At 45.1% G+C, this 71663-nt stretch overlaps 1 long non-coding RNA gene across 2 annotated transcripts; it reads right to left on the bottom strand.

Moving 5' to 3' along the window:
* Nucleotides 1-13926: 13926 nt before the first annotated feature.
* Nucleotides 13927-51331, bottom strand: LOC144504431 (uncharacterized). Of its 2 annotated transcripts, none has more exons than XR_013499630.1 (3): nucleotides 51241-51331; nucleotides 33667-33791; nucleotides 13927-14250 (listed from the first exon to the last, which is right to left on the bottom strand). It is a non-coding gene; the product is annotated as an uncharacterized LOC144504431 (long non-coding RNA). The 2 variants fall into 2 exon arrangements; XR_013499629.1 differs by lacking the exon at nucleotides 51241-51331 and adding an exon at nucleotides 36978-37091.
* Between the last annotated feature and the right edge of the window lie 20332 nt (nucleotides 51332-71663).

Below are 71663 nucleotides of genomic sequence, written 5' to 3'. Positions count from 1 at the left end.
AGCAACAGTGGAGGAGTTGGGAGAAGTGGAAGCTACGTCGGGCTGGGTTTTGTTAGCATACATGTGAAAACTAAAATGTATTTTTGGATGGTGCTGCTGAGGGCCATTGTGTGAATGAGACAAAGAAAGGACCAAATGTTGATCCTTGTGGGGACATTTGAGGTAACGGTGCAGGAGCGGGAAGATGAGCCATTGCAAGTGATTCTCCAGCTATGATTCGATAGAAATGCATGGAACCAGACCAGAGCAGTCCACCCATGATATTGGGGCACTGGAGGATAGTGTGATGAGAAATCTCTTTACTTAAAGCGTTATAAATCTTTGTAATTCCCTACCTCAGAAAGCTGTGGATACTCAGTCACTGAGTTTAGTCAAAACAGAGGTTGAAAGACCTTTGGGCTCGGAAGGTTATACAGATAATATGGGAAGGCTGGGTAGATGTAGAGGATCAACCGCAATCTTACTGAACGACTGAGCAGTTTGATGGGCCAAATGGCCTACCCCAGCTCCTGTTTCGCATGTTCTTTTGGAAGAGTTACTGAAGGACTGGCAGCACATCACTGTTGGCCTGAAATATTTTTTTTTTCTGGGATCATTTTGATCATTAGCACAATCCTCCAGTTTTGCCTCTTATAGCCAAAACGTACAGCGAACATTTTCATCTCATCAAGCTTACTGATTCAAATCCATCTCCCAGCAATGAAAGGCCAATGCTCTAGCTTATACCTTCCAAGGCTGCACAGTTTCCCATCCATTGACTCTGTCTACGCTTCCCGCTGCCCCGGAAAAGCAGCCAGCATAATTACCCCACGCACCCCGCACTTAGTTCTTCCGTCGGGAAAAAGATACAAAAGTCTGAGGACTCGTACCAACCAACTCAAGAACAGCTTCTTCCCTGCTGCTATCAGACTTTTGAATGGGCCTACTTGCATTAAGTTGATCTTTCTCTACACCCTAGCTATGACTGTAACATTACATTCTGAACTCTCTCCATTCCTTCTCTATGAACAGTATGCTTTGTCTGTGTAGTGCGCAAGAAACAATACTTTTCACTGTATGCTAATACATGTGACAATAATAAATCAAATCAAATCAAAATCAAATCAGTTTGTAATGTTCTCTAGTTGGTGAGAAGGAATTGTACTGAGTTGCCATTTAGTCTAATCACATATCAATATTTGGTATCTTATCACAAGTGTTTGCAGTCCGAGTTATGCTATCATAAACAAATGTATTCAGCCCCGTTCTTACCGACTAAATAATTAGAACCTGTAATTAGAACCTTCCTATGTCAAGATTGTGACCTACGTTAGCTTTTTACTTCACAGGGATCAGAGTGGATTCCTTTTTAATCCTCAGACTCTCCAGATGTTGAACAAAGTTGCATGTTTGATGCCAGTGGCTTAACCAACCTGTTGGTAACCTTGTGGTACTAAAGAACTGTCAAGTCTTCATTCTGTTAAGAAACTGGGAAAAGTCACTGGGTCCAACAATCCGATCTTTTTATTGAGGTTTTCTCACCACATCTTCAAACTCTCTCTGGCCAGAAGCACAATCTAGTCACATTTGAATGAATTCACCTCAGTGGCATACCCTGTAATATTGTTACGTTGTCCCATAACTTTCCCCTCTGCGCCTTCTTCAAATTAATGGCCATTAGTCATCATCCAGCATTATTTACTCTTTCTCTGATGCTGTTCGCCACCATCTTATGGCTGAGGTGGGCAACCTGGCAGTCCCTCGACAGCCCTTAGCCTCGTGATCACGAGAGGATGGTGTTAGACATGAGAGGGGTGCACTCTGAGGGAGAGGGGCAAGAGGATTGACCCTTCCATGCATGGGGGTTGGGTGAGGGGCTTGCGAGTGGGGAGTGTGGGGGTGGTGCCAGGAGCAGTGCCTTCTTACTGTGTTGCCTGTGTGGGAGGGACATGGCACTGCCATTCTCAGACTCCACAGGGATGAGCACAGTGGTTCCCCAAGCTTGGTGGCTCTGTGGGTGAATTTTAATGCCAAACATTCAATACAACGAGTGTCTACAGTTTCTTAATCTTCCTCACCCTCACGCTAAATCTAGATGTATCTCCAGGGATCCAGAGCTGAGGTTGAGGTGACCTGCTGACTTCCATGCCCTGTTGCCTGCGATGACCTTGGCGCGTGCCCCCCAGGGGATTGGGACCTGGAGGGTCCAGGCTTGTTTTGGGCAGCACAGATGTTTAATTGTTGCTCTCCTTGGTGTGTGGGGCTGGAGGTGTGTCACTCACAAGGAAGGGAGTGTCAAATGAGCTGGACATCCCTAGGGTCTCCTGGGTGGAAGGTCCTGGGCTGCGCTCCTGCCAATCCTTTTCCCTTCAGGTTCACCAGGGCCCCTGGACTCCTCAATAGGATGGAGGGCAGCTGAAGTGAGATCCAGAGGCCGCACCATCCTCTGGCACAGACACTCATGAATTCCCACCAGTGTCTGCACCATGCGAAGGCCTGCACCATGGAGCTCATGCCCCCAGACATGGAGGTCAGGAGCTGAGCCATGGTGCGGACGTCTCCTGCCATGGAGTGCACATCCTGTGCCAAGGTCTCCGCCGCGGACGCCAGCCTCGCAGTGTTGCCTTCTGACACCCAAAAGACAGCACCATATCCTCGGAATTGGAACTCCTCCAGTCGGCCTTGCAGTCCGAGAAGAAATTCTATCATCTGTTCCTGATACTCGTGACTCTGGCTTTGCAGCTCCAGCAGCTGTGGGACGACCGAATCCAGGGACACGTCATCGGCAATGGGCCCAGCAGAGTCCTGGCCTCCGGCATCCCTCCGAGTGCTGGTTCCCTGAGATCTCCCTGCCTCCACCTGCTGTGGATCTTCAGCTGTGAGATGCTCACCAGTGAGTGACCCAGAAGCCAGTCTACTTAGTGAGTCCACCGAGATGTGAGTATCTGCGCTAATGCCAGGTGACAGCCTATTCAATGGTGGGGTTGGAAAAGTCCCCCTAAGAGCTGCTCATATCCGGTGGGTCCATGAGCCACAAGGGTGCTCCGGGCTGCTTGGCTGCTTTGTCTATAAGCGAAGGGCCATGGCATCAGTGCATTACAGGGGATACGGAGGGAACATTGATTACTCACTTGGGACTTGAGGAATGGCAGCACTTCTGTTGAGGATTCTCATGTTTCTCTGCTTCCTTCACTTCACCAGCAGCGCAGGCCCGTTCTTCCTCCTCCCCGGTCAGCTCGAGGGCTCACTCCTCGAAAGGCATGAGGGTTCTAAGCTCCGGCATGACTCCAGCTGGGTGTGCCTGCTCACGCTTGTTGTGGTTGAGTTTGTCCTGCAATGGCGCAGAGAGGGACAGTGCAGGAGGGAGTGGTGAGAGTGAAGATGGCGATGAGGTGTGGCAGATGTGGGGCTTGAGTGGGAGCTGGAGTGTGCGGAGTGTAGCAACGACTGCTACATGGTGATTGTGGGAGGTGGGAGGAGTGCCTGATGTTGGAAACCCCTGAGGTGGCTGGGTTAGAGGTAGAATCCATAGAATATCTACAGTGCAGAAGGAGGCCATTCAGCCCATTGAGACTGCACCGATCACAATCATCCCTCGGCCCTATTCCCGTAACCCCACATATTTACCCTGCTAACCCCCCTGACACTAGGGTCAATTTAACATGGCCAATCAACCTAACCTGCACATCTTTGCACTGTGAGAGGAAACCGGAGCACCCAGAGGAAACTCAAGCAGACACGGGGAGAATGTGCAAACTCCACACAGACAGTGACCCAAGGCCGGAATTGAACCTGGGTCCCTGGCGCTGTGGGCAGCAGTGCTAACCACTGTGCTACCGTGCCGCCCCAGGGAGTTGAAGGTGGGAGGAGTGTACTCGGAGGTCCAGAGGGAGACCTGGAGTGGTTCACTTACCCTGCCTGAGCAAAGAAAATAGTTCATCTTCTTCCGACACTGTTGCCTCATCCTCCTATGGAGTGCGCTCACCAGGGCTGTCACTGCATCCCAGGGGAGGTGGTGGTGACTCTGCTGGAAGGCCGCCTCCTGGGAAACGGGTAGAGTGTGTCCCGCCTCTGCTCCACTCCATCCAGCATTCTGGTTAGCGTCTCCTCTGAAAAGCGAGGAGTAGACCTCTTGGCAGTTGTTCTGGAACAAGTGCTTGGGAATGCTGGGGAGCCGTTTATATGGAAAAACCCAGTGATTGCAGCATTGCAGGGCAGTCAAATAAGAGGGAACATTCCCAATGAAGCTTAATATTCGATCCGAAATCACGCCTTCAGCGGGAATCACTCCATTTTTAGCCGGAACCAACACTCTGCCATTTTAGGTAAGATTTTGGCCAATATCTTTTTCTTCTTTTAAATTAAACCATCCGAAATATTGGTATGTCGAATAATTTCTTAGAGTTCAAAATGTCCATTTTTTCTAAGTACAGAAATAATCTTTGAGATATGAAGGTCGCTGATGATTGCGCTGAGATCTACAAACGTCAGGATGTGGTTTGATGAATTGGATGATCCATATTGGGGTCACTTATTGGAAAAGAAATGTATCCTCATGCCTCAAAATATCCTGGTCTGCTCGCAATCAAGCATCTCATCTTACCCTTTGCATTGTTGTCCAATAGATGAGTGTTGGCATCCAGCAACCACTTGATCTGCTGTAGGTCCTGGTAGAGATGATGCGAGTTTGTGTTCACGATTTGGTTGATGCAGAGTTCACATTATGGGTTCCCAGAATAGAATAGAATCCCTACAGTACAGAAGGAGGTCATTTGGCACACTGAGCCTGCACAGATCACAATCCCACCCAGGCCCTATCCCCATAACCCCACATATTTACCCTGCTAATTCCCCCTGACACTAGGGTCAATTTAGTGTGGCCAATCAACCTAACCCGCACATCTTTGGATTGTAGGAAGAAACAGAGCACCCGGAGGAAACCCACGCAGACACAGGAAGAATGTGCAAACTCCACACAGACAGTGACCCGAGGCCAGAATTGAACCCGGGCCCCTGGCGCTGTGAGGCAGCAGTGCTTACCACTGTGCCACCGTGCCGCCCATTCCTTGTGCATTTTCACTTGTCAAAGTACACTTTTGCTATACTTTGTCACTTTGTGATTTTTCTGCTTTCACTCTTGACTTCCTAGTTTGGTGGCGGTGATGGTTTAAGAAGCGTCAAAGGCATGAGAAAGCTATGACAATTCCTCTGTTCAGTCAGTGTCCTTCTAGTCAGAGAGTGTGGGATGGTTCAATACGTGTGAAGTAGGATATGAATGGATTGTTCAAAAAGTTTCCCTTCCAACATTAGCGCTCAGACTGTCCTTCATCACCCTGTTGAATCATTCAACACCACCATTTGATTGTGGGTTGTCACACAATGTCAGCTGTTGACTAATTCCGTTGATTGCTTGGAACTAATGGAAAACAAACTAAGTTTCATTGTCAGCAGTTATAGCGTGCGGCAAAACCCAATTTGTAAACAAGTCGTCTGGAATGTTAATGGTGATTATGGAATTCAGTGTAGCGATTTCTGGCCATTTGCTATGTAGATCACGAAGAACAAGCAAAAAAATGCTGATTGCTAGGAGCTGTTTCCACTTCTCCAAAAATACCCATCTGGAGTTTGTTGCTATGGTTTTGTTGATTGTAGGGTTGCTCATAGATCATGACAATTAGTCAGTGCTTGGTAATCAGAGAGTGAACTTTCTACCATGGAGATAGATGTGTCAATGTTCACAAGAGTGAATAAAGGCTAGAGCTTCCCTCTCTCCAATAGAGTATTTGTGTTGAGCTTTTGGAAACGGGTGCCCTGCACAGATGATTGGTCATTTGCTGCCTTCAACTTACCGTGAGAGCACAGCTCCAATTGCATTTCTTGAAAAATCAGTTGTGATGTATGTTTCCGCATGTGGGTTGAAATGCCATCTTCACCTTCAACGGGCGGCACAGTGGCACAGTGAGGCACTGCTGCCTCACAGCACCAGGGACCCAGGTTCAATTCCGGCCTTGGGTCACTGTCTGTGTGGAGTTTGCATCTTCTCCCTGTGTCGGCGTGGGTTTCCTCCGGGTGCTCTGGTTTCCTCACACAGTCCAAAGATGTGCGGGTTAGGTCGATTGGCCATTCTAAACTGACCCTAGTATCAGGGGGATTAGCAGAGTAAATGTGTGGGGTTACGGGAATTGGGATCTGGGTGGGATTGTGGTGAGTGCAGGTTTGATGGGCCGAATAGCCTCCTTCTGCACTGTAGGGATTCTATGTATCAAAATGCACTTTGCGGTGTGAATTTCCATTCCCATCTTTGCGTAATAGCTTTCAAAGAGGTTCCACGAATCTGCTTGTTTAGGAACAAATCTGTGATAAAAGTTTATAGTACAAGGAACACTGCCAACTGTGTGGCTGTGATGTTGTCATGTGTAGGCTTTACTCCAGCTGTTGTCACTCTGTAGCCTAGAAAGTCAAGCTCCAATGCCACAATGTGGAGTTGTCCTTGTTGAGGATCAAGTTGTGTTTTACAAGTCAAATGAGCACCGCTGATAGCTGGTGATCATGTTCTGCTTTGTCCCTTTCACAGACATTGTTGTCAGATAGGTTGAGTGTCCCCTCGACATCTGACAGGACTGAATTATACTAAATCACAGGTAATCCGCTCCATTATTCTGTACCAGCTCTCCAAGTGAGCAAATAATCTAGTGACATACTCCCTTCCACATTCTTCCATCAGGAAAAAGATACAAAAGTCTGACGATACATACCAACCGACTCAAGAATGGCTTCTTCCCTGCTGCCACCAGATTTTTGAATGGACCTACCTTACATTAAGCTGATCTTTCTCTACATCCTAGCTGTGACTGTAACACTACATCCTGCACCCCTCTCTCCTTCCCTTCTCCTCTATGTACTCTATGAATTATATGCTTCATCTGTATAGGGCACAAGAAAGAATGCTTTTCACTATATGCTAATACATGTGACAATAATAAATCAAATCAAATCGGATCAAATCAAAAAATCAAACTCCCCCGCCTTCCGACCATAACACTGCACATTCCTCCTTTTCCGATAACAGCCTGATTGTCTTTTGAATGCCTCGGTTGGATTGAAGAACTGATCCTCTGGAATATACTAAGTGCTGGACTTAGTTTATAGGGCACTCTGCACTATGCCATAAGTAACAAAAGCTGTAAGAATTGGCTTTGCTCCACAAGTGGTGCCGATAGAGAGCTTCATTGCATGCCGCGCTTTGGGAAGACTATAGAGTCATGAAATGATGCTGATAATTTTTGGATCACAGGAAGTGGACACTTGTCTGAAATGATTGCTTTGTTTACCGTCTTAATGTCGACAGGTAGTGACATTTTGACATCATGCAATGATTAGGCATGATATCCATGGGGATGAGTTGACTCGTTCAATAAGTCCATTTGCTTCAAGTCATAGAATTATAGTATCCCTACAGTGCGGAAGGAGACCAGTCAGCCCATCAAGCCTGTACTGACAACAGTCCCTATCCCCGTAATCCCATGTATTTACCCAGCTAATCCCACTAACCTACACATCTTGGGACACTAAGGGGCAATTTAGCATGGCCAATTCACCTAACCTGCACACCTTTGGATGTTCCAGCTTCTGTGATACTTTGTTATGGATTGCAAATGGCAAACATCTCAAATTTTGTGGAACTGGCAGAATTGACATGTCGGCATGAGGAGCATGATAACATCCCTTAATCTCCATAATTCTAGTAAATAAGGAAGGATATAATTGTGCATCAATCATTGTCTTTGATCACATTAATGTATGCTCTTGTGGGGTCTTCAAGTTTGGAGCCAAGCATATCAGACAGGTTTACCCTTCATGGTAAGCTTGAAGAGTGTCTGTCTGTTTTTAGGACCAAGAGAAGGTTGTGAAAAATAGCAGTGGTCAAGTTTGTTGCTCAATTCAGATACTTCTCTGCCAACAGCGATGAGGAACAACATTGCAAAGCCCACAATCTCTACTGTGCAATATTTAAACCATCTGTGATGGAATACACATGACATATTTCACTCTTAGGAATAGATTCCTCCCTGTGTCAAATTGATCGAGTCTTTTTCTTTGGCGCCCTGCACCTCTTTGTGTTGTGATTCATTTCTGAGCATGGGTTGCACTTATACCCTTGAGCTGGACATAGTGTTGTGTGTGCATTGATGGGTCCACAATTATTCCTTGAGGGTACCTGACCTGGACAGAGCAAATATTGATAAGACGGTTGAGGTCTCTTTGTCTGGAACCGTGGTGAGATTGGGCAAGAGGTTCAGAAATCATTTTTGAGTCAGTGTGAATTTCCAGCAGGATCTTCCACTGGTGTCCACCATGATAGTTCCTGGATCTTGATGGGAGGAGCGTCTGAGGATGGATTGTCCATATTCAGTAGCCTGGAAGAGGTCTTTCTTCCAGCCTCAGAGTGTGCCAGAGATCAATCTTCATTTTCAGAAGGTTCATCTTCTTTCTTCAATAATGGGTCAGTGAGGTTGGGTGCATTTTCAATATGGCAGACTGCACACCATTAGGCCTGCCTGCCACAGTATACAATGTGAGACCCCCATTGCATAATTAATGAGGTCAGGGCTGGAAGACATGGCATAGATAAGGTCGATAGTCAACATCTTTTCCCAAAAGTAGATGAGTCTAAAGATAGAGGGCATAGGTTTAAGGTGAGAGGGGAGAAATACAAAAGGGTCCAGAGGGGCAATTGTTTCACACAGAGGATGGTGAGTGTCTGGGACAAGCTGCCAGTAGTAGAGGCGGGTCCAATTTTGTCTTTTAAAAAATATTTAGACAGTTAAATGGGTAAGATGGGTATAGAGGGATATGGGCCAAATGCAGACAATTGGGATTAGCTTAATGGTAAAAACTGGGCAGCATGGACAAGTTGGGCCGAAGGGCCTGTTTTCATGCTGTAAACCTCTATGTTTGCCTGCCAGCCTCTGCAGCGAAAAACACTCCACAGTCCCACCCCAGCCTTAGTCCCCAATGTTCAATTCCGCCCTGTGTTTCGCACTTGGGAGATACTCAAGAGGTGACTCTCCCCGGTTCCATGTGTGAACTGGAGTTTTATAACGAAGCTTTTGAAATGTCTGTGGCCTCATGCTTATAGCTTAGTTTGGGTTTCTGTACAGCCACACCCACAGGCTTAACTAACAGCACACAGCACAGTGAGCGGTCAACAGACACACACAATCAAACCACTGGATTTGAATAGTTGAACAGTACAGGGCCATTTCTGCTTTTCCATTAGATCATGGCTGATCTGTACCTCAAATACCTACGGGCCAACTGTGTGTGGGAGCTGAACAAAATCAGTCCGAGCCAATCCGGGTTCATCACTGGGATGTCCCATTGGCTCCCTTCATCTTGTTGCTGCTAGCCACTGAGGCCTTGGGCCTAGAGCCAGCACGCTCCAACCTGGAGAGCAACCACTTTGCTAACTGGCCACCTGTTTTGGGGCACAAGTCGAATTTCTCCCTGTTTGACTTTAATCAGCTGGATGGGATTGCCCTGCTTGACAGTTCAATTTTTCAATTCCATTCAGCGCTGAGGACGGGTGATTTGCTTGCTTGTTTTAGTTGACGTTCCGCATGTGATAGAAGAGAAATATCAGAAAACCCCTTGGGGTTGGGGGTGGCGGGGGGGGGGGGGGGGGGGGGGCGGTGGGGGTATAATTTTCAAAATGATGAAATCTTTCCTGGTATCATGGTGTGTTTTTCAAACATGCAGACGCTACGACAACGGATGAATGAACACCGCTCGACAATCACCAGGCAAGACTGTTCTCTTCCTGTGGGGGAGCACTTCAGCAGTCACGGGCATTCAGCCTCTGATCTTCAGGTAAGCGTTCTCCAAGGCGGCCTTCACGACACACGACAGCGCAGAGTCGCTGAGCAGAAACTGATAGCCAAGTTTCGCACACATGAGGACGGCCTAAACCGGGATGTTGGATTTATGTCACATTATCAGTAACCGCCACAGCTTGCCTCCTGGACTTGCAGGCTGTCCTGTCTGGAGACAATACACATCTCTTTAACCTGTGCTTAATGCTCCCTCCACCCACATTGTCTGTATCTTTAAGACCTGGCTGGTTGTAGGGATTCGCATTCTAATCAGTATTCCGTAACTTGATTTTGTGTCTCTGTGCACTGTTTGAGAGCACATTTCCACTCCATCTGACGAAGGAGCAGCGCTCCGAAAGCTAATGGTATTTGCTACCAAATAAACCTGTTGGACTTTAACCTGGTGTTGTTAAAACTCTTACTGTGTTTTTCAAAGTCAGAGGTCAGTGTTAGCTATTCCAATTCATCTGTGGTGTGCAATATTCTGATGAGATATTGCTTCTGTTTATTTTTAGCATATTTTGACAGTGACTTTTTTGCTATATTGGGGACATTAAGTACACTTATTGCAACAGTCAGGTGCAACTGCTCTGCAAATGCAACGCAGCTCAACCTCATTGGCAGCTTAAGCTTGCACAGTGACAGACAGTAGACATCTGTGGCAGTGTGGAAAGTTAATGACCTGGCAGGGGATGTTGCAAGCCCACTCACTGCACTTGGGGTGTGCTGATGCCTACGATCATGGTTCCCTTTGCAAGGATAGAGCAAGCGATCAGGGTAGCCAATGAAGTTAAACTGAGGCCTTACCTGATGCAATTCTTTCCAAAGCCATCTCGGCCTTTTGGCTCAGATGAAGCGTCAGATCAAGCCTGGGACGGGGTGTAAAGGCTTCATCCTGTCAGCCTGGATCTTGTTTTGATTAAACCCAAGATGGGATGTATATTATTGTCTTGATGTGGAGATGCCGGCATTGGACTGGGGTAAATATAGTAAGAAGTTTAACAACACCAGGTTAAAGTCCAACATGATGTCTGTGTCGATATGCGCGATCTTCTTGGAGATCCTCTCCACTTGGAGCCGGCAGTTTGCGGTGTCTATGGTAGTCATGATGTGGAGATGTTGGACTTTAACCTGGTGTTGTTAAACTTCTTTCTGTATTATTGTCTTGTCAGCTTGGATCTGGTTTGTCCCACGTGGTGGGATAAAGTACCAGAAAAAAATCTGTAGCAGATTTTCAATTTCATCTTTTTTTTCACTCCCTCTTCCGTTGAGTTGTGATTTGGCTTTTCAGGTGCCGTCGGCTGCCCTGTTGCTCATCCAGGTGGCCAGTTTTTCTACACAAACCTTGACACTGGGCTGAATTATATACAAGGCACTCAATTCCGATGTCCATCAGCCATGGAGCCAGGGAGAGGGGGGGATCTGCCTGAGGGGATCACCAACTGATCAATTGGTGTTTAATACACTTCAAGCTGGATCTCTGCCCCCTCAGGATCAGGAATTGTTTTGCCTCAGAGAGTTGCCGGCCATTCAAATGCCGGTGGCCCTCCAGCACCTCGGGACAGCATTTGAGTCAGTGTTCGGGGATCTCACCCATCAAGTGCTGACAACTCCTGGAAATGGAGGTGAGGGGGGCAGGTTGCTGGGTTCTGAGGGGGGGGGGGGGCAGCTTGGGGATGGGGCAACATCTAGATGGTTAGGCCGCCCCCTGGATTGATAAAGATGACTCACTTTGGGTGGGGGAGTTTAAAATCCAGCCCAGTGACTAGCATCAGACTATTCCAGTGCCTGATCTAGGCCTCACTCAATACCCTCTCCCACCCCAGTTTCACATAGAATAGAATCCCTACAGTGCAGAAGGAGGCCATTTGGCGCATCGGGCCTGCACCAACAAGAATCTCACCCAGGCTGCATCCTCGTAACCCCATGCATTCCCCCTGACACTGAGGTTAATTTAGCATGGCCAATCCACCTAACCCACACATCTTTGGAAAGTGGGAGGAAACCAGAGTACCCAGAGGAAACCCACACAGACACGGGGAGAACGTGCAAACTCCACACAGACATAGATAGATCTTAACTTTGTGTGGTAATACAAAACAGGTGCTATCAAGTCAGCAACCTGTGTTTATATCAATCTCGAGTTTTATTTCACTGACCTCCTTTTGCGCTGTATGATTCTATAACGAGGCGACATGCGTGATTCATTCATCCTTCAGAATTCATAAAGTTTAGTTTTAAATCCGTCAACGTTCCAAATATAACAATACACTGTCCAAACTGCACATTTAAAAAGAAATTTGAAGCTGAATGGTAAAAGCAAAATATTTAAGAGGTGAATGTGACTTTCTCTCAGTGCCCCTTCCAAAGATAAATGATGGATTTAGTTTCTGGAAATGTCTGCTGCTAGTTAAACCATAAATGTCGGGACTGGATAGTGCTGTGGCTTTAGTAAACTGTCCTTTCACCTCAGTCATTTGAATTTGAATCTGGCCCACACCCAGAATCATAATTCTTAAACCACTGTCATATTGTGCTGGTCCTATAGATATAGGTGGGAGTATCTTACAATGCTGACAGGCTGGAAAGTTGTAGTATTGGGCTGGCTGCCTTTTCGATGCCTGATTTGAACTTGTCCAACTAGTCTCACTCCCCATTGCTCTGCAACTTTGAACTTTTCAAGTATACATTCAATTCCCTTTTGAAAGTTGCCATTGAATCTGCTTCAAACAGTGCATTCCAGATCCTAACAACTTGTATCATTTATTTTCTCTTCATCTCTCTCTGGTTCTTTTGCTAATTATCTCATCTAATTATCTAAAAAAAAGTGCTCTGATGGAGTCTCTTTCTGCACTGTTGGTATTCTATGAAACATTGGTCTATTCTCCCTCCACAGATGCTGTCAGACCTGTTGAGTTTCTCCAGCATTTTGTTTCAGATTCCAGCATTCACAGTATTTTGCCTTTATCTTAAATCTGTGCTGTTTAGTTATAATGGTCCACCCACAAGTGGAAACAGTTTTTCCTAGTTTATTCAATTAAAACTCTTCATAACACCAACACCACTTTTAAATAAAAGGGTTGCACAGTGGCACAATGGTTAACACTGCTGCCTCACAGCGCCAGGGACCCGGGTTTGATTTCCAGCTTGGGTAACTGTCTTTGTGGAGTCTCAAGGAGAGACTTACACATTTGGTTCTCTTTTTCGCATCGCTGCTAGCTAGCATTGCAGGCTTAAGCTGAGAAGCAAACAAGCAGACAAAAGTGGAAAGCAGGCTAAATCTCTTCATCCACATACTAGATGCATCACATCGACATGTATAGTTGTAGCCTAACCTGTGATTTGCAAAGGTTCAGCATAACGGGTGGCGCAGTGGTTAGCACTGCTGCATCACAGTTCCAGGGACCCGGGTTCGATTCCCGGCTTGGGTCACTGTCTGTGTGGAGTTTGCACATTCTACCCGTGTCTGCATGGGTTTCCTCTGGGTGCTCCGGTTTCCTCCCGCAGTCCAAAGGTTAGGTTGATTGACCATGCTAAATTGTCCCTTAGTGTCCCGGGATGATTTTGATTTGATTTAGTATTGTCACATGTATTACTATATAGTGAAAAGTATTGTTTCTTGCATGCTATACAGACAAAGCATATCGTTCATAGAGATGGAAAGGAGAGAGTGCAGAATGTAGTGTGACTGTCATAGCTAGGGTGTAGAGAAGGATCAACTTAGTGTGAGGTAGGTCCATTCAAAAATCTGTATGTGTATGTCAGGGGGATTAGCAGGGTAAATATGTGGGGTTTCGGGGATAGGGTCTAGGTGGGATTGTGGTCGGTGCAGACTTGATGGGCCGAATGGCCTCCTTCTGCACTGTAGGGTTTCTATGATTCTATAATAACCTCCATGCTTTAGAGGTCTATGGCTCTATGTACAAGTCAAGAATCCCTTTGGACAAGCTACTTTAACTCAATCTGCCACCTTAAAAGATTGGGGTAAGTAAACCCCCAAGTTTATTTATCACTGTACCCCTTTTTAAATTGTACCATTTATTGAGCATAATTAGTACACCACTTCGATTCCAACAAAACGTTGACCGTAAAACAAAAGCACAAATGTACTGAGAGAAAGAGAAAAGGAATGAAGGAGGGAGATGAGAGGCGGGAACTTGAGCCCACTCTCGCTGTCCCCGGGAACGGGGACGGAGCTCAACATCCAGCGAAACCCGGAAGTTGTGAATCTCGCCGGTGAGATTGTGGTTCCTGATTTTCACCACCCCTTGCCGGTGACATAATCAGGTACGTCACTTGACAGTGTCAGAGGATCAGGAGAGAAAATCGGCCTGTTTCTCGGCAGAGAAAACTCACTGGTTTCCAGTCTGACCTTTCGTCAAATTCTGGTAAGAGCGCCCTGAGAGAAATAAAATGAGAAAGGAAACTATTATATTTTCCCAGAATTTTGGAAATTGTTAATTTATAACAGCACCGCCCTCACCCGCAACCACCACCACCCCCCCCCCACACTCTCCCCCGCCTCCCCCCTTCCCCCACCTCCACAACAGTCACCATTACCAGTCCCTGAAATCCGACATAACAGATCAGTAATGACCAAGTGTTAAAGATATGTTACACACCCTGACCGAGCTGAATAATTTAAACAAATCGTGAGGATTTACGTTCTGTGTTGTTAACACAGCTCAGGCGAGGAAATTGGCCTAATATGGGAAGGACTTCAGCCTGCGAATGGTTGACTGACTAGCTGCTGGCAGAAGATGCTGGTGCTGTACCATGTTCGTAAGTTCTCACTGTGGTGATAAATGACAGCATTGAAAGGTTTAAAATGTCAAGACACAATAGCTGGCTAAAAATTAACACAGCGTTGAAGCACTGAGTGCTTCAACTTTGCTGACATTATTTTGTAACAAAAAGTCTTGTTGTGAAATATTGGATATTCCTGAGTTGCAATGAACGTGAACAACAAGCCAACGATAAAAAAAAATGCATAAAATGGATTTATGTCTCTTTAAACTCCAAAGAGTTCAGCTTTATAAATATTTGCAACAAAGGCGAATCTTTGACGCACAGATTTAAGGGCTGCTTGTATTGATTTTGGTCCTAACCTCCCCTGGTTTACGTTTCCAAAGGATAGTTTTGGTCAGACGGGTTCGCTAATGATCTCTTTTAGACAACTACATCCAGATTGTCTGGCAGGCCTGCGGGTTTGTGCTGCTCACACGATTTTAACCTCATGTATACTCTTTTCGGATATTGGGTAGTCCCGACTGCCCAGATTTCTTGTACACTGCCGGCTATTCACACTGGGACTACAGACCTGATGTGGGTTCCTTGACCTGGTTGAAATGACGCATACCCTCCTAATTGCAACTCGCTGATGAGAATATACAAAACCATATGGCAAATTGCTTTTTTCCTGACTCTTTTTTTTTTGTGGCTCAGCATAAAGTGAACATATCAGCTTTTGTTGGCATTGACGGCCAGTCTATTGACAAATCAAACCACCAAATTGGACTCTGTCATGCTATTAAAGGGTGATGTAAATTTGTTTTGACTACATTAGACGCATGAGTCAAAAAGTCTACTGCATCTTGTATTACCACCAGCAACAGGCAGATGTTTTAAAGATGTGCTAATTTGGCTGGGTTGCATTGGCTCAATCAGGCCTCAGTTAAGTTCTCAGACATAACAATTTTGAAGTGAAACAGTATAATTCCAAATGCCAGGGCCATGATTTTGCACACTGTGGTATGGTGACTGGCAATTTTTAAAAAGATATTTTTAATCATCATGCGGGAAGGTTTACTGTGGGCTGTATGCAACAGAATTGAAAGCTCATTCTTTATAAACTGGCCTATCATTTCATTACATGCAAATCACAGGAGGTAAATCTTCAACCCTTTCTGGCCTTAATGGCACCGAAGTGTGTGATTGTGGGATGAATTTAGCGCAGTGGAATGAATGACTCATAGTATCCCTGTAGTACAGAAGGAGGCCATTCAGCCCATTGAGCCTGCAGCGGCAACAATCCCACCCTATTCCTGTAACCCCACACATTTACCCTGCTAACCCCCCCGCCGAAACTAGGGTCAATTGAGCATGGCCAATCAACCTAACCCGCACATCTTTGGACTGTGGGAGGAAACCGGAGCACCCGGAGGAATCTCACGCAGACACGGGGGGAACATGCAAACTCCACAGCGACCCAAGCCGGGAATCGAACTCGGGTTCCTGGCGCTGTGAGGCAGCAGTGCTAACCACTGTGCCACCGAGCCGCCCCATCTATGAATATGACTATGATTCATCTCATAGTCCTGGGTTTGTTGAAAAGAAGATAGAAACTGAAGATCTAAATGTTGACCATGACTCCCCGGCGCTGAATGTTTGCATTTAAAATGATCATTTAATGACTGGCAAAGGTTGGAATTATGCCCTTGCTGGATCTGCACCCTGAATCAACCACATATATTTAGTACAGCTAACATTACGGCAGATTGTGTATGATCTGCAGAGAAAATAGACTTCAAAGTGACAAAAATGTTTATGCTTTCTAGTGTTAACAATCCAGGCAGCACAGTGGCACAATGGTTAGCACTGCTGCCTCAAAGCCCCAGGGACTGGGGTTCATTCCCGGCTTGGATCACTGTCTGTGTGGAGTCTGCACGCCCTCCCCATGTCTGCGTGGGTTTCCTCTGGGTGCTCCGGTTTCCTTCCACAGTCTGAAAGATGTGCAGGTTAGGGTGGATTGGCCGTGCTAAGTTCTCCCTCAGTGTACCTGAACAGGTGCCGGAGTGTGGCGACTAGGGGATTTTCACTGTAACTTCATTGCAGTATTAATGTAAGCCTACTTGTGACATTAATAAATAAATGATATATTTACGTTAAGAAATGTTTTTGTGGTGGTTGTCCCTTGAAGGGCAACACAGCAGAGTAAGGGTCACCTGGCTTGGGTGACCAATCGGGACTCAGAGTCACCATACCACAGTGTGCAAAATCACCCTGGAATGGGGCCAGGGGGGAATGTTCTCAAAGGCAGAGGCACTTTAGAGCCATCATGCAGGAATAGGCAGCAGAGGCACTTTGGACAGATAGGGTGGGAATTTGCAGCCACGCTCTCCCCAAAGCAGGAAAATCCCATCCGAGGTCAACGGACCTTTGCATGGTCCGCCCCCACCCCTCCCACCTCAGCCTGCTACAATTCCTGCGGCGGGTGGGGTGGGAAAATTTCCCCTCATAATGTTATTTCTATATTTAAAAGGGCAGATAGAACAAGGTTCAGGAATTAATTCAGCTGATTAAAGATTGGTTGTAGGAAAGATAATATAATCTTTAATCAAAGATGTAATTGAAAAATATCTCAAACCTGCGAATATAATTTCAACTTTCCAAAATTCACTAGATTTAGGGATGTCTCCATTAGATTGAAAAATAGCGAATGTACCTCCATTGATGAAAAAAGGGAGGGAGGCAGAAAGTAGGTAACTATGGGCAATGAGCTTAACATCTGTCATAGGGAAAGTGTTAAAAGCTATTATTAAATATGTTATAGGAGGACACTTAGATAAATTCAAGGTAATCAGGCAGAGTCAACATAGTTTTACAAAAGGAAAATCATGTTCCACTAATTTACAGGAGTTATTTGAAGAAGTGGCAGATAAAGGGGAACCAGTTGATGTACGGTATTTAGATTTCCAGAAGGCATGTCATATTGTGCCACATCAATGATTATTTCAGAAAATAAAAGCTCATGGTGTAGAACATAGAACATAGAACATTACAGCACAGAACAGGCCCTTCGGCCCACGATGTTGTGCCGACCTTCATCTGAAACCAAGATCAAGCTATCCCACTCCCTACCATCCTGGTGTGCTCCATGTGCCTATCCAATAACCGCTTAAATGTTCCTAAAGTGTCTGACTCCACTATCACTGCAGGCAGTCCATTCCACACCCCAACCACTCTCTGCGTGAAGAACCTACCTCTGATATCCTTCCTATATCTCCCACCATGAACCCTATAGTTATGCCCCCTTGTAATAGCTCCATCCACCCGAGGAAATAGTCTTTGAACGTTCACTCAATCTATCCCCTTCATCATTTTATAAACCTCTATTAAGTCTCCCCTCAATCTCCTCCGCTCCAGAGAGAACAGCCCCAGCTCCCTCAACCTTTCCTCATAAGACCGACACTCCAAACCAGGCAGCATCCTGGTAAATCTCCTCTGCACTGTTTCCAGCGCTTCCACATCCTTCTTATAGTGAGGTGACCAGAACTGCACGCAATATTCCAAATGTGGTCTCACCAAGGTCCTGTACAGTTGCAGCATAACCCCACGGCTCTTAAACTCCAACCCCCTGTTAATAAAAGCTAACACACTATATGCCTTCTTCACAGCTCTATCCACTTGAGTGGCAACCTTTAGAGATCTGTGGATATGGACCCCAAGATCTCTCTGTTCCTCCACAGTCTTCAGAACCCTACCTTTGACCCTGTAATCCACATTTAAATTAGTCCTACCAAAATGAATCACCTCACATTTATCAGGGTTAAACTCCATTTGCCATTTTTCAGCCCAGCTTTGCATCCTATCTATGTCTCTTTGCAGCCTACAACAGCCCTCCACCTCATCCACTACTCCACCAATCTTGGTGTCATCAGCAAATTTACTGATCCACCCTTCAGCCCCCTCCTCTAAGTCATTAATAAAAATCACAAAGAGCAGAGGACCAAGCACCGATCCCTGCGGCACTCCGCTAGCAACCTGCCTCCAGTCCGAAAATTTTCCATCCACCACCACCCTCTGTCTTCGATCAGATAGCCAGTTACCTATCCAATCGGCCAACTTTCCCTCTATCCCACACCTCCTTACTTTCATCATAAGCCGACCATGGGGGACCTTATCAAACGCCTTACTAAAATCCATGTATATGACATCAACCGCCCTACCTTCATCAACACACCTAGTTACCTCCTCAAAAAATTCTATCAAATTTGTGAGGCACGATTTGCCCTTCACAAATCCATGCTGACTATCTCGGATTAATCCGCATCTTTCTAAATGGTCGTAAATCCCATCCCTAAGGACCTTTTCCATCAATTTACCAACCACCGAAGTCAGACTAACCGGTGTAGGGGGTAACATATTGGCATGGATAGAAGATTGATCCATTAATAGAAAACAGAGAGTTGGCATAAATGGGTATTTTTCTGGTTGGCAGGATGTGGTGAGTGGTGTGCCACAGGAATCAGTGCTGGGGCTTCAGTTTTTTACAATCTATATAAATGATTTGGAAAGGACCCAATGGCATGGTTGCTAAATTTGCTGATGACACAAAGATAGGTAGGAAAGTATGTTGTGAGGAGGACATAATAAGGAGGCTACAAAAGGATATAGATAGGTTAGGTGAGTGGACAAGGATAAGGAAAATTGTAAGGTTGTCCACCTTGGCAAGATGGATAAGAAAGAAGCATATTGTCGTAGGAGGACAATTCCCCAGGGCTGGATGGGATCTAGCTCAGGTTACTGTGGGAGACAAGGGGAGAAATAGCTGGGGCCTTAACAGGTATCTTCATATCCTCTTTGGCCACAGGTGAGGTTCCAGAAGACTGGAGAATAGCCAATGTTGTTCACTTGTTTAAGAACGGAAGCAGGGGTAATCCACAGAATTATAGGCCAGTGAGCCTGATGTCAGTGGTGGGGAAGCTTTTGAGGGACAGTATATATGCACATTTTGAAGAAAATGGACCAGTTAGTGATAGGCAGCATGGTTTTGTACGGGGAAGGTCATGTCTCACCAACTTGATTGAGTTTTTTGAAGAGGTGACAAAGATAATTGATGAGGGAGGGGCTGTGGATGTAGTTTATATGGACTTTAGTAAGGTATTTGACAAGGTCCCACATGGTGGACTGGTACAAAAACTAAAATCACATGGGATCCGGGGTGGGGTGGCTAGATGGTTAAAGAACTGCCTTGGTTATAGAAGACAGCGAGTAGCGGTAGAAAGGCATTTTTCAGAATGGAGATCTGTTGCTAGTGGTGTTCCGCAGGGATCAGTGCTGGGAACTCTGTTGTTTGTAGTATATATAAATGATCTGGAGGAAAATGTGGGGGGTCTGATTAGTAAGTTTGCTGATGACACGAAGATTGGCGGAGTTGCTGATAGCGCCGAGGATTGTCAGAGGATACAACAGGATATAGATAGATTGGAAACTTGGGCACAGACATGGCAGATGGAGTTTAATCCGGACAAATGCGAGGTGATGCATTTTGGAGGATCACATTTAGGTGCAAATTATACTGTAAATGGCAGAACTCTTGGGAACATTAACATACAGAGGGATCCGGGCGTGCAGGCTCACAGTTCCCTAAAAGTGGCAACACAGGTGGCCAAGGTGATTAAGAAAGCATATGGCATGCTTGCCTTCATCAGCCGGGGCATTGAGTACAAGAATTGGCAAATCTTGTTACAGCTATATAAAACCTTGGTCAGGCCGCATTTGGAATATTGCGTGCAGTTCTGGTCACCACACTACCAGAAGGATGTGAAAGCTTTGGACAGAGTGCAAAGAAGGTTCACCAGGATGTTGTCTGGTCTTGAAGGTGTTGACTATGAGGAGAGGTGGAATATACTAGGGTTGTTTTCACTCAAAAGACGGAGGCTAAAGGGAGACCTGGGGCATAGACAGGGTGGATAGTCGGTGGCTTTTTCCCAGAATGGAAGTGTCAGTTACAAGGGAGCACAGGTTCAAGGTGAGAGGGGGAAGGTCTAAGGGAGATGTATGGGGGAAGTTTTTCATGATGTGGAGATGCCGGCGTTGGACTGGGGTAAACACAGTAAGAAGTTTAACAACACCAGGTTAAAGTCCAACAGGTTTATTTGGTAGCAAAAGCCACACAAGCTTTCGAGGCTCTAAGCCCCTTCTTCAGGTGAGTGGGAATTCTGTTCACAAACAGAACTTATAAAGACACAGACTCAATTTACATGAATAATGGTTGGAATGCGAATACTTACAACTAATCCAGTCTTTAAGAAACAAAACAATGGGAGTGGAGAGAGCATCAAGACAGGCTAAAAAGATGTGTATTGTCTCCAGACAAGACAGCCAGTGAAACTCTGCAGGTCCACGCAACTGTGGGAGTTACAAATAGTGTGACATGAACCCAATATCCCGGTTGAGGCCGTCCTTGTGTGTGCGGAACTTGGCTATCAGTTTCTGCTCAGCGACTCTGCGCTGTCGTGTGTCGCGAAGGCCGCCTTGGAGAACGCTTACCCGAATATCAGAGGCCGAATGCCCGTGACCGCTGAAGTGCTCCCCAACAGGAAGAGAACAGTCTTGCAGTGAACAGAATTCCCACTCACCTGAAGAAGGGGCTTAGAGCCTCGAAAGCTTGTGTGGCTTTTGCTACCAAATAAACCTGTTGGACTTTAACCTGGTGTTGTTAAACTTCTTACAGAAGTTTTTCATGCAGAGTGGTGGGTGCCTACAATGCGCTGCCAGTGGAGGTGGTGGAAGCAGGCACGTTAGCAACATTTAAGAGACATCTGGATGGGTACATGAATAGAGATGATGTGAGGGATATGGACCAAGTAAAGACAGAAGGTTTTTTTTTTAGTTTAGTTAGGGCATCATGATTGACACAGGCTTGGAGGGCAGAAGGGCCTGTTTCTGTGCTGTACTTTTCTTCGTTCTTTGTAATAGCGAGAGGTTGAAGAGCTCTGAGATGCAGAGGGATCTGGTTTTCCTAGTGCATGAATCATAAAGGATTAGTATGTAGGAACAGCAAGTAATTAGGAAAACTAATTACTTGCTGCTGTTATTGTTTATTGCAAGGGGAATTGAAAACAGTAGTAGGAAATCAAACTTGACCAGTGACCAGATTTGAATTTTTTTTCAGGAAGTAAAGGAGAGAGTTCCCATTATCATTCCCTTCCCACGCCTAGTGGTGTGCTAAGACAGACTGTTCTATAGCTAGTAATTCCCGGAACAGGTCGCGAGTCTGTCGCCAGGGATTTTTAGCTTGAAGACACCACTCCACATCAAGTGTGTCTGACCGGAGTCTCTCCCACTCTTACTGTCAACCATTGGTATATTGGAAGGATTTACGGGTTGACACACTCAACCTGTTTGACCACATCATGAAACTAGCACCTCTGACCATAGTAGCTCCTTTGTGGGTGGGCATTCCAAACCCCTGCAACTTTGATGGAGTTGTGCTGACTTTTACAGAAGGCATGGTTCACCTCTTCTCTGAGGAGTCGTGAACCATGCAAGAAGCCGGGTGTGGAGTCAGGAACCTTTTGACAGCTCAGTTCAAACGTTGCTCAGATGGCAGATGACAAAATGATTTATAAATATTTAGGTTTGTGATTAATGCTTTGTCTGGCTTTTAGGGGCGGCATGGTGGCACAGTGGTTAGCACTGCTGCCTCACAGCGCCAGGGACCTGGGTTCAATTCCCAGCTTGGGTCACTGTCTGTGTGGAGTTTGCACATTCTCCCCATGTCTGCGTGGGTTTCCTCCGGGTGCTCCGGTTCCCTCCCACAGTCCAAAGATGTGTGGGTTAGGTTGATTGGCCATGCTAAATTGCTCCTTAGTGTCAGGGGAATTAGGACTGTAAATATATGGGCTTACTGGGATAGGACCTGGGTGGGACTGGTATCGGTGCAGGCTCAATAGGCCAAATGGCCTCCTTCTGCATTGTAGATTCTATGATACCAATGATTGATCATTGGGCCCTGTCCTTCAAAGGTAAGAAACCATTAAACTGACTAGCATTTTGCAAGACTTTGGATGCATTAGAGTCTTTGACAATTCAACTTACAAAGAATTAGATATGAATATATTTAAAGGACTCTGTGGCTTGATTTGCATGTTGTTTTAATGTCCTGATGTCCACAGACCCTTTAAAGCATTCTTCCATTTGTACTCTCTTCTTTCCTTCTCTATGAATGGTATGCTTTGTATAGTGTGCAAGAAACAATACTTCTCACTGTATGCTAATACATGTGACAATAATAAATCAAAACAAATCAAACCATATCTACAAGGTACAGGGCTAATAAGCCATGTAATAACACTGACAAATCTTTGAAATGCTCATGATTTAAAAAAAAAATCTGGTATTCAACATTTCCTTTGAAATAAAATCCACTTTTTACATTCTCCTAAAACTGTCAATCAGACAAAGCCAGTGAAAGCCCCATTGAGGAAACCTTTAATCCACGTAACAACTCTCAATCGTATCCACGTAAACACACTGACATAAAAAAAACACTTTGAAGCAAGATAAAATTATTATAATCTCATAAAACTGTCAATTAAACAAAGCAAACAGTGACCTTTGTAGTTATGTAAACAGCCCCCTCCCACACTGATTTCATTGGCCATTCTTTAAGCTCAGCCAAACACTCATAACGAGGCTATCTAGCAACCATATCAACAGAATCAAATAAAGATGGCTTAATTACAAATGCTTGGCTAAGTTCCAAGAATGACTCATGGACTCAGCATGTAGGGAGTTGTTTACAGAGTTGCAAAGTGAACTGCTAGTTTTATTTGATCAACAGTTTCGTGAGACTGCAATAAATTTATGTTTCTCTGAAGTGGCTTTTCAATGCCTGTGCATTTATTTGGACAAGAAAAAGAGTTGTGAAGGAGATCAAAGACTTCTTCTGTGGAACTTTGACTGGCTGTTTTATTGACAGTTTTATGAGATTCTAAGAGGGACAAGTTCCTTCAAAGAGAATGTTGAAAGCCTGCTTTTCTTGAAGACTTGCCAATGTTATCATAGGGCTCATTGGTTCTGTATTTAGTGGAATCTAGAAGAGTGGGTAAGAGGAATGCATGTGAAGTTTGGAAGGAGCATACATAGTATGGAGGGGGAATAGACATGGGTGAGGGTGCTGAGGGATCAGAACTAGCGGGGGTTAAAAACCCTGTTAAAAACTGGGCCCACGCCACAGTGCACAGAGGTGGGCCCTCTAATTCTGACCTCAAGGGTTAAGGGTAGCTGGTTAGACTGTCAAAATGTGGGAAGTAGTGATCCAAAGGTATTGGTGATGGGACCACTGTTGTTCACAATTTGCATTAATGATTTAGACTTGGGAATTGGAAATACAATTTCAAACTTTGTTGATGACACCTAATGGGATGGGAGGGAGGGGGTGATTGTTACAACGAAAAGTGGCTGCGCCAAAATGCATGAAGATGGTAGCAGATTTTCAGAATGGATGTGCAAATGGTAAATTAGTGAGTCCATGTATTTTGCTAGTAAGATTAAAGAGGCCATGTGCTGCTTGGATAATAAGGACAGACTATAATGCCCTATTCCATGATGGGTTTGGTGATGGAGACTCTAAGGTAGGAGGGTGGCAGATTGGGGCCTGCCTACCCACCTCTGCCCTGATTAAGCCCGTGGCAGGAAGACTCATGGACGACTTTCCCCTGGCAGCTTGTTGAGTCATTTAATTGGGCAAAAAATGTCTGTGCTTATTATTTCATCTTGTCTGATAATGTAAGCCTGTGGGTGAGCACTATAGAATGAATGCAGTGTAATTTATTTCAGTCTTTCATTGTCACATGCCTGTCAGCTCACAATTTGATTGACAGTTTCAAGTAGTGATAAACTCTTTGAAATGAGACTATGAATTCCAATGCTTGTTCTTACAAAAGATTAAAGAACGTTATGCACAGTGATGGTTTTTTATCATGAAGGTGGTTTTTGTTTTGAAATAGTGAATTCAGTAAAGACACTTCAGAACTTTATTTTATCTTAGCGCAGGTACTGATGCCTGCCCATGGTGGACACCAGTAGGCATGATAGGTATAAGGGCAAAGGGTGTTGGGGCAAGGGTTGGCATGAGTTGTCACTTAGATGGCATAAAGGCTCTAAAGGGCCATGACGTTGGGCATGCTTTGGCACTAAGTTGGCATCGGCACTATAAAGAGTGACAAGAGGGCCATAGGTTGGCATGGAGGCTATGAGGGGCCATGGGGTTCAGTGGAGAGAATGAGATGGCATATGTCGGCATGGATGCTGCATAGGAAATGTACATGGGGGATGATTGGGTGTGAGGGGTGAGGACTGGAGGGCTTTTTTTTGTTTCGTTTTGTTTTGCGTCGACAAAATGCCGATGCATCAAGGCAGTCCTTTCACCCAGCCTACCTGGCAGCCTCTGGCCACTTTCAGGAGTTGCTTGTCACAACTTCAATTTTCACCCACTCCTCCCAGACCAAAAATCCGACCTTCCAAAGCACTTTCTCCTGGGTTGGATTTGAGGAGTGGAGAAATGACCGATCTGGAAAATTCAGGCCAATGCTTTGCAGATGTTTGTTCATCTGTTCACCAATTCTAAACATAGTTTCAAGTTTCAACTTCTACTGTAAAGGTAGTGGATGTGGCTTGCTAACCTAACATGGTCTGTTGAAAATTCACAACCATTGATGTGTATTTACACATTTAAAAATAAAATAAATTAATCAAGATGTGTATGTTTGAAGGTGACAGGTAAAGTTGGTAAAACGAAGGGCGACTTTGCCATGTTAACATTGCATGCAAAAACAAGGTTATGCTAAACCTTCACAAATTACTGGCTTAGCCTCAGCCGGAGCATTTCATACAATTCTGAACACACTACTTTAGGAAGGATGTCAAGGCCTTGGAGAGAATACAGAGGTGGTTTATGAGGTTGATATTGGGGATGAGCGACTTCAGTTATATGGAGAGACTGGAGAAGCTAGAATTGTTCTCCCTTGAGCAGAGAAGCTTAAGGTAAGACCTAATAGAGGCATTCAAGGTTTAGGGATGCTTTGATAGAGCAAATTGGAAGAAACTGTTTTCTCTGGTAAGTAGGTTGGGAACCAGAGGTCTCGGGTATAAAATTGTTGGCATAAGAAACATAGAAAATAGGAGCAGGAGAAAAGCATTCGGCCCTTTGAGCTTGCTCTGCCATTCATTATGATCATGGCTGATCATCCAACTCAAGAGCCCGATCCCGGCTTCCCCCCTTGTCCTTTGATCCCCTTTGCCTCAAGAGCTTTATCTAACTATTTCTTGTAAACATTCAATGTTTTGGCCTTAAATACTTTCTGTGGGTAACGAATCCCACAGACTGACCACTCTCTAGGTGATGAAATTTCTCCTCATCTCCGTCCTAAACGGTCTACCCTATATCCTCAGACTGTGAGCCCTGGTTCTGGACACCCCACCATCGGGCACATCCTTCCTGCATCTACCCTGTCTCGTCTTGTTAGAATTTTATAGGTTGCTATGAGATCCTTCCTCATTCTTCTGAACTCTAGTGAATACAATCCTAACTGTCTCAATTGCTACTCATATGTCAGTCCCGCCATCCCAGGAATCAGTGTGGTAAACCTTCTCTGCACTCCCTCTAGAGCAAGAACATCCTTCCTCAGATACGGAGACCAAAACTGCACACAATATTCCAGGTGTGGCTTCACCAAGGCTGTGTACAAGTGTATCAAGTCATCCCTGCTTCTGTGCTCAAATCCTCTCACCATGAAGGCCAACATACCATTTGCTTTTCTTACTGCCTGCTGCACCTGCATGCTTACCAATAAGACTACTAGAATTAGGATAATTTTTTCACACAAAGAATCGTTAAGGTTTGGAATAACCTGTCTGAAAAAGTGGTGGAAGCAGATTCCATAGGAGCTTTCAAAAGGCTATTGAACGCGTACTCTAAAAATTATTCCGCAAGTGGGGATCCGATGCACATGTTTGTCACGGCAAAATATTTCAAAACCGGTCTGTTAAACTCTACAAAGTTAGACATTGCTTACAGTTTTATTAGTCCACTCGTTTTCTGTTAGGGCAGTAGAGTGGGACTTACAAATGGTATCAGTCAATGGCAATGTCTGACTCAATGCCTAGCAATGAGATCAGCCAACATGTGAGTGGTAAAAACCTCAGGGCCAATCACCCAAAGCGAAAGGCACGGCACCTGTTACACAACTGAGAATGATTTAAAGAAGTAATGCGAGGTAAGTAAGGTTTTGAATTTTTAAGATTCAATTTCCACATGAATGGCAGAGTTCTTGCCAAGGCTACCTCTATCCCTATCAATTACTGAAACTTGACTTGCACTGGAGAAGTGATTTGGCTTCAAAGGGAACTGATTTGTTAAGTGCAGGTGTTGCTGCCAGAAATAGCCCTTGAAATGAGGGCTACTTTTCCAGCACCTTTTAAATTCAAAAGAAGTGTTGTAACTTTGGCGTTGTTCCAAAACTCATTGAATTTCTGCTCCTGCCGGACATTGAGACAGTTCAAAGCCCAGGTTGCTGCAGATTTGTTTTTAATTATAGTACTTTGGTCATACAGGGATAAGAATGCACGTAGCTCAGAAAGCATGGCCGTTTCTAGTCAATTCAGGGTGACGTGTCTTCCAGTCACCTCTTTGTTCTCCGAGAAACGCTTGGCTCAGGTCCAATCTGAATAACCCATGGCTCAGTGCTCTTGGCCTGCTGCCTGGCTTGATTGAATTGTTCCACCTAAGATCAACAACTTATTTTCAAAATATCAGAGGAGTAGCTAATGATTTATGGCACACATGCAAATGAACATCGGACTGTACAAGAATGCCACTGACATTTTCGTTTCCCTGCATTCTAATTCCGTGCCCATTTCTATGCTTCAGTCTAGAAGCAGCATGGCATTAAGCTGAGGACCAAAATCAATGCATTGCAGACCCGACTCTCTTGGGAAAACACTGTAACAAACCCGCTCATGTGGAGTACTGAAATTTGGCTGCGTTTTTCTTTCATTTATGGGACATGGGCGTCGCTGGCTGGTCAGCATTTATTGCCCATTCCTAGATGTCGTTGGAAGGCAGTTGAGAGTCAACCACAGTGCTGTGGCTCTGGAGTCAATGTAGGCCAGACCAGGAAAGGATGGCAGATTTCCTTCCCTAAATTAGTGAACCAGATAGGTTTTTCTGACAATTGACAATGGTTTCAGGGTCATCAGTAGATTCTTAACTCCAGATATTTTTTAGTGAATTCAAATTCCACCATATGTCATCACCCGGGCCCCCAGAACATTGGCTGAGTTTCTGGATTAATAATCTAGCGATAATACCACTAGGCCATCGTGTGTTTTAAAGACAACCTATGCCAAACTCCCAACATCCGACATGCCCAGAGGAAGGCCAGAGGTGTCTCAGCTGCAGAAGATCCTCTCAGCACCGACAACAGCAATATGAACTGTCAGTTCTCTGGAGGTCCATGCCAATTCTGCATTGGATTCTGCAGTCATGCAAAGATCCATGGAAAGACAAAGGCCTAGATGTTACACTCCCCACTGATGGGTTTTGAGGCAGGCAGGTGTGAATTTGCATGGGCTGGATTCCCTCTGGGATCTCGCCTTCCAGGATCCAGATACAATTTTACAATGAGTTGGCAGGGTCTTGGATGGGAACCTCACCCATACACTTATTAAGGCCTTTAAGTGGCCACTCCACCTCTGACGATGATGAATCCTGCTAAGTTTAAAGTTTATTTATTAGCGTCACAAGTAGGCTGACATTAACATTGGAATGAATCTACTGTGAAAATCCCCTAGTCGCCACACTCCGGCACCTGTTCGGATACACTGAGGGAGAATTAAGCATGGTCAATGCACCTAACCAGCACGTCTTTTAGACTGTGGGAGAAAACTGGAGCACCCAGAGGAAACCCACGCAGACATGGGACAAATGTGCAAACTCCACACAGACAGTGACCCAAGCCGGAAATTGAACTGGGGTCCCCGGTGCTGTAAGGCAGCAGTACTAACCACTGTGCCACTGTGCCACTGTGCCACCTCACCGCTAGGTTATGGCTGCCCATATAACACTAGTTTTTGGTATCTAGACCAAGTGATCATTCTGCACATGCTAACCTGGACATTGGAGGTTGACGTATTATTCAACCATTAATATAGACAAATCTTCAGTCCCTGGTAGGTTTCACCCCATGCTGTTAAAAACTGTAGGTGAAGAAACTGCAGATGCATTAGTCACTCTCTATACTGAGGAATTGTGCCATCGAATGGGAAAATTGCAAATGGTTCTCCATTATTTAAGAAAGATGTGAGGGAGAAACAAGGTGACTCCTGTGCTGTCAGCTCAATGCCAATTATGAGAAAGTTACCGGAATCTGACATAGAACAAAGAACAAAGAACAGTACAGCACAGGAAACAGGCCCTTCGGCCCTCCAAGCCTGTGCCGCTCATTGGTCCAACTAGACCATTCGTTTGTATCCCTCCATTCCCAGACTGCTCATGTGACTATCCAGGTAAGTCTTAAACGATGCCAGCGTGTCTGCCTCCACCACCCTATTTGGCAGCGCATTCCAGGCCCCCACCACTCTCTGTGTAAAAAACATCCCTCTGATATCTGAGTTATACCTCGGCCCTCTCACCTTGAGCCCGTGACCCTTCGTGATCGTCACCTCCGACCTGGGAAAAAGCTTCCCACTGTTCACCCTATCTATACCCTTCATAATTTTGTACATCTCTATTAGGTCTCCCCCTCATTCTCTGTCTTTCCAGGGAGAACAAGCCCAGTTTACCCAATCTCTCCTCATAGCTGAGACCCTCCATACCAGGCAACATCCTGGTAAACCTTCTCTGCACCCTCTCTAAAGCCTCCACGTCCTTCTGGTAGTGCGGCGACCAGAACTGGACACAGTACTCCAAATGTGACCGAACCAACCGTTCTATACAGCTGCAACATCAGACTCCAGCTTTTATACTCTATACCCCGTCCTATAAAGGCAAGCATACCATATGCCTTCTTCACCACCTTCTCCACCTGTGCTGCCACCTTCAAGGATTTGTGGACATCAGAAGTTGGGTGACTGAGCAGATGGACAAGAGTCAGTTGATCAAAAAGGGTTGGCATGAATTTGTGAAACGTGGGTCATGTTCGACGAATCCAGTTGTATTTTTTGAAGTCATTAACCTGACCACCGTATCGATTCATAATTTGGATGAAAGAGTTGAGAATTGTATATCCAAGTTGAAAATGACATAATCATCCCTCTACACACGTTGGGTTAAGTGAAAAAAGTTGAGGAATGGTGTCGAAAAGAGGAGGCAGATGAGCATCTGCAGCAACAGAGAGAAGTCCATATTTCCACTACCCTTTGAAAAAATATTTCCCGATTTCACTTCTAACTGGCCTAGCTCTCATTCAAAGATTGAGTCTTGGATAAGACCTAAAATTACACAGCATGCAAAGAGTGTATGGAGATATGTGATGTATTAAATGTCCCGCTCAGGGCACAATGTCAAGCATGACTACACAACTCAGCAAAGAGCTGGATTAAGTCTTTTATTTCTACAAAGTGCACAGCCTATTAAGTGCTCTGAATCCAGATCTGGAGTTATGTAATATTCGAGGCTGTTATTAAGGTGAAAGAGAATATCTAAAGTTAACAATAATAACAACTAGGGTTTCATAATATCATTGCCAACTATCTTGGTTGTGTTGTTGTCTGGAGCCAGGCAACCTGATTCCAGTTCACCTGCCTCAGTGCAGTCCGCGAGTTGCTTACGTTTTCTGTCTCAATGTAAGGTTGAGTGGGTGAGTGAATAAGGAGCTAATTTAAGGAAAATAAGACCAGCCATCAACATTAAGATACCTGGGAGTCTTATTGCTTTGCATTGGCTTAATACACAAAGCGATAGAGGCAATACCAATACGCGTTTCAATGTGGAGGCCAATTGCCATGAATTTCCAACATGCTCAATGGATCTATTAATCTTTATCCTAATCAGAGGATCGTTTGTAGATTTCTTTGAACTTTTACCTCTTTAGTTAGATAGAACTTTGAATTTTGAAATTTTCAAAGATCCAAAATCAAACCCATACAATTTTTGCTTTCTTGTTTTTGATCCTATCAGTGAAATGGCGGGCAATATAAATTGATTCCACTGAAAGACAAATTCATCTTAAAAATCTCTTGCCATGTATATTTACAAACTTAAAGGATAGTTAGAGCCTTTTTCCCAAGGTGGTAGTGTCAATTACAAGGGGGCACAGGTTCAAAGTGAGAGGGGGAATGTTTAAGGGAAATGTACGGAGGAAGTTTTTTACACAGAGTGGTGGGTGCCTGGAACGTGGTGCCAGAGGAGGTGGTGGAAGCAGGCACATTAGCAACATTTAAGAAGCATCTGGATGGGTACATTAATAGGGAGGGTATAGAGGGATACGGACCAATTAAGGGCAGAAGGTTTTTTTTTGTCGTTTAGTTAGGGCATCATGATCAGCATGGGCTTGGAGGGCCAAAGGACCTGTTCCTGTGTTGACTTGCCCCAAGACCGGAAAATTCCGCCCGAGGTCAACGGGCCTTTGCATGGGTCCGTCCCCCACCCACTACGATTCCCGTGGTGGGCAGGATGGGATCATTCTGCCCGCAGTGTCTGTAACTCATCAAGTCATAGGAAGAGGGCACACAGCAGAGGTTGAAGTGGAAAGATTAATGCAACCATCGAATCATAGAATCCCTATAGTGCAGAATGAGGCCATTTGGCCCATCAAATCCACATCAACTCTTACCCAGGCTTACCCCGTAACCCCACCTATTTACCCTGCTAATTCCCCAACCTATATATCTTTGAACACTAAGGGGCAATTTAGTATGGCCAATCCACCTAACCTTTGGAGTCTGGGAGGAAACCAGAGCACCTGGTGGAAACCCACGCAGACATGGAGAGAATGTGCAAACTCCACACAGACAGTGACCCCAGGCCGGAATTGAACCTGGGTCCTTGGTGCTGTGGGGCAGCAGTGCTAACCACTGTGCCACCGTGCTGCCGTGTCACATAAGGCAGTTCAGTTGTCTCTGTGGAACATAACCTCAGACGACCTCTAAAACACTGTGAATAATGGAGTATCTGCAGAGCCTGCATGTTCCTCTATGTCCCACAGAGTGGCAAACATCAAAATGAAAATGAACAATAAATAAAGATGGCTCACAAACACACGATACAATAGTCTCCTACACAATATAGGAGATGGCTAATGTTCCCCTTCCGCCTCCAATGAGGCACACCAGCCTTGTTGGGTCCCTGACTAAGCAACTCCCAAAACAAGATGGTGATGCCCAAATAAATAAAGTGAAGACATTATATCGTGCAATATTTATGTGATAAAGTGAATTTTGTAAGAGCACCCATGTACTCATAAATGTTTCAGTTTAATTTTCTGATCGCTATGTCTTGGTTTGGCCTCAACATCAGCAGCTGAGGTGGGGGCAGGTTGCTGAGTGTGATGCCCAGTTTTCTGTGATTACATTGGTGGGCATCCTCTGGATATCCGGAGTGTTGAGGGCTCTGGTTTATTGGAGGACGTTCTGCACAGTTTCCGCAGCAACCTCCTCGACCGTGCTTACTGATGGCAATGGGGTCAGCGGCAGAGGAGATGAGGAGAGGTTGTTCATCCTGGGAGTGCCCTCAGAGTAAACCCCCTGGGCAACCAACACGCCCTCCTCCTCCATCTGTGTGCACAATGGCAATCCCATGTCTCACTGAAAAGAAGGGGCTCCTGGACGGAGGCCTAAGTCGCGCACCTCCCTCTTGCTTAGCCACGGCTGTATGGAGCCCATGGCAAGGAGAACAGATTGCAGGTCAGAGAGGATGAATTTTTCGACCTGGCTCCCCATGGCAACTTTTCCATTGAGGGAGCCATGTGCTGATATGCCTGAGACGTGACAGGACTCATGGCATGCTTGGACTACTCCATGGTCCATGTAAAGCTGCACATAACCCCTGGCACCTCCATTATATAGAATCATAGAATCATAGATTCCATACAGTACAGAAGGAGGCCATTTGGCCCATTGAGTCTGCACCAACCACAATCCCACCCAGGCCCTATTCCAGTAACCTCACATATTTACCCTGCTAATCCTCCTGACACTAGAGTCAATTTAGCAAGGCCAATCCACCTAACCCACATGTGTGTTCACTTAACTATTGTGGTTTTCCTCTCCTTGTGGTGACTTAGTAGTTAAACAGTAAGGCGTCTACAATGCATAAAGAGTTGGTTAACACAAAATTTCATTTATTAAGGATTTGAAAAGTTGATAGTAGTATTACACAGTGGGAGAACTTGTACAAGTGTTTGAGTTAGAAGCTTCCTCAGAACAAGCTGACACTAAGTCTGAGTCACATTATACATTGCATCAGATCCCCTTTAGTGAAAGGGGGTAGAGTAAACATAACCACCCCCACTTAAAGGTGCGCACAACACTTATCTCTGTCGCATTTCCAGCAAAGTTTCTTTTCCCATGACCAGGAGGCTGTCATCAGCCTAAGGCTCAGCGAGGGGACCTGCGGCACGGTAGCACAGTGGTTAGCACTGCTGCTTCACAGCTCCAGGATCCCGGGTTCGATTCCCGGCTCGGGTCACTGTCTGTGTGGAGTTTGCACATTCTCCTCGTGTCTGCGTGGGTTTCCTCCGGGTGCTCCGGTTTCCTCCCACAGTCCAAAAGATGTGCGGGTTAGGTTGATTGGCCAGGTTAAAAATTGTCCCTTAGAGTCCTGGGATGCGTAGGTTAGAGGGATTAGCGGGTAAAATATGTGGGGGGAGGGCCTGGGTGGGATTGTGGTCGGTGCAGACTCGATGGGCCGAATGGCCTCCTTCTGCACTGTAGGGTTTCTATGTTCTATGTTAAATGTGTCCCAACAGTACACCCAGTGTCTGATACCTTGCCAGTCACATCCCCGTCAGCTGCAGGGACGTGCCTGTGCTGCGCTCACTCGAAAGTGGCCCTAATTCTAAATCCTCTACGTCTGGGGTGAATGTACCTGCACTAGTGGAGGGTGCAGGAGAGACAGGTGATGCATCCTCTGGGTCACTGGTCATTGATACCAGAGATGGAGTCTTTGGTCCCCTGGACAGGCTGAGATCTGGGGTCTGGATGGCAGAGACCCTGTAAAGGAGAACAAAAAAAAATACGAAGAATGACTAATGCAGCGAAAGAAGTTACTTATCCACTGAAGTTTAATTTCTTCTTTAATTATCATACTGTTGATTTGAGTGAAGGCAAAGCATGTGAAACTTTGCAAACAGATTGGCCTGTGAACATGAAGCATGTGTGGTGTTAATGTTTTCTTAGATCAATGAATAAGATGTTTCATCAAAGATACTTCCTTGTTAAATCTATTATGCTTTATGTTACAATGGATCATAACAAAACAATTGTCCTTTTCATAGGGGTTTAGATAATATATTAAAGCTCTCTTAGAAATGGGGCAGGGTTTTGTCCTTTGGGTAGGCACCCTGACTTTGGACCACACTTTCTCTCTCTTTTATTCTCTCAATGCATGTCCTCAGAATCGGGAAATGTCTCAGCTCGCTGCATCCTCCTCAAGAAAGAAATGCTCCGAACACAACAGGATCTTCATTCCGGGGGGGTTGTATGCTGGAATTGAGGTCAACGCCCCAAAAGGAGGCAGCTACAGGGGGTGCCGAGGCAAGGGAGGCTGGTTAGAGGACCCACCTTGGTAATCTGGGACTTTGTCCCACTTGTGTGGTTGAATGAGGGGCCTCCTAGTCCCTACCTCCCTCCCTCCCTAATCACCCCACCCATTCCCCATGCCCTATCCATGCTAACTCATACCAACCCAGGCCCCCATGCACACCCAATGGCCCTTCATACCCTCTATGCCAACCCATGTCCCTCTACAATCCAATTAACGCCTTTCATCTTCATGGCCCCTTGTTCCCCTGTGTCAAATTAATGCAAAATCCTGCAAACCCACCATGACCCTTTGCCCTCATTGCCAACTCACCCAGTACCCACCATGGGAAGAATGCAGGAGCAATGCTGAGGTGAAATAAAATAAAGTTCTAAGTACCTATTACAGACTTCACAAGACCAAAAAAACACTTTCATTGATAAAAGCCATTTCAATATGATTAAACTCCTTCAAGTAGTTCATCCATTATAAAAACAAACATTTGTATTTATAGCCCCACATCAAGGACTGATAATCCTTTAATAACCTCTTGTTGCTGTCAATCAAACTATGAACTTACAGCCCCCCACTGTGCAAATGAAAGGTTGTGGAATAATGTCAGCAGTAATAATGCTGTAATGATAGCCCTCAGGTTTATATTAATGACAGCTATTGAAATTACAAGCACTGATTCTTTTCAACTCAGAGACATAGAAGGTTGTTTCTTCCCAAAGTTTAAAGGGCAGGGGATTGACAGTTCCAGCATTGTTATTCCCCCTTCTACACACGTTCACACTTACTCTTAAAAATCATACATCACACACTATGGAAAACAGACCTCATGACTGCAAACGGGGCTTGTTTCAATTCAGATAAACCTGCGGGGTTTGTGTTTGCTCCATGTGTAAACTACATTCTTCCCCCTTTTCCCTTCTGGAAAAAATAGGATCACTCAGAAATCGGGATGGGACTTCTGGATCCAGGTTCCTGGTGCTATTTTGGCAATGACATGGAGAGTGCATGATTTCACAAAGGTCCAGGCCATCAGGATCAAATTGGAGGTTAGAACATTGTACCCTGCATGGAACAGACAGCCAGCAATGATTTTCTCTCAATTTCCAACTAAAGCCAAAGGCTCATCTTCCAATTAAGGATGGTAGGTGAGATCTCAAGACTGATGGGCCAATAGGGTCCCTCCAGCATGGAAGAGGCAATAGGCTACCTTTTCTGAGGGAAAGCACCGCCAAGATGTAGGTGCCCCCTTGCCAACCTTTTAAACATTAATAATAAAAAATAGACCCAAGTCATCACACAGAGTGGCCTGTGAATGCAGCTGAGGCCTGGCAGAAGGAGAGGGCCTCAAGTGCGGCCTGAAGGCTGCCTCCAGGCAGCTGGCCAAGTCTCCAATGCCACAGGAAGCCAGAATGGACCTTTAAAGAGCTTAATTGGCTACTTGCCCTTTGTAGCTGGGTAGTCTTGTCAACCTTCTGGGAGAATGGCTAGGTGTGCGGTGGTGCTGGTAAACTAACATGCCGACCGGTAGCACGCATTTCCATGTCTACTCATATCTGTGCTCACCCTTCCACTGCGGGGTGGTGGCTAAAAATCCTACCCTACGTGTAATATGCCTGAATCGAAAATCAACATTTATCTCATGTTACAATATGCTAATATTGACTAAAAAAAAGCTGATGTAATGCTGACTTCCGACCAAAAGATGTAGCTGGTGTCTTTGCAGAACTACATATTTTATCATATTTACCATACATGATACTGATACCATGATAATAACGGGGGGAGGAGGGGAGAGCATGGGCAAATGTGGTAAGATCCAGCAATGTCTGAGATGTAGAAATCGTGCTGAGTTTAACAGCAGGGCCTCATTGACATGACGTGCTCCAGCCTCCTTGATGGATCAACCGGTCTGACTTAAATAGTGGATGGAAGCATCAACAAGCAGCAGGAGACCACAGGATATATGGACATTGGGAGAGTGGGTGATGGGGACATAAACTGGCACAAGGGAGGCCCAAGATCTCCCTCTGAAGTCCAGAGTATTATGTATTCTTCAGGCTGTTGTTTTCTTATGTCTGATTGAACTCAGAGCAATGCAGAGATGAAATCCAAACAGGTTTATTTACAAAACATCTCAGAACTTACAGGATTTTCTCCACACACATCATGTCAGTTAGAACCCAGGGCCAGGATTTTACGGCCCCCACCACATGCCCACCACTGGGTGAGAGGGGACCCTAAACTCCTGGCCCAGGTCTTTTTTAAGAAGGTTCTCTATTTAATTAGCTCTCTCGCTTTAACCACAGGCTTAAGCAATCAAGTACAGTTACAAAGATCAGAGAGCCGATGAACACAATAAACACAGATCTGTCAAACCATTGAACACTGCACAAAGAAGTACCACAGGTCCTTGATATTGTAGATCAGAGTCACTTGTCGCTACTTTAAAATGTATTCCATTTGGAGTGTCTCAGAATGAGTCACTGAGACAATAGACAGAAGGAAATTTTGTTTGCCAATATAGGTTTAACATGTTTTAATCATAGTTATATTTTAACCAGATTTAAAACTGAGTAAAGGTTATGCTGCACTAAGTGTAGTGTTTATACATTGTTTGCATTCTCTGTAATTGAAACATTTACCTGGTGTTGCAATAACAAGAAGTGGCTATCTCTGGGTTTTCCAGGAACTAAACGGTCCTGAGACCGAAATAATTCCTATCAACACAATCTTTTAAGTAGACATTTGTACATCAGACTGAGTATTGACTGGCTACTGAATAACATCACAGATCCACACAGACATATTTTCCAATAGATGGTTTGTCGATACTGGTTTAGTAATAAATAGAAGCTAGGTTATATCAGTACAGATTGAAACTTGAACCTTCCTGGTTTATATAGCTCAGTACTAACTAAACAATCCATAAATTTACTGGCCATTCAGAATTGACCTTAAATAGACTCTTTTAGGTTGATATTGTAATCCCTGAACCATACATGTTAGAATTCTAGACTTCCTAAACTTGTCCAATGAGGAATTGTATGAACATAGGAACATACAATTTAGAAGCTGGAGTAGGCCACTCAGTTCTTAAAGCATGCTCTGCCATTTAGTAAAATCATGGCTGATCTGATTGTAACCTCAACTCCACATTTCCGCCGACCCCTGATAACCTTTGACCCCCTTGCTTATCAAAAATCTATCCAAGCCTCTGCTTTAAAAAATATTCAGACTGCAACTTCCACTTTCTCTTGAGGAAGACAGTTTCAAAGACTCACAACCAGAATCATAGAATCCATATGGTGCAGAAGGAGGCCATTCAGCCCATTGAGCCTGCACCAACTCCCCAGCAGAGCATCTTACCCAGTCAAAACCTCCGCCCTATCCCCATAACCCATGTATTTTCCTCATTAATCCCCCTAATCTACACATGTTTGGACAAGGGGCAATTTATCATGGTCAATCCACCTAACCTGCACATCTTTGGACTGTGGGAGGAAACTGGAGCACCCGGAGGAAACCCACGCAGATACGGGGGAATGTGCAAGCTTTACACAGTCAACCAAGGCTGGAACCGAACCCAGGTGCCTGACATTGTAAGTGTTAACTATTGTGTCACCCTGCCACCCCATTGGAGAGAAAGAAATTCTCCTCATCTCTGTCTTAAATTGGAAACCCCTTATTTTCAGACAGTGACGCCGAGTTCTAAATTCTCCCACAAGAGGAAACATCCTCTCCACATCCACCTTGTCAAGACCCCTCAGGATCTTATATGTTTCATGTGAAACCACCTCTTGTTGTTTTAAACTCCAATGGATACAAGCCGAGCCTGTCCAACCTTCCCTCCGAAAACAACCCACCCATTCCAGGTATTAGTCTAGTAACCTTCTCTGAACTGCTTCCAATGCATTTCCATCCTTTCGAATTGATTTGTCAGTTGGCCAAAGTTGTTGTTTGACTCAATCTTGACATTTCCGTGCTCAGCTGGCTGACTTGAGAGGGAACAAAATTACCTGCAATGCAGTCTGGGCAGTATGTTGCCGTAGCCACCTTGCTCAGTCTGAGTGCTTTATTCCTTACCCAGCACAGCAATTTAACTACCAATTTAAATTTTCCACGAAACAGGACAGTAAACAGGAAATGAAGCCACGAGGCTTTAATCTGATGTGAGCAAAACAAGCAAGTCAAACAACTTTGCAGTAAAATCTCCATTAAATCAGTAGACACTTCAGGCAAAACTACATAAGACCACAAACCAGTCAAGGATATGAACTCTTATATAAGCTGTATTGCCACGTCTCTTTCTTAAATTTTTTTTTTGCTTTTCATTATTCAATGAACAGTTCCTGGTACTAAGATAATTGATAGTGGCAAGATGGAGCTCAAACAGGATTGGAACATTTCCACTCCTCCTAGCCCCGAAGGAAACTTTTTAAAAAGTTTTCAAAAACATACGGAGGAGTATAGACAGGGTGAGTAGGGAGCAGCTATTGGCCTTGGCTGAGGGGTCAATCACGAGGGGGCATAGTTTCAGGGTCGGGGGTAAGAGATTCAGAGGGGATTTGAGAAAAACCTTTTTCACACACAGGATGGTGAGAATCTGGAGTGCCAGAAGCCTTACGACCTTTAAAAAGTGTTTGGATGAGAACTTGAAATAATATTACATTCAAGGATATGGGACAAGTGCGGGAAAATGGGATTCGCGTGCCTTTAGTGGTAGATATTGCTGGTACAGACTCGATGGGCCAAAGAACCTTTTCTACACTGTATGACTCTGGGCAGAATTCTCCCGTCCTGCACGCTACGGTAATCATAGCGGGGGTGGGGGGGGCGCGGGGGGGGGCAGACCATGCAAAGGTCCGTTGACTTTGGGCGGGAATTTCCGCCCTTGGGGCCAGCACGGCTTCAAAATCCTGCCCCATGACTCTATGACTCTATAACGTAAATCTGCTGAGCCTCTTCTGACCCTAGATTCACTTCCCTGATAGGGAAGCTACCGGTGCTCCTCAAACCCAGGCTCTGGCCTAACATGGCAGTCGGGCCCTGATGATGTCACTGGAGCATATTTAAAGGAGGACCCTACTGGTTTTGGGCTATATCTTATTTGCATTTTAAGATTGCAATAAGCCAGCTCAGGCGGGGGAAGTCAGTGGGAAACTTCCTGGGCTATTTGAAATGCCCTGTTGCTTGGCCCACCTCCCCATCTGTTTAATGTCTGTCTAGATTTCCAAGTATTTCATTGATGGCCAAGAGCTTTGGGATATCTCGAAGTCATGCAATACGCTCCGTGAAAGCAAAATTCCTTCACTTTTTAGGCAGGTTTTGACAGTGCTAGTCGAAACTGCAAGATCCTGAGCAGGAATCTGGTGGTGCAGATCACCCTCCTGTTTTGGGACAATGTAAAACCCTTGAAATTTATAATGGGCTGGTGAACACTTACTTTGCCAGATTACTGTGTGAAGACAAACATTGATCCCATTCCCTTTGCTTCACTTTCCTATTCCATCTTTATTTCCTTTCATTAGTTTGCAGGAAGCAAATTACCTGTGGTGTGTATGAGACCTGTTGATAACTATCTGTATATTTTGTTTGCCTATCTAACGAACTCTAAGGGTCCAAGAGCCATGGGTTCAGAGCCAGATGCACCCACTGGTGACCCCAGTCCCTGTCAGAATATTTGGCGTGAGGCAGAGATCCACCCCGCTGTGTACATGCAAGATGAACTCCCAAGCTGTCTAAGGCCCTAGTGTCTTCTTCCTTTCCGATACCAAGTCCTGACTGAGAGAGAGAAAAAAATGCACAGGGCTGGATTTTCACCGAGTCGGGATGATTTGGCAACACTTTAAAAATTGCAGGAAGGCCTCAACTCTAGGATTCATAGAAATCATAGAAAACCTACAGTGCAGAAGCAGGCAATTTGGCCCACCGAGTTTGCACTGACAACAATCGCACCCAGGCCCTATCCCCGTAACTCCACTTATTTACTCCACTAATCCCTCTAACCTACGCATCCCGGGGACACTAAGAGGCAATTTAGCACGGCCAACCAATCTAACCCGCACATCTTTGGACTGTGGGAGGAAACCGTAGCACTCGGAGGAAACCCACACAGACACGGGGAGAACGTACAAGCTCCACACAGACAGTGACCCAAGCTGGGGATCGAACCCAGGTCCCTGGAGCTCTGAGGCAGCAGTGCTAAACGTTGTGCCACCATGCCACCCATTCCTGACCTCTTCTCTGAGGTTTCTGATTTTTCGGGAGTGTCTTTTAAGGGTATTGGCTGGTTTGGATCATGAGCCCACATCTTGCACTCCCAACCTGGCCGGCTGCATTGAAGAGATAGGAATGTCTTAGACCTCTGCATTTTTATGGAGTCATGCCAGCCTTTCAAAGAGTCACATCACCTCATGTACAATAGGAGGGAACCTTTAAGATCCTTCTCATGCCCCTCATGCCAACCCAGGACAAGGTATGCTCCCATAAATTTCCTGTGACGTCTCAGGCCCCTTATTCCAACCAATGCCCACTCAATACAATGCTAGTCTTTGGGCTTTTTTGCTGGACGTTGTTATACCTGGTATTCCGGCTTTCTACAGCTCATCATGGCTTTGTGAACTGCTTTAATGTATGAGTGATGTGCTGTTTAAATGGGTGGCATCACCTCCATGTGACCATATTTTGGCTTGCCTTGTGGCAGATTCTTCAGGTTATTTACACAGCATCAGTTCAGATCTGAATTACTGGCTTGTGAATGCCAGTGCAGGAAAAATTACATCACCGCAAACAACGTCTGCATATTCTGGCCATGCTTGATTACTTCAACTTTTCAGCCGGTCTGCACTCTTCACAAGTTTTCTTTTGCAAATCATCTGGTAAATATAAGTAATAGATTTGAGTGCACAATCCAGATTCACTCTACGCAACAGTCTTTCAGGTGAAGATCTGGTTTAAGTTTATTTATTAGTGTCACATGTAGGCTTACTTTAACATTGCAAATAAGTTACTGCGAAAATCCCCTAATCGCTGCACTCCGGCACCTGTTTGGGTACACTGAGGGAGAATTTAGCATGGCCAATGCACCTAACCAGCACATCTTTCGGACTGTGAGAGGAAACCGGACCACCTGGAGGAAACCCACACAGACACGGGGAGAACGCGCAGACTCCACACAGACAGTGACCCAAGTCGGGAATCGAACCCGGGTCCCTGGCACTGTGAGGCAGCAGGGTTAACCACTGTGCCGCCATGCTGTCTTCAGATTGATACAAACATAAGATGCCATGTCACTATTTGAAGAAGAGAGCGAGTCTCTCTGTTTCCTGATGAAAGCACTTCACAATAACAAATAAATTATTGACCAATCATTTGTCTCATTTTCTAATTGGGGAACATTCTTGCGGAGAATTGGCTGCCATATTTGCTTTCAGAAAAGCCCAGCATTTCAATTGGTGGTGGGCTCTGTCATGCAAACATTGCTAAAGATTAGACACTGTACACAATAGAGAATCACACCTTCTGAGCTTTCTTAAGAATTTGTTCCAATTATAAAGCATTGCTTTACATTGTCATTTGTTGGCAAACTATTTTTGGAGTGCGTGACTGTTGTTACTCATGCAAATATAGCAATTAGTCTGCATCAACAAGGTCCAGCAAACAGCAATGAGAGGAATGAAATATTTTTTTTAACATGTATTTTGTTGAGGGATGATTGATGGTCCTGACCACAGGAGAATTCTTCTTTTATGCCAATGGGAACAGGCATATCCAAATAAGCTCCTCTCTGCCTCTCACATCTGAAGCCTGAGATCTGTGACAATGCAGCACTCTTTCAGCAATGCATTTGGGAAAATGGCTTCAAGGTGCAAAAAAGGTGATTCACTGGAGGATCATCAACTCGGTGAAAGACGCTCTTTGGTCCGCCTGAAATTTGTTGCTCTTCCAGTATAAAGAGTTGTCCCCGACTGAGTTAAAAAAAAAAGCAAATTACTGCAGATGCTGGAATCTGAAAGCAAAAGAGAAAATGATGGAAAATCTCAGCAGGTCTGGCAGCATCTGTAAGGAGAGAAAAGAGCTGACGTTTCGAGTCCAGATGACCCTTTGTCAAAGCTAAAAGGCATAGAAAGTGGGAGATATTTATACTGTAGGGTGAGGGAATGGAAGGTGAGTTATAGCCACAGAAACAAGGGGAAAGGCTGCTAATGGCAGCCCATAGAGAGAATAGAAGGTGTGAATGGCCAAACGCAGAGAAGCTGAAATCAGAGGGTAAGCTGTGACAGATGAAGATGTGGGGGGAGGGGGGAGAGATGGGTGGGAGAGAGGTGAAATTGAGAAAAAGGGGGAAAGGGGAAGCAAAGGGGAGAAAAAGTAAGAAAAGGGGGGATAAAATGGGGGGAAAGAGTTGCGGGGGGAAGAAAAATAAAGAAAGACAATAAAGAAATAAAAGAACAGTTAAAAATAAATAAAATGAAAACAAGGGGGTGGAGGTGGGGTAGAGCTAATCATCTGGAGTTGTTGAATTCGATGTTGAGACCAGACTGCTGTAAAGTGCCTGGCCAGAAGATGAGATGCTGTTCCTCTAGTTTGCGTTGAGCTTCACTGGAACATTGCAGCAAGACAAGGACAGACATGTTCCTGCTAGATAGTCAATATCTTTTCCCAAAGGTAGGGGAGTCTAAAACTAGAGGGCATAGGTTTAAGGTGAGAGGGGAGAGATACAAAAGTGTGCAGAGGGGCAATGTTTTCACACAGAGGATGGTGAGTGCCTGGAACGAGCTGCCAGAGGTAGTAGAGGCGGGTACAATTTTGCCTTTTAAAAAGCATTTAGACAGTTACATGGGTAAAATGGGTACAGAGGGATATGGGCCAAATGCGGGCAATTGAGATTAGCTTAGGGATTTTTAAAAAAAGGGCAGCATGGACAAGTTGGGCCGAAGGGCCTGTTTCCATGCTGTAAACATCTTTGTGGGCCTGGGAGCAGGATTGTGTGTTAAAATGGCAAGCAACTGGAAGGTCAGAGTCCTGATTGTGCACAGACCAAAAGTGCTCCGCAAAGCGATCACCCAGTCTACGCTTGGTCTCTCCGATATAGAGGAGACCACATTGGGAGCAGCGAATGCAGTAGACCAAATTGAAAGAGGTGCAAGTGAAACGCTGGTTAACCTGGAATGAGTGTTTTAGGCCTTGGATGGTAAGCATGGAAGAGGTGATTGTTGCAGACTGGCACATTCTAAAGCCCAGGACTACATGCTGAGGGATGCAGTAAAGCTTGGGGCAGCTGCTGCAAAGGCGCAATGGGGAAAGTCGCTGTCTAAGACTTTTCAACCACTGTGAACCAAGAGGACCAGGTATAAAGTGAATATTGCATGTATCTCAGTTGTACCGAAGCACCTCAGACTGCAACTTTTTCTATGTAGACAACCTTTAAAATAACTTGGCAACATTTGTAAGACCATGTCTGAAATGTTTCCTTTACTGTATTGAAGCATCTCGAGAGTGTTATTTGATGTGTGTAAAAAACCTAAATATTATTGCTTTATGTGATGGCTATTTTGGGATCTTTGTGATGTTCTCACTAATTTATGAATAAAGTATATTTCTGGGGGGAAAAAAGGTTTCAAAGTGCTGTAGCTTTAGCCTGGCATTATGATTTGTGGTTTCCGCTCAATAAACTTATTAGCATTCCTCTGATAATGCTGTGACCTGCCTGGTCTGAGAAACACCGTACAGTGAGACATACTATTCGGCTTTAAGTTTCTACTATTTCATACCTGTGTCTTGGCTCTTGGTCTTAATTTAAAATCAAATAACTGCCAATTCACTAGAATGACCAGCCTTGTCAGGTCAGGCAATTTAAAATTGACAGCCTTGAATTCAATCCTTCCATGTGTTAGAATTATGAGGCTTATAAGATGGTTACATTTTGGGACTGTGCCTTTAACTTTGGGTAAAATGAAGGGGCCCAGATTGTTTTACTGGGAAGAAGGTGGGGATTATACCACATGGTCCTACCCTAACCTGTCTCTATAACCTCTTCCAAGCCTACAACTCTTTAAGAACTCATCCCCCTCCAATCCTGGCCCCCTGACCAAGCTCAATTTTCACTAAAAAATATCTTATCTCATGTGATGTGGATGTCGCTGCTTGAGCCAGCACTTGTTACCTGTCTATGCCTAATTGCTACAGTTGAATTGCTTGCCAGGCCATTTCAGAGGACAGTTAAGAGTCAACAACTTTGCTGTGAGTCTGGTGTCGCATATAGGCCAGACCAGGTAAGGGACAGCAGATTGCCTTCCCTAGGGTATTGGTGAACCTGATGGGATTTTTACAACCTTTTACAGCATTTCAAGCTTATCTTATGGAAAATTGCTTTCAATTATATTTTTTAAAATTCATTAATTGAATGGATTGATTTGTTGAATTTAAATTCCACCAGTTGCCATTAGCAGAGCACTAGCTTTGGCCAATGGATGCCCAGTCCAGTAGCATTACCATGACACCACTGCGTCCCCGACATTGATGGCTATAACTTCGTCATGGTGATCCTAAGCTTTGGAATTACTTCCAGAAACCTCTCTACTTCTCCATCGTCTTTCAGGATGTTCCTCAAACTCTGTGGGTGGGATTTTAGGGATGGCGAGTGATCAATGCTCGCCATCCCAAGAGCCGGCACATAACGCTCATTTGAGCATTGATTCGCAATGTCCGAGCCATCCATCCACCCTCGGAAGAAAGTCCCATTCATGAGAACTGTTCCCTAATCAGATTGGCCGACAGCTCTCCAAGCTGGCTAGGTGCAGCGCTGCAGTGATCAGAAGTGGTATAGCAACTCTCTGCCTGGAACTAAGTCCTGGAACCATCAGAAAGGTAAGTCTTGGGGATCCCAGGGACAGGAAGGTAGGGGAAGCCCTGAGGGATTGGGGGGATTTATTGGGGCGAACATGGAGTTGCAGAATGGGCCAGCAGGGAGGGGATCGTGGAGATCCATCATCCCGGAGTGGAGGGTTCTCCAACTCTGAGGGGGCCTTCAGAGGGAGGCGCAACCTCCCACTTCCCACCCAAGATGGGAAGATATTTTCTGTCACTTTCTCACCCTACCTGCACCCGCTCCCACCAGCTTAAAAATTGAGACTGGGCAGGAAAAGGCCATTAAATGGCCTCTGAAGAGCCTTAATAGGTGAATGGGTGGGCCCGAGGCTCTGCCTGCCCAAGCGTGATATTGTATCTGGGTATGGGCGGGCAGGTTCCTAGGGAGAATCCCATCCAGCATCAGGACCCACCTTGGGGGAGCATAAAATTCTGTCCTATATTTTTGACCAAACCGATTGTACACCAGTCCTAATGCTTCCTTACGTGACATGGTATCAAATTTCGTCTGTTAATATTGTTTTGAATCACCTTGGGGATATTTTATAATGTTCAAGACACTAATTAAGTACCAGTTGCTATCATTTTTATATAGGATTCTTTTACTTTGGTTTGAATTAATCCAGATTTCATAAAAAGGACTTAAAATGCACAATATGGTCCAAACCCCAGTTTGCTCATATCAAATTTTGATCATATTCAGCATTGATCTTCTGCCTCGTTCCTGCAATCAATCATAACTTGATGCACAGTGTAGACCAATGTGCCAGACACCAGCAACTAAAAGAATCAAACTCTATTTTTATTAGTTAGTCTTTTATAATTGGTAATGTGTCCTTCAAGACATGACCATTTCTTTATGCAGAGTAAGCAGTTATAATAAGACCAGCAATGGAACAATCTGATAAGAAAACTGTGCAACTCAGCTTTCAAGACCTGCTTGAAAACTCCCTAAGACGCTGACACGGTCCTATTAAAATGATAGATTAACTGCACCACAAATCGTTATTTAATTATTTAATAACTGACTGCATAATAGCTCCTCTAATGGCTCTGTTAATGAGTGTGGAAATGAACCAAGTATGTGCTGAGATATGTAATCTCATTCAAAAATAGTATTCGGGTGTGTTGCAATTGACCTCAGAGTTCCTGGGGTAGATATGGGAAAAATAGGCTTCGCTCCTGCTTCGCTGCTGGGAAATGTACACATGTAAACACTACAGGGTAGGATTTCACTGAGAGTTCTGCCACACAATAACTTTGGTAGAAGGTCAGAGGAAACACCAGAGAAATGGGTGAACCCCCAGACATGTTCTACCACCCACGGATGATTGGTAGGCAGTCCTGGGGAAAAATGATGGTGAGGAATGACAGGAACCGGCCACATTTTATCCTCACCCATCTGCCCAATTTGGTGTCATCTGCGGTTGATGCAGGAAGTGCCTGTCCAAATATGGGTGATCGTAGTTAAACATGAAGTGTGGTGATGTTACGGAGTCCATTTTCTGTTTTTGGAAATCAAGCACGTTTGAGGAAGCGACTGCGTGCATTGTTCTTGGAGATTTTTAATGGCTGAGATCTCCCAGTCAGCTAAGTCCTGAAAAGAAGCTAGTGCAGTCGTTACTGCAAGGGCAGTCTGATAGAAGGAATGATGTAGGCTGCTATGCTAGGAGTATCATGTAAGTGCATTCCTGTCATGGGAAATAGTTCTGCATGATTGCCAGGAAGTCAAACCAAGTCTGTAACTTGTCAATGCTGGACCAGAAGGCCTTCTCCACTCAAGCACCCAGGGTCTTTACGTCAGCAATCTGAGCATATGCAATAGTGGTGGGGGAAGGGAGTGCTTTTACATTGAGACAAAAAGATGCATGGGATTTTTTAAAAAGGGTTTAGCAATAGGGGTGTTTAAGGGGCTTTTAAATAAGCACATGAATATGCACGGAATAGAGGGATATGGACCAAGGGTAGGCAGAAGGGATTAGTTTAATTTGGCGTCATGTTCGGCACAACATTGTGGGCCGAAGGGCCTGTTCCTGTGCTCTACTGTTCTACGTTCTCTGAGAAAGGTCACAGTTGAACTCAATGTCAAATCCTGAGAGCTGTAACATGCCTAATTGAAAGATGAGGTGCTGTCCCTCCAGCTTGTGTTAGGCTTCACTGGAGCATTGCAGCAGGGCGAGAATGGGCATGTGGGCATGGGAGCAAGGTGTTGAGTTGAAATGTCAGGCAAGAGGAAGGTCTGGGTCATGTGGGCTGACTGATGGTGTTCTGCAAAGTGGTCACTAGCGAAGCTAAGACGTCCCTTGGCATTTGTGATTTGGCCTCTGCTGTAGCTTGGCCTGCAGACTACACTCCAGGACAGACTGCAGCATGGCAAAACTGTACATTGTGGTGCCACAGGTGTGGACAAGTGGACTTCCCCAACTGGCCTGCATTCTTGAAGATTGGCTCAGGGTGTGTCCATGAGTTTAATACTCTGCAATTTCAATTACTAGGGGGCATAGGTTTAAGGTGCGAAGGGCAAGGTTTAAAGGAGATGTACGAGACTGATTTTTTACACAGAGAGTAGTGAGTGCCTGGAACTCGTTGCCTGGGGAAGCAGTGGAAGCGGATACGGTAGTGACTTTTAAGAGGCGTCTTGACAAGTACGTGAATAGGATGGGAATAGAGGGATATGGTCCCCGGAAGGGTAAGGGGTTTTAGTTAAGTCGGGCAGCATGGTCGGTGCAGGTTTGGAGGGCCGAAGGGCCTGTTCCTGTGCTGTAATTTTCTTTGTTCTTTGTCATTTCCTTCTTTTAAAAGCTGAGTCCATCATCTTAATCTTGGGACTCGAGATCCAAAGGCCAATGTCACCTGACACTCTAAATCCGATGGCGCCTTAAATTCCCAAATTCCTTCTCCCGTGTGGGTCAATGTCTTCAGAAGAGAATCATATGAGTGTGAGGTAGCACAGATGGAGGCCATTTTTCCCTTCCTTCCTGTCCCACAGAAGGGGAAAAAGTGCTTGCTTTAGCCCGTGACAACGTCACAAACACCAAAACATCGCTCCTTCCCTCCTTCCTGACATTTGCAGAAAGACACTCATCAAAGATTTTGGCCCTCATTGTTTTCAGATTATGTACAGTCAAGAATTTGAATGCTGTCAAAGATGTGTTTGATTTGTTGTTGCTTTTACTATAGCAGAGTCTATTAATTGGAGATAACTATCACAAAAGCACAAGAACTCCAGCTAAACAGGATATGGCTATTTTGAGATTTTTGCGATTCTAATTTTCTTGACTGTGTTTCTATATTAAGCTGCTGAAGTAACTCAAAACCACAGACCTAGATATTCCTTGATAATCTGGTGGAGTCATGATTCTGCTTTTTCCTTAAGGAACGCTGATTAAAAATACTGATTTATCTTCGGAGTGGGTTCACGAACCCTACCTTTCCCCTCCCCTCCCAACAACATGTGTTCAGTGCCACGAGAAACAGCTCACGGCATTTTGTCTTGCAAATATCACTTGGAAAAATGAAATCATTCATTCAACATACGCATAATAAAGCTAAAAGTTAAGGTCTCATGTGAAAGGAAAATCACCCAATCTTTAAGGGATGTTATCAGCAACAAATGGATCCCTTTAGGGCTCTCTTTTGATAACAATCTGGTGCTTTGATCTTCCAGGTCATATTGCAAGGAGAAAATCGCAATTTAATATATTTGCACAGATTGCTGTGCATAACATGACGTAAGCCATTGACAAAAGAATGCATCTGAGCCTTTCTATCTATATAGCATTATTCCATAAACAGATTGGGCATTATTTATTTCTCTTTGCCTTTACTACCTCTTTACATTTGTCAGTGGCAGGGAAGGTGGGTATTGGGGTCGAAATCTCTGACAGCAGTCTGACAACAAGCACTCTTTTATCACTCAATTAACTTGGAGTGAGGGGGATATTCATATCAGCTCAGGCTTGAGGGCGAGATCAAAAAGCAGTTTCTTGATGTTGGGATGAACTGGAGGAATTCTGTTCTCGGGGTTGAAGAGGGTTTGGAGTCTGAAACCCGGAATGTGGGGTGAAAAGGTTGGGAGTCTGTGGTGGACCTCAGTTGTGCCTTTGTCCTATATGGACCACCGTTGTGTGTGTTTGTCATACCTGGACACATCCCCTTCCAGTTTGGTGCCTCCCCTCAGCACCTAGTATAAAGGTGGCTGTCTCCTCCCCCTTGTTCAGTCCAGGTCGGTTAATTGTTGGGATCTGCTCCTGATTCTGTTGTGAATAAAAGCCTACACTTATATTGGCATATCGGTAGTCTTTCGCCTTATTGATAGTGCATCAGAGTCTTAAACCCGGAGTATGGGTGAAGAAGGTTCGAAGTCTGAACCTGGAGTGTTGGGGTGAAGAAGGTTCCGAGTCTGAAACCCGGAGTGTGGGGTGAAGAAAAGGTGCAGCCAGAAGCCATAAGGAAAGACAGAGAGAGAGAGAACAGCATCAAGGAGCAGAAGCAGAAATGCGGGACTTGTGATTTGCAGGGCGGAAGAGCCAAGGCCATGCATGGAGCAGGTCAAAGCCTCTGACAGTGGCTAGAGAACAGGAAATGTGAATTAGAAGGGCATGCAGCTGCTGTAGATCTAACCACACCGCCTGAGAAGCGAACAGGAGAGGAAGGTTCCTTTTGAGTCGGGTAGACCACATAATCTGGTTCACATAACCACAGGTGTTGTGGATTCATGTTGTTCCTAATTGGAACAAGGGCACCTTAAGGGACCAATCATGTGACATCCTGATGACATTATCGGCCATTTGCACAGGCAAACAGACAGCCTATCTTCGCAGCCTGCAATGTTAACATCCTTTCAATAAAGCTCCTTGTTTGTTTAAACCTTTGAGATTTGCAGCCTATCTTTTAAAACCACCACATAGAAAACTGGTGACGAGGTGGTCGACCACACTTGCAGCCACCCCAAAAGACAAAGTGGAAAAAGCCTGACAGCATTGTAGACATCCGAAAAACAATTGCAGAAAATCAGTGGGAAAAGAGAAAAATGGGGCACATTGAATATGCCTGTTGGAGAGAGAAACAACAAATTCCGAGCAAGAACTATAAATAGCAAAGACCGCATGTATATGGAAAACCCAAGAGAGGAAAAAGTACCCATGTTATACGAAAAGGGTGTGAAAGAAGACCAGAATCACAGTCAGAAGATGAGCTGTCGTTGAACGTACTGACTATTCTTGGTTTACTGGGTCACTCCTTTACTGGATAGACAACGGGTGAAAATGGAGGTAGACACTGGAGCAACAGTTTCATTGGTACCAGAAACTGCTTACCAAGAAAAACGTATAATAACATTGCCTTGAAACTCTCGAAGATAATATTAAAATCCCATACTGGTGAAGTGGTTGATTACGGGACTGTATCAATGTGAAATGTGCAGTTGAAAGGACAGACCGCAGGCTTGTCTCTGCACATCATCAAAGGAAATTATCCAGCAACAGTGGGGAGAATCTCGCTGGAAAAGATCAAATTAAACTAGGCTGAGGTGAATCTCGTGTCAGGTTCTGAAGTCGGTCTATCGAAGATTTGAAAGAAACAGCAAGGTCAGGTTGTACAATGTGAGAACAGGGCTAAGCACTGTGCTTTTCATCAAAATTAAGAAGTATTGACAAGGAACCATACCGCCAGTGAGGAGTGCATACCTGCCATCGCCTTTGCACAGACAGGATCAGTCTGCACCATGGTACAAACTTGAGACTATGTAGCATGGAGAAGAAATGCAGAGCAGCTTTTGGCAACAGGAAGCAGAGACAGAATCAATGGAGAGTCCACAGCAAACTATGCCAAATGAAGGCCTGGACACCTGGCTGGGTACATGGATAGGGAGGGAATAGAGGGATACGGACCGAGTAAGGGCAGAAGGTTTCTTTTGTAGATGAGTTAGGACATCATGATTGGCACGGACCTGGAGGGCCAAAGGGCCTGTTCCTGTGCTGTTCTTTGTATACCTGAGAATCTGACAATACCTGAAACAATTGAGGAAGACAGTACCTCAGTTCAGAACACCAAGTCAATCTCCAAACTCTACATCGACTCTAGTGAAGACAACCACGGACGACATCCACAAACACCAGAGGCTGCAGTCAACACGAAAAAGCTGACGTCTGAGGTTTACCGACAACCACACAGGAATCAACTTCCTCCGAAATGTCTAACTTACTGACTGTTGTGCTTATTAATTGCTTATATTGAGAATTTTGATTGTTAACATTGTACTGTGTTTCATTGCAGGAACCTCTGAGGAAAGTGTTGTGTATTCGTATTGTTTCGATTTGGAACAAGGGCACTTTTAGGGACTGATCACGTGATGTCCTGGTGACACCATCGGCCTTTTGCGCGTGCAAACGGGCTGTCTATCTGAGCAGCTTGGAGTGTTAACACCCTTTGAAAAAAGCTCTTTGTTTGTTTGAACCTTCAAGGCCTGCAATCTATCTTTTAAAACCACCACAACAAGAAATTAGGAATAGGAGCTCTACTGAGTGAACTCTGCTACCTGGCTGGTCAGAGATCAGGAGTTCAGCTCTTGACAGTATCCTGGTACATCTGGAGTGTCAGCCAAGAATGCCCATTATAAATAGTTTGTTTCTCGGAGTCAAAAGAATCCTTGTTTTATAACCTCCATGCAGTCCATGTGCTCAGATCAGATACAGAAAAAAGAAATAAAGGGAAGAATTTTAACTTTATAGGGTGAAAGAGTTGAGGGGTGGGGTAGGGTGTGCAGTGTGGGTGTTGGGTGGCGGTTTTGTGCAGGGTTGGGATGATTAAAAACATCAAAACATACTGCTGTGTCGGAAACTCATCATGACCCCACCACTTCCACCTTTAACTCGTCTGAGATTTACATATGCAAAATTAAAGGATGATTTAACCCTGCTATCTGATTTTAATGGCCAGTGTTGAGGTGTTTGAAACTCGCGAGGATCGATAAGACCAGGGCGCAAGCTTAAAGCGCTGAGAAATTGACAAACTGGAAACCACGTAATGATTGAAATAGGACAGCTGTTCCCTTACCAAGGGAACAGTTTATTTAGGGCGGTACAGTGGCACAGTGGTTAGCACTGTTGCCTCACAGCTCCAGAGACATAGGTTCGATTCCCGGCTTGAGTCACTGTTTGTGTGGAGTTTGCACGTTCTCCCCGTGTGTGCGTGGGTTTCCTCCGGGTGCTCTGGTTTCCTTCTACAGACCAAAGATGTGCGGGTTAAGTGGATTGGCCATGCTAAATTGTCCCGAGATGTGTAGGTTAGAGGGATTAGTGGGATAAATATGTGGGATAGGGCCTGGGTGGGATTGTTGTCGGTGCAGACTCGATGGGCCGAATGGCTTCCTTCTGCACTGTAGGGATTCTATGATAATGCTAAAGGTCTTGCTCACAGGGCTTGTTCTGAGCTTTCACTGCTTGGAGGTGATTTCCACACAATTTGGAGGCCATTTCCGCTGTCTTGGACTTCCCTCACCTTGACCTGGATGTCCCTGTGCTCAGACATCAGGAGGACAGCTCATGAGATCCAACTATGAACTCTGAGGAGGAACAGTGGGAGCAGTACCAACAACATGGGCAGCAGCAGCTGATGGCTCCTCCTCAGCCACATGCCGTTCCACAAGGCAGGAGGGATGGGCACAGAGATCCAGCTTAAAGAAGGCAATGTCCACAACACAAGGTCTACAAGAAGATCAACTCTCTCGACCTGACTGAGCACTGGGGCCTCAGGAGGCTGAGGATTCCAGCAAGTGTGACAGAATAGCAATGATTCCTGCTACAAAGTAGAAAAGTCTCCCTGATTTTCATTGATTTAAGCCAAGGGTTTCGGGTTGTAAATTGATAACGATTTATGCTGTTGATTGTACATTTGTTCTCTCCATATGTCTTCCATTTGGCATTTATTAAACCTAATTGGAAAGCCAATCTCGCAATGGCACTTTAGAAAGCTGAGTCTTCACTCAGATTGAGGTTTCATGCTAAGATGTAAGTGAAGTGAAATCATCATAATTCATCTTCAAAAGGTGAATTCCAATTAAGAAAGAGCTGTATGGAGTCACTTCTACTGTCCGCACTTCTCTCTTTTCACAGGGGTATTACAAGTAGGACCAAAGGAAAAGATGCAGAATTTTGAATGCAGAATGCCAGAGACTCCAAGAGCAAGGTCAGCTACAAGGCATGGAGGTGGATAGCCAAAGTGCTGAATGCCATCAAGCTTGTAGAAGATGATAGCCCATTCTCTTTGTTGTGCAGAGGACACCGCATTGTTAATGATACTGGATGCCAGGCTGATGAAGACATCTGCCATCTGCTACTCTCAGGCCATTGCAGCCTCTTGACAGAGATCTCCAAGATTTTAATGGAAGGAACCAGAGCCGTGGCAATTGACTATTTGTTGTCACCTTCACTCCCACCGATGAGGTCTTGTGGCTCCAAGTCTTCATGTAGCACTTCCACTGAAGCAGCCAATTGCTTTTTGGGTGAGGTCCAATTTGGACATGCACAGCTCCTCTGGCAGTAAGTACCTCAATTGACATCTTATACCCTGTCACTTGCAATGGGAGTGGGATAATAGCAAGATAGGTTCAGACTTCATCCATGATCTTCGGGGATGGGCAGTTCATCCTCTTTTAACATGTCAATGAGTTGGAGTGGGATGGGATGAGAAGGGGGTTAGAATTCCGAAAATGAATGACCTTTATGCACTAAAGAGTACTCTGAATAGCCTGCCAAAATTAAGAGAATTAATGAAACAAAAAGCATGAGTGAAACAAAACCTTGAGAACAATTTCCTTGCTGCTGGCTTGATGCTCCATAGCTCTCATGACCTCTGTGTTGGCCTCTCAGGCTGACAATCAGGTGAGGGCCGTAAATCACATCAATACCAGGTCACCCATGCCATTATTTTTCAGTCTAAATAGCTGCAGCATAAAAATGGGCATAAATCCAGCAAATGTACAATTGCCATTGACTGAAACCAAATGTTTTAATCAGCTTGTAGGCGAGTTTATCAGGGAACTGCAGGAATGTTCCAGCAAGTTATGCCCCAAAAAAGTGAACTCACTCAGGCCATTAGTTGTTGGAGATTTACATTTAAATAATTGTGCATGCCATTAATATATTGTTACTGTGGTGCAAACTTCCTTCAAATTCAAGTCCATTAAAGGTAATTGTGGCCCTACTGCCTTCGGTTAAGATCAGCTACCTCAGATAATAAAAACAGAAAATGCTGGATAAACTCAGCAGGTCTGGCAGCATCTGTGGAGAGAGAAACAGAGTTAATGTTTTGAATTCGCATGACTCTTCATCAGAGCTGAAGAAGGGTAGAAATGTGATAGGATCATTGAATCCCCATAGTATAGAAGGCACCGACAACAATCCCACCCAGGCCCTATCCCTGTAACCCCACGTATTTACCTTGACACTCAGGGGCAATTTAACATGGCCAATCAACCTAACCCGCACATCTTTGGACTGTGGGAGAAAACCGGAGCACCAGAAGGAAACCCAGGCAGATATGGGGAGAACGTACAAACTCCACACAGGCCGTCACCCAAGGCTGGAATTGAACCCAGGTTCCTGGCAGCAGTGCTAACGACAGTGCCGCCCATGATGGATTATATAGTTGGAGAGGGGGGGATAGAGAAGGTGGAGCAGAATAGAAGGTCAGGAATGGGTCAGAGCTAAAGAGAGATTGACCAAGATGCCATGGACACAAGACACAAAGGGAGTGCTGTCTCAGCCTGGTTCCAGAAGTGATGCTGGGGCCTTCTAGATCAGCTGGAACTGTTTTTACCAACTGAACCATGAGTGGAACATGGATTTATTTTCTGTTTCTAAATCCTCCCACTGCATGGTTCAATGGATTATTTTTCAGCTGTAGCCAATCTAGTCGCGATCCAATAGGTGTGTGTATGATGAAGTCAAAGAAATGTAACAACAAATAGAAAATGTTGGAAATACTCTGCAGGTCAGACAGCATCTGTGGAGAAATAGATCCAACATCGCAAGACAACGACTTTCATGAGAATTGGTTTGGAGTAGAAATGGCAGGTATTTGAGAAGAATTTGCAATTTTGCACATTTTGGAGTATTTGGAAAGAAAATAAGTTTTGAGTGAACGCCACTCAAATGCCCAACATGGAAATTGTGTGCATGTGAATGATTTTTTATATGTTCATGGGATGTGGGCGTCACTGTCTGGACCAGCACTTATTGCCCATCCCAAAAGGCATTTGAGAGTCAACCACATTACTGTGGGTCTGGAGTCATAGATTCATAAAATCCTACAGTGCAGAACAAGGCCATTTGATCCATCGAGTCTGCACCGACCATAATCCCACCCAGCCCCTATCCCCATAACCCCATGCATTTACCCTAACTAGTCCCCCTGACACTAAGGGGCAATTTAGCATGGCCAGTCCATCTAACCTGTGCATCTTTGGACTCATGTAGGCCAGACCAGGTAAGGACGGTAGATTTCCTTCCCTAAAGGACATTAGTGAACCAGATGGGTGTTTCTAACAACAATGGTTTCATGGTCATCATTAGACTGTCAATTCCAGGTTTTTATTGAATTCAATTTCACCATCTTCTGTGGTGGGATTTGAACCTGGGTCTCCAGACCATTACCCTGGGTCTCTGGATTACTAGGCCAGTGGCAATACTGCTATGCCACTGCCTCCCCATGAAGCAAAGCTCAATTCACTCGGGGTTTATCCGTATCTTCCTCTATTATGTGACATTGGAAGAGGGAAGTAAGATTGAACGTACATATATTCCTACTGAACGCCACAGTTAAGGTGACCCTGCACTAACCTGAACCATCTCGGCCTTCAGATCACTTGTGCAGATATTTGTATAAACAGGCAGACACTGCTGGATGGTGTCATCGTGCCCAAGTGTGTTTATAATTCTGAATTAGCATCTTATGGTTTAATCCAGTTGGCACAGATATTCCAGTAAGGAAAACTATTCTAAAATAAGTAAATTTGCTGAACACATCCAGCAATCTTTCAAAGGTCAAACTTCTTTTTGAAGTATTTTCTATGGTTTCCATAGAAACAAAAGAATCTTTATTTCCACCAGTTGCTGTCTAGCCAGGCAGTCAATTTGAAAACACCTCTCAGGGGTCATTTATTTTTCTTTCTCAGTTGAAAATAACTGATGTTCTTTTCTGTACATTTTAAACGATGGCAGCATTTTGTGAAAAGTAAGTGTGATTCTCTCCTCAAAAGTTAATTTGAGCCTTGTGGTATTATCACGAGACTATTCATCCAGAAACCCAGCTAATGTTCTGGGGGCCCGGGTACGAAACCCACCATGGCAGATGGTGGAATTTGAACTCAATAAAAAAATATCTGGAATTAAGAAACCATGAAAACATTGTTGATTGTTGTAAGAATCCATCTGGTTCACTAATGTCCTTTAGGGAAGGAAATCTGCCATCCTTACCTGGTCTGGCCTACCTGTGACTCCGGAGCCACAGCAATGTGGTTGACTCTCAACTGCCCTCCAAGGGCAACTAGGGATGGATAATAAATACTGGCCAGCCAGCGATGCCCATGTTCCATGAATGAATTTTTGAAAAAATTTGATTGTCAGGCACGTGACGACTCTCATTGTGGTTACTGGCCACTGGCGCAGTGTACAAAGAGGTCGACTTGGAGGCATGTAGTTTTAAGATCATTGGAGACAGCTTATCAATCATTCAATACATTTAATTCATGCTGTCCTCATACTACTTGCTGCTCCCCTCTCTCCTGCTTCCCCTTTGCTGATCCCCCCTCTGCTGCCTCCTTCTCTGTAGCTCCCCTCTTTTGTTGGTCTCCTCTCTGTTGGTCCCCTCTTGCTGGCTCTCCTCTCTGTTGGTCCCCTCTTGCTGGCTCTCCTCTCTGTTGGTCCCCTCTTGCTGGCTCTCTCTTGCTGGTCTCCTCTCTGCTGGTCCCCTCTTGCTGGCTGTCTCTTGCTGGTCGTCTCTCTGTTCATCCCCTCTTGCTGGCTCTCTCTTGCTGGTCTCCTCTCTGTTGGTCCCCTCTTGCTGGCTCTCTCTTGCTGGTCTCCTCTTTGTTGGTCCCTTCTTGCTGGCTCTCCTCTCTGCTGGTCCCCTCTTGCTGGCTGTCTCTTGCTGGTCGTCTCTCTGTTCATCCCCTCTTGCTGGCTCTCTCTTGCTGGTCTCCTCTCTGTTGGTCCCCTCTTGCTGGCTCTCTCTTGCTGGTCTCCTCTTTGTTGGTCCCTTCTTGCTGGCTCTCCTCTCTGCTGGTCCCCTCTTGCTGGCTGTCTCTTGCTGGTCGTCTCTCTGTTTATCCCCTCTTGCTGGCTCTCTCTTGCTGGTCTCCTCTCTGTTGGTCCCCTCTTGCTGGCTCTCTCTTGCTGGTCTCCTCTTTGTTGGTCCCTTCTTGCTGGCTCTCCTCTCTGCTGGTCCCCTCTTGCTGGCTGTCTCTTGCTGGTCGTCTCTCTGTTCATCCCCTCTTGCTGGCTCTCTCTTGCTGGTCTCCTCTCTGTTGGTCCCCTCTTGCTGGCCCTCTCTTGTTTATCCTTTGTCTGCTTTGCAGCTGCATGTTTGTAAGCAGCAGGCTGCCATGGTCAACAGATGTTGATGGTGCTGTTGATCTTCTCAGGCAGCATAAGCAGCATTGTTCGTGGCGTGGTACAGCAAACCTCTGACGTGTACAATGTAACCTCTGAATCGTGCAACATAACCTCTCAGCAAAAGTGCCAAGAACAAACCCTTTCTCAACAGCCTGCAAGAAAAACAGCTGTGCCACAGTGTTTCACTGAGATTTCTTCAGCCTCTTAATCACTGTGATCTACTTGCGTTGGACATTTCACTGGCAAGTTTCAGAAATATATGAAACCCATGGACCCATCATTAAAGTAAAAACAATGGGTAAAATTTAGTCAGATGATGGGGGCCTCACCCAGCAGTTGGAGAACTGGTGAATGCCCGCCTTGTCTCCATTAGGAAAGGCCCACTCTATTAAGAGTCTATCAGGCAAATAAATGTCTGCCATCAGGCCTTCCGTGGGACTAAGGAGTCCTGACAGAGTTTGCTTTATATGCTTCCCACATGGCAACTCCCCCGTCTGCCACCATTTTTCAACTAACAGCAGTGGAATGAGAACCTTAAATAGCCATTAATTGCCCAGTTGAGGGTCTCAATTAGAGTCTTGGTAGGAAGGCCAACCATGAGTCTTCATGCCTTGAGCTTACTCAGGTGGAGACAGGAAGGAGACGGATGTCCACCTGACATCTTCCCACCCAACTAAATGTCCTCCTGTCTCCAGACCTGCCATCAAGGGGGCATTAAATGCCCCCCGGTGTGTAAACATCACTTTGAGTGATTATGGAATACTATCCTCTCCTGAGGGGGTTGCACATAGGCAGCCTGACGCACTCTAGTCAAATGCGGAAGCCAATGGGTTGAAGCCAACTTGCTGATGGGCTGTGGGTTTCATTGATTTTAGTTCTCATGCCCACCCAAACCCATATACACTTCCACAATAAAGTTCAGCCCCACAGTAGAGGCAGGGAAAGAGGGTGGAAGAAAGAGAGTAGGCTGCATGGTAGCAAAGTGGTTAGCACTACTGCCTCATGATGCCAGGGATCCGGGTTCAATTCCGGCCTTGGGTTACTGTTAGTGTGGAGTTTGCACTTTCTCCCCTTGTCTGTGTGGGTTTCCTCCGGGTGCTCCGGTTCCCTCTCACACTCCAAAGACTTGCGGGTTAGGTGGATTGGCCATGCTAAATTGCCCCTTAGTCTCAAGGAGATTAGCAGGGTAAATACACGGCGTTACGGGGATAGAGCCTGGGTGGGATGTTGTCGGTACAGGTGTGATGGGACGAATGGCCTCCTTCTGCACTGTAGGGATTCTATGATGCGAAGAACAAAATGAAAGATCTGCAAAAGAGTGGGAGGCAGGCGTGATTAAACGAAGAGAAGATGATAGTGGATGGTAAGGGGACAAGTAAAGAAAGTAAAGATGGGTCGAGAAGAGGTGTAAATGGCAAACAACAAAATCAAACTTGGCAACAGTGGTTATGATCTGAAATTGTTGAACTTAATGTTAAGACTGGAGTTTGTAATGTTATTGAAAGATGACATGCTGTTCCTCTACCTTCTGTTGAGCTTCGTTGGAAGTGTGTATGGCTGAATACCAAGAAGTGGAATGGAGAATTAAAATGACATGTGGTCGAAAGCTCACGCTTGTGGGCTGAACCAATTTCAAAGTATCTTTTCCTCACCAGTAGTAAAATCAGTATCTGGAAGCAACAATCAGTTGCAAAGCTCCCTCCTACCTCCAACATGGACCAGCCTCCCCTTTTCCCCCCTAGTGCTCAGGGGTAGCTGCCTGTCCAATGTAGTCATAAGGTGAAAATGTTGAGTGATATTCACCCAAGCAAGAAATTAGTTCAAGAACCCTAGGCTGCTTGCTATTCAAATCCCCTTATCTAATTCAGATGCATTTTTATTGTTGAGTGAGTTCCATGTCAAAGTGATTCATTCCATCAAAGGTAAAAGTAGAGCTAATACTGTTTGATTTACCTTGCTTGAATTGTGCTAATACTTACCTAAAGATTAACCTAACAACCCAACTGGAACTGAATGCTTGGTGTGGGCATTTTGAAAGGGGGAGAGTAATGAGGAGAATACAAAATGTGTTCTGGTAATTGAATATTTAGTTTGCTCCCACATTAATATCAATTGTTCAAACAATGTATCAAAGCCGAGATTAATTCAGCGCACATGAACGGAATAAGAAAAGCGATGGTTCATTTTCAGTAGTTATGAACCATTTAATAATCCTCCACTTACTGTTTATTGCACAAAATTCTTCTCCTTTCTGTATCCAGCTGTTAAGCAATAACTCTTGCAACGGATATTCCTCAAGTGTGAACCTAGACAGGGAATGTTGATACTTGATTGAATGAGGGGTATTAATTTCCAGCCAAAGCTTTTCCCTTATTGGGAGAATTGTCTAAAAGTTAATGCCAATGTTTGGGACAATTAATAAGAATATCTATTTCCAGGCATGACTGAATCCCAATGTTTTTAATTTAGATTAATAAGTTTTCAAAAGATAAATAAATGTGGCAGTTTCATTTCCAGCATGTCGCAGCCTACATATTTCAGTGCTGGAGCTATTCTTAATATTGATTTTAACCCAGCATTGAGCAGCAGTTCATGGATCCCAGTGTATTTGTTTATTTATTAGTGTCACAAGTCGGCTTATATTAACACTGCAATGAAGTTACTGTGAAAATTCCCTTGTTGCCAAATTCCAGTGCCTGTTCGGACACACTGAAGGAGAATTCAGCATGGCCAATGCACCTAACAAGCTCGTCTTTTGGACTGTGGAAGGAAACCAGAGCACCCGGAGGAAACCCACACAGACACGGGGGAAAATGTGTAGAACCCGCACAGACAGTCACCCAAGCTGGGAAGTGAACCCAGGTCCCTGGCGCTGTGAGGCAGCAGTGCTAACCACTATACCACCGTGCATGCAACAATCTAGACTCCACATGCTGAATGCCACACAATACACAAAGCTCATGAACTTTAGGAAGCTGCTGTCATTAAGAATTTAGCATCTGTAACTAACTAACTGTACATACATATAGTCCTGATAAAGAAGCACAGCATGCTGATTTGTACTAGATTTTGGTATGCAGGCTGTACTTAACAGAAGTGCACAGGCCTTTTACTGCATGAAAGGATGAATTAAGGAACAATTAGTAGAAATTAATCTATCGCTTTTAAAGTCTTAAGGATCTGATGATTTATATTAAAATTAATTGTATTAAAAAATGATTTTCATGAATGTTTTGGTGTACATATAAGGATGGTATGACTGTTTTATACATATTTTATGAAGCTATTATACAGTTTACATGAGACTGGCAGAATGGAGTGACACCTTAGTTTTGTTGATGGAGCTGTGCCTTTGTTGGAGGCAATAGTTACTTACGAACTGAGGCAAGTTTCTTGGTTACATCCCCGGCAGTCCGCTTATGCTGGAGGTTCCAACTATAATGCTCATTGCCTGTGCTGGAGAGTAAGTCACTCATCATTGAGCTGATACAAGCTTTGGGTAAGGTATGGATGATGATTAAGACCTGGGCCCCCCAATATTGCTGTGCATTCGATTCCTGGTAGATTGAGTGTTGGGGGTGTACAAGGGAAGGCTTTAGCCAGCAAGCCTCGAGAAGAGGGACCCAGACTGAGGCCATACATGACATTGTTCAATGTCTGATTGGCATTTATTCCAAGGCCTGAGTGCTACCACCCCGCCCGCCACTGAATCGGAGCGGGCGAGGGACGGACCATGGAAAGGTTTGTTGACCTCGGGTGGGATTTTACAGTTTCGATACGAACGAGGCCATAGAATTACACCCCATGACTGTATTTTCCAAATATCAGTGGAGGAGGACACGGGAAGGAAAGCTGTCAACTTACCCTGTTTTTGTGGGGGGGGACAATCTCGGCTTGCATTACGCCCATCAACCCTGTCTGTCAACTCATCAAAAAAACTTGATCATGTTGGTCGAACACAACTTGCCTTTAACAAATCCACACTGGCTTTGTTTAATCAATCCGCATGTGTCCAAGTAACTTAAATTTAGCCCAGATGATCACTTCTTACCACCATTGGACTGTGTTACTGAGTTTATCCTTACACCTTATCTTGAACAAAACTGGAACATTTGCAATTCTCTACTCCTCACCACACCTGTATCTAATGATTGGAAGATTATGATTATGATTTTCTCCCTTGCTTCCCTCTTTGGATGCATCCCTGTCACTCTTGGTAACTTATCAATGCAAAGTACAGCCGGCCTTTTTAAATACTTCCTCTTTATCAGTTCTGAGCCCATCCAGTGCCTCAACTATCTCCTCTTTCACTATGAACAGCAGCATCTTCTTTCTTGGTAATGTCAGATCTACACTACTCATCTGGTACCTCAGGCATGCCCTCTGCCTTCATGAATGGATCCATTCCCTCTTCAGTGTCAGACAGCTTCTTCTTTTACTCTCTCTTTGCTTCTCTTAGGCCCCTTTTCCCCTCTGAACTGTTCATATTCAACCTGGTTCTCACTTGTTTTATCAATCTGAGATCTGTAGTACGCACCCCTGTTCAGCTTCTCCGAAATCTCTTAAATTATCCGAGGAACTCTTGCTTCACCTCCCCTCTTGGGAATATACCTTGGCTCTACCCGAACCACCTCTTCTTTAAAGGCATCCCAATGTTCCATTCCAGTTTTGCCTGCCAATCTGCGATTCCAGTTTATCTGGGACAGGTCCGTCCTCCACCCTCTCAAAGTAGCCCTCCTCCAGTTAAGCAATTTGATTCGAGATTGCACCTTGTCCTTTTCCAGAGTGAACCTAGAACCATGTGGTAAAATGCTTGCTGCTCCCTAAATATTCCCTTACTGACACCTGACCCATTCCATCCTGCAATACCGATCCATCAAACACCCTGGGAAACATTACAAGACACTGTCCACCAGCTTTCTTTACAATGGGACGTAGATATTGGGCGAGATTATCTGGCTCAGTTATGGCAGGATCCCCCATTGGCGGCTGGAGTGAGCCAGCCAAAGGTCCGTTGTGCGACCAGTTAGGTCAGTCATTAGAACATGAGACTCTTAATTTCAGGATCATGTGTTTGAACCCCATATTGGGCGCCATTGTTTTAGCATGGCACAGTGGCACAGTGGTTAGCACTGCCGGCTCACAGCGCCAGGGACCCGAGTTCAATTCCAGCCTTGGGTCACTATCTGTGTGGAGTCTGCACATTCTCCCCGTGTCTGCGTGGGTTTCCTCCGGATGCTCCGGTTTCCTCCCATACTCTAAAGATTTGTGGGTTAGGTGGATTTCCCATGCTCAATAGCATTTGGTGTCAGGGAGATTATCAGGGTAAATACATGGGGTTACAGGGATAGGGCCAGGGTGGGATTGCTGTTGGTGGAGGCTCGATGGGCCGAATGGCCTCTTTCTGCAGTGTAGGAATTCTATGATTCTATGACTTTGACGGGCAGGGCCAAAAAACTCTGGCCAGTTTTACTACTAACAAAATTTAGGGGGTTCCGGGCCATATTGCAGTTCAAGATGGGGATCCCTTCCAACGCTGAATTGACTGGTATGCCTCTTCTCACTGAATCAACCCCTCAGTCGGCAAGAACGCTTTGATTCTCTTTGCATTTAATGAAGAACTTCCATTGGTAGGGGTTCTACTGCAGTTCTTTCTCCCGTCTATTATTTTGTGTTGCTATGCTTTTATGCTGCTGTTTAGGTGAACATTTGTTCCAGTTTGGTGTCCTACGTTTATCTGAAATCAGCTCACAGAGGAAAGGGTTGGAATGCTATAGCTACTTATCAAATGGAGGGTTGATGACTATATACAGGAAGCATCCTGTGTCTTTGTATCCAATAGGTAGCTGATAACGGGATTCACAGAGCGTGAATGTGACTCCTTGGTGATCAAATGCTATGTTTCCCCTGTCCATTTAGCTGAGAAAGATATAAATTGTGCTGTTGACAAAGACATTCAAATAAACTCTTGTGAAATAAGATGCTATCCCCCCTTTGATATCGGCAGGTCGGATAAGGCTTTGTAGCTGTCTTTCCAGATACACCATGATGAAAAACTGATAAGAAATAGATGTGATGCCACACATTATATCATTTAAAAGGATGAAGGCTGGAAATATGATTTCATCCTGTAAGTATTATTGAACTCTGGCTCAAGGCAGCGTGACTCTTTTGTTCAAAGGATTTTCTAATATAATTCTTAAATCCCTTCTAATTCCACTTTATGAATTGCTGTGGAGCTCAAAGCCAGTGAAAATGTCAACTCAACCCCATTTCAATCCGCTGGAATGTACAGTCACAATCAGAGTGTCTCCTCCTCTCGGGATAAGGGAGTCAATTTCGAAAAGAATTGAATGACTGTGTGGAGGCTGCTTCCAAAGGGGTCGGATTTTGTCAGTCCCAATGGCAGGTGAATTCTGGGTTGGGAACCTGGAAATGTGATTGGCTGGATATCGAATCTGATGATCCCAGAGCAGGCCAAGTAAAAAGCTGGATCCTGGAGCCCCATCCTACCAGGGACCAGAGCCGGCTTCCAGCGCCCAATCAGCACAGACCATGCCTTCAGAATGTGGATGATGCCCAATCACAGGACCATAGAATCCCCACAGTGTGGAAGGAGGCCATTCGGCCCATCGAGTGTGCACCTACTCTCCTATAGAATATCTTACCCAAACCCCACCGCCGTAACCCCAAGTATTTAGCCTACTAATCCCCTTAACCTACACACCTTTGGACACTAAGGCGCAATTTAGCATGGCCAATCAACCTATCTGCACATCTTTGGAATGTGGGAGGAAACTGGAGCACCCGGAGGAAACCCACGTGGACATGAGGAGAACGTGCAAACTCCACACAGACAGTGACCCAAGACTGGAATTGAATCCGCGTCCCTGGTGCTGTGAGTGCTCACCACTGTGCCACCATGCCACCGTGCCACTCATCAGGAGGAATGGCAGTAGTGACATGGATGCGTCTTCAGGGGGCAAGGGGTTAATTAATCCAATTAATTGGCCTGTTAACAACCATTTTATCAATACTGGAACCTTGCCTCTCCCTGCAATCTCAGCAATGGCCATTGATATTGCTGCCGAACTGTCGGTCTTCTGAGTGGGCTTGCAGATCGGAGAATCAGACCACCATCTTTAAGTTAATGTGGTCTGGACGGCTTTCTCACAAGGGGCTGCTGCGAGCAAAATACCCTCCGCCTTACCTGTGTGAACTTGGGACCTGGCAGTGGGACCCACAGTGCACCAGTAAACCTCTGGCCCAAGTCTGTGGGGTGGGACTTGAACCCATCGCTGCGGCTGTAAATTGTGGCACTATTTCGAGTTAGAGCAAGAGAGTTCTCCCCAATGTGTTGGCCAACATTTATCTCTCATTCGACAGCACGAACACAGATAATCTAGTTCTTGTCTGTGTGGAGTTTGCATGTTCTCCCCGTGTCTGCGTGGGTTTCCTCCGGGTGCTCTGGTTTCCTCCCATATTTTGAAAGAGGTGCTGGTAAAGTGCATTGACCCAAATGGGCGCCAGAGTGTGGCGACTCGGGGAACTTTACAGTAACTTCATTGCAGTGTTAATGTAAGCCTACTTGTGACTAATAAATAAACTTTAACTTTTGTCACATTGCTGTTTGAGGGACTTTGCAGTACACATAATTGGCTGCCATGTTTCCAACATTATCGCACACTTTAAAAGTACTTCACTTTGACTCAGAGGCGAGACTGCGTCACCAACTGAACTGCAGCTGACACCTCCTGGTGCCACGCCCTTTCAATAGGAAATTGGGGGCATGTCAAATAGAGAAAGGGAACGCACCCCCAGCTCAACATCTGCTTCGGCCTGCGTCAATTCGAGCCAAGTATTGTGGAGCAAGGGCAAAGCTTCTCAGCCATGAGAATGCAGACTGATTGGGAGTGAATCCTGACCTTAGCCACTTTTCCAGCAGGGCCACCCAACCCAAGTGGCACCCTACCAACCCCACCACTCTGCCACTCTACCCACCTACCTGATTGGCACAAATTTACTAACATAATGAAAAGTTTGGCAACTTAGAAAACCTATAGTGCAAAAGGAGGCCACTCGGCCCATCGAGTCTGCATCGACAACAATCCCACCTAGGCCTCATCCCTGTAACCTCACATATTTACCCTGCTAACCCCTTTAACCTACGCATCCCAGGACACGAAGGGGCAATTTAGCATGGCCAATGCACCTAACCCATACGTCTTTGGGCTGTGGGAGGAAACTGGAGGAAACCCACGCAGACATGGGGAGAATGTGCAAACTCCACACAGACAGTGACCCAAGCCAGGAATCGAACCCTTATTTCGAACCGATAATGTTGTCCCAAAGCTCTTCACCTTGGTAGCGGATGAAGACTTACCAACATACGGCAATTAGTGCCTTAAAAAGGAGGTGTAGCATGGCTTCCCCCAACAATACTGCCCAACAGGAAGAACTCCGAGAGCGGGTACATTCAAGTCTGGGCCAGAAATGAAGAGCTCAATCTTAGTATAAAAAATAGGAGCAAAGTGGGAATCTGACGGTGATTGCCACTGCTCAGAAAATCGGCCCTCTGTGTTTTTAGATTTCCTTTCAGCGTTTCGGATTGACTATGAGTTGTGGTGGAGAGATGGAAGGGGGGGGAGAGGGCTTATTGAATGGCAATCCTGTTTTCATGGAGAAAGAGTTGTAATTGGAGCAATTGACCTTCGACCCTTAAGCTAGTACAGGAGAAAAATGGCCAGCTAGGGTTTCCAGTCCTGATTGCAATCTGATTCCCCTGTCAGAAAGGTTGTGTTTGTGGACATTAGGTGAGATGAGGTCAAGCCTGAGCTCCGATGTGCTTCACACCTGAACAGTCTGCTGACCCTCACTATGGTCTGTGTAAGGTGTAACAGGGCAGTTGAACCCGCAGTCGTGTGCATTCAGCATAGCAGGAAGGAAAAAGGAGAGAACATCGGCAAAATCTCAATTAAATCTACAAACTTTCCTGTAAGACTTCAGTGACACGAGTGTGGCTAAAAAATAGCGTGTAGAATTCGACGATTAGGAAAGGTGTTCAGACTCCTGGACCCGTTGTTTCCACAGTTGAAGTAAGTCTTAAAACAAAAGCACCTATAGCAGAAGGAATACAGAGAGAAAAAGACACTCAGCATCAACAAGAGAAATGGTTTGGTTCCTCTGTACAAATGCTGAAAGAGTTTTCCAAAAATGCGGGTTAGGTTGATTGGCCATGCTAAAATTGCTCCTTAGAGTCCTGAGATGTGTAGGTTACAGGGATTAGTGGGTAAAATATGTAGGGATATGGGGATAGGGCCTGGGTGGGATTGTGGTCGGTGCAGACTCGATGGGCCGAAGAGCCTCTTTCTGCACTGTAGGGTATCTATCTATCTAACATTTGTTTTTTTGTGTGAAGATCTTTAAATTAATTTCTCACTCATCAAAAAACTCAAACCTGAACTGGAAACAAATAATTTAAAATGATAAAATAAACTTGCAGGAAAAAAACCCCAAAGGTGCTATGGTGAAAAACAGAAACAAGCCTAAACAGACCAGATGAGGCAGGAAAGCTGAGGCAAGAATTACAGATGGAGAATACTTCTTCGCCAATGAAGTGCTTTGTTTTTTGAGCTCATCAGAACTGGAAAGTAACTTGCCCAAGGCTAGCTGAGTGGAATTTTCCACCTTATATACTTGCAGAGGTTTTTCAAAAGAGGTTTCAAGTCAAGTAGAGAGGACGAGTTTAATTTTGTTCTGGGGCTTTCAATAATACATTCCAAAATCTGCAAAGAAAAACATAGCAACTCCCACATAACCTATCAGGCTCTACCCTTCTGGCAATGGTTGTTAGTCATTACTGTGGTTTACTTTTCCCTTGTTATTAATGCTCGCAGAGCTGCTGTTTTAAAATGGTCAGCCAGTACAGGACTGCCTGTTTGGTGGAAAACGGAAGCAATGCTTAACTGACCTGTTCGTATTCACGAATGCCATAGCCCTTTCTTAGAGTCATAGAGATTTACAGCATGGAAACAGGCCCTTTGGCCCAACTTGTCCATGCCGCCTAATTTTTACCATTAAGTTAGTCCCAATTGTTCGCCAAAAGAGAAAATGCTGGAAAATCTCAGTAAGTCTGGCAGCATCTGTAAGGAGAGAAAAGAGCTGATGTTTCGAGTCCAGACGATCCTTTGTCAAAGCTTTGGACTTGAAACATCAGCTCTTTTCTTTCCTTACAGATGCTGCCAGACCTGCTGAGATTTTCCAGTGTTTTCTCTCCTGGTTTCAGATTCCAGCATTTGCTTTTGCTTTCATCCCAATTGTTCACGTTTGGCCCATATCGCTCTATAGCAATCTTACCCATGTAACTGCTTTTTAAAAGACAAAATTTGCAGCCCCTACCTCTCCTGAGTCATAGAATCAGAGACTCATAGGCTGTAATTTTATCGCCCTGCCCCACCCGCCCATGGGAATCGGAGTGGGCGAGGGGTGGATAACAGAAAGGTCTGGTGCACTTGGGCAGGACTTTACGGTTCAGGACAAACGAGGCCATAAAATCCTGCCCATGGAATCATAGAATCCCCACAGTGCAGAAGAGGCCTTTCAGCCCATCAGGTCTGTACCGACTCTCCGACAGAACATCCGACAGTCACATGCTCATTTCTCAATTGACTGGTAGAAGAGTTTTCTTCTCAAGTTAGTCAATTTCTAATGAAATAAGGAGGAACATAGGCGACCAAGCAACCCATGGCCAACTCCTACTGGGTTAGTAGGGCTGAATAGTGTGGAAGTAGTTGTCTTACACTTGGCGTTTCCCCAGCACGATGTGGCGGAGGCTGGGGAAAATTGATGTAACAAGCCCTCTTGATCCACTCTTTATCCCAAACATTGCATGGCAACGCATGCTGGAGGAACCCTGCCAGCTTTGAACTGCTTTTATTTGCAAGGCTAATTCATGCACCCTGACAGTATATTCCTTGGTCCAAATATGATTTTGATCCAGCTGCCTGATCTGGCACTTTAACGCAAGTCTGCAATGTCAGCAGGAAGTAGCAAATTTCACCATCTGCCGCCCCACTCTGTATTTCTCAAGCTCACTTCTCAGCCGATTGTATTATCGGCACCGCTGCTTGCGACCTCAGTGAGGAAAAAAGCACCAGATTTGAAAATGTACAGTATCCTCCAGGGATGTTTGCGGCACCTACCTGCTGTGTTTCACTTCTTACAGAGAAGGAGAATTTCTGCCTGTTTCACAGTGGGCCAGTGGCAGCACAAATTCACACAAAGGATTTTGCATCAAGGACCTTCAGATCAGGATCTGGCAGAAGTGGGGGAGGCGGGGGGAGGTGTCCAGACAATGCCAAATGCTGGGGCCTGGAGTCTGGTGGGGCTTGGGCCCAGGTTCGGTGTTTCAAAGTTAGGGAAAGGCTGGGGGGGGGGGGGGGGGGGGGAGGTGTTAGGGGAAAGGTTAGAGGGGGAGTTGTGAGGAAAGTTGGAAAGGGGAAGGGTGAAGCTTGGAGGGGGGATGGGGAGTTTGGAGGGAAGATGGGGGAAGATTTGGAGAGGGAGATGGGGGAAGGTTGAAATGCGGGTTAGGGGGGACAGTTTGGAGGGGATTGGGGGCAGGTTGGAGGGAGGTTTGGGGAGCTTTGAAGGGTGTGTTGTGGGGATGGGTTGGAGGAGATTGGGGGGAAGGTTGGAGGGGGGTTTGGGGAAGGTTGGGGAGGGAGATGGGGGTTGTTGGGTTCGAGGTTTGAGGGAGTGTTGGGGGGGGAGGCTGTGGGGAAATTAGGCACAGATTTGAATTGTAAATATAATGATTTCTTTGTAGCCACTTTCCTAATATCAGATCATTGCTCTGCAATCAATTACCTTAAAGAATCAGTATTGGGCCTCCAATGTCACCATTGTTACAATCACTCTACATACTGCATGCAGGTGTAATCAAAGAAAGATAAAACCTACATTTACACAACACCTTTCACAATGTCCCAAATCAATTTACAACCAATTAAGTACTTTTGAGTTGCAGCCATGCTCGAAGGGCTGAATGGCCTACTCTTGCTCCGAATACATGAGTTCATATGTCATTTTGGGATGGATGAGATAAACTGGGTCCGATGACGTTTGTCATCCATAATTATCTTGCGAGCGGAGGTTGGAATAGTGGATGGCGTCCTGTCTATTTTGTTGCTAATGAACGTTTTCTGCGAACTGACTTTGTGGGATAAAAATGACCAGACAGGAGTGCGTCAGAGGCTCATGGTGAATTAGTAACCTGGTTTACGCTGCACATGATTCTCAAAGATCTTTTCCATTGACTTTGATGGTGATCTTTTGTCTCCTTATCTGTTATATCAACCTGTCTTGGTGCTTTCTGAGGTTTTTTTTGATGTATTGAAATATCGCAATGGAGTTGTGTGGCATTGTAGCTATTGGAAATATATCACAATGGAGTTGTGTGGCATTGTAGCTATTGGAAATATATCACAATGGAGTTGTGTGGCATTGTAGCTATTGGAAATATATCACAATGGAGTTGTGTGGCATTGTAGCTATTGGAAATATATCGCAATGACGTTGTATGGCATTGTAGCTATTGGAAATATATCGCAATGACGTTGTATGGCATTGTAGCTATTGGAAATATATCGCAATGACGTTGTGTGGCATTGTAGCTATTGGAAATATATCGCAATGACGTTGTGTGGCATTGTAGCTATTGGAAATATATCGCAATGACGTTGTGTGGCATTGTAGCTATTGGAAATATATCGCAATGACGTTGTGTGGCATTATAGCTATTGGAAATATATCGCAATGAAAAGCAACAATCAACAATGGTCGAGAAAAAACACAGATCCAGCTGTGAACCATTCAGCCTTTGTTCTCAGGCCTTTCAAACATTGTGTTGCGCAGACACACCTGAGGGCCCAGAAACAGGAGAACTGAGGCGCATGATTTCTCTGTCTGGATGTGCTCCAAATGCTTACTGATGTGAATGGAAATTACAGGTGATGCTTGACGTCCAAAAAATATCTGTTTTTCTCCTCCTCCATTTCTCAACCCTACTCCCCTGTGAACGCTTGGGCATTTCCTCAGAGTTCTTCCTCCTCTAATTGAAGTGGCCTGGAGTAAAGGTCAGTGCAAATGCCCCTGAACAGAATCTGCCCCTGAACTGAAAGCGTGGCGATGGGAGTCGGAGAAACGCGGAGAAAATTAGAAGAAAAACATAGAAACATAGAAAAACTACAGCACAAAACAGGCCCTTCGGCCCCACAAGTTGTGCCGAACATATCCCTACCTTTTAGGCCTACCTATAACCCTCCATCCTATTAAGTCCCATGTACTCATCCAGGAGTCTCTTAAAAGACCCTATTGAGTTTGCCTCCACCACTACTGATGGCAGCCGATTCCACTTGCCCACCACCCTCTGTGTGAAAAACTTCCCCCGAACATTTCCCCTGTACCTACGCCCCAACACCTTAAACCTGTGTCCTCTCGTAGCAGCCATTTCCACCCTGGGAAAAAGCCTCTGAGAGTCCACCCGATCTATGCCTCTCAACATCTTATATACCTCTATTAGGTCTCCTCTCATCCTACGTCTGTCCAAGGAGAAAAGACCGAGCTCCTTCTGCCTATCCTCATAAGGCATGCCACTCAATCCAGGCAACATCCTTGTAAATCTCCTCTGCACCCTTTCAATCTTTTCCACATCCAAATTGGAGTCCTTCATTCCAAATTGGAGTCCTTCATTCTCATTCAGGGATACATTTGTTTTTGTTCTAATTCTATTAGCTCCACAAACTTCAGCCACAATTTTCTCTGATATCTCACTGACATAATGAT

The sequence above is a fragment of the Mustelus asterias genome, chromosome 15 (assembly GCF_964213995.1).
Source record: "Mustelus asterias chromosome 15, sMusAst1.hap1.1, whole genome shotgun sequence".
Lineage (NCBI taxonomy): Eukaryota > Metazoa > Chordata > Chondrichthyes > Carcharhiniformes > Triakidae > Mustelus > Mustelus asterias.
This window is presented reverse-complemented; position numbering and strand designations above follow the sequence as displayed.